The following is a 72,089-nucleotide window of genomic DNA, read 5'->3' on the forward strand; positions in this document are numbered from 1 at the left end:
ATCAGAATTTAAGTCTTCATTTTCAAATCTCAGCTGATCATGATCATTGAAATCTTCAAGTCCAGTAATCTTCTTATCATCAAAAGAGACATTGATAGATTCCATGACCACTCTTGTTCTCAAGTTATAGACTCTGAAGGCTTTTGTGGAAAGTGGATATCCAACAAAGATTCCTTCATCAGCTTTTAGATCAAATTTGGATAGCTGTTCAGAGTGAGTCTAAAGAACAAAACATTTGCATCCAAATACATGAAAATACTTCAGATTTGGCTTCTTTTTCTTCACCATCTCATATGGTGTCTTTCCTTGCTTGTTAATGAGTGTTGCATTCTGAGTAAAATAAGAAGTCTGCACAGCTTCATCCCAGAAATAGGTTGGAAGCTTTGTTTTATCAAGCATTGTACGTGCAGCTTCAATGAGAGTTCTATTCTTTCTTTCAAAAACTCCATTTTGCTGTGGAGTTCCAGGAGCAGAAAATTTCTGCTTGATTCCATGGTTTTTGCAGAACTCTTCCATTATCAAATTCTTGAACTCAGTACCATTATCATTTCTTATTATCTTCACAGAATCTTTGACCAATTTATCCAGTTGCTTGACATGATCAATCAAGATATATGCAGTTTCACTTTTTGTGTGCAAGAAATACACCCATGTGTATCTGGTGAACTCATCCACTATGACCATAGCATATTTCTTCTTTGCAATATACATGACATTTACTGGACCAAATAGATCAACATGTAGTAGGTGATAAGGCTCAAGAATTGATGATTCAGTCTTGCTCTTGAATGAGGATTTCCTTTGTTTAGCCTTCTGACAAGAATCACAAAGGCCATCAGGAGCAAATACTGACTTTGGCAGTCCTCTCACAAGATCTTTCTTGACTAGTTCATTTATATTGTTGAAATTTAAATGAGAGAGTTTCTTGTGCCAATTCCAGCTTTCTTCAATTGATGCTCTACTCATCAGACAGATTGCAGAACCATCAATACTTGTTGAAAGCTTGGCTTCATAGATGTTACCATGCTTGTATCCTTTCAGAACAACTTTGCCTGTAGATTTACTAATAACTTCACAGTGTTCTTCAAAGAAATCCACATGATAACCTCTGTCACAGATTTGACTAACACTCAGCAGATTGTGTTTAAGTCCTGAGACCAGAGCTACTTCTTTAACGATGACATTCCCAAGATTGATATTGCCATATCCCAACGTTTTTCCAATGTTGCCATCTCCATAAGAAACACTTCGGCCAGCCTTCTCCACAAAGTCTGATAGCAGGGCTTTATTTCCAGTCATATGTCCTGAACATCCACTGTCCAGAACTTGGATGTTTTTCCTGTTGCCCTGCAATCACAAAGGCCACTAATGATTAGTTTTAAGGACCCAGACTTGCTTGGATCCTTTGGCCTTATTAAGTTTGTTAACATTTGCAGCGGATTTAGCATCAGAGTTTATGTTAACATTTTTCTTATCAGAATTTACACTATCAGACTTTGAATCAGAACTTACACTAGAAGGAACAATGCTAACTTTCTTTAAAGAAGGTTTTATTTGATAATAATCATAGTACAGACTATGATATTCCTTACAAGTATAAATGGAATTCCATAAACTACTACAATGAAAACAAGGAATTTGTGGCTTATATCTAACAGACTGACTCTTAACTCCTGACTTTGAAGGTAAGGAGTTTATGTTCTTATTCTTCCTGCAAAAAGAAGCCAGATGGCTAGAACTTCCACAGTTATGACACGTTTTTCTAGGAGCATCAGGAACAAGCTTATAATCATTGCTTTTATTCACACCTTCCTTTCCATTCCTATTTTTCCTAGGTGATTTTACCTTGTTTGCATTCTTAACATCTTTCAGCTTATGCTTAAACTGCTTCTTTGTCATTAAGCCTACGTTTACTTCAGTTGTCTTTTCCTGTTTTAGTTTGTCAGAAGTTAATTCCTTCTTAACTTCTGATTTCTCATTATCGGACTTTACAGCTACAAACATAACAGGCTTTAACTTAGATTTTTGATTAACAACTATATGATTAATTTCTATAGTTCCTTTATCATTCTTATCATCTCCATAACCTAAGCCCTCTTTCCAGTTTTCACTACTTAACAAATTCTGAGTTGTTCTGCCAGAGTCAGTCCAAGTCCTGATAATCTCTCTTTCATTTTCTAACTCAGCTTTTAGAGATTCATTCATTTTAAGCACTTCATCCCTAACATAGAAAGCATCATCTCTATCTTTCTGAGTTTGATGGAACATGACTAACTCTTTTTCTAAATAATCATTCCTCTTTTTGCAAGCAAGATTTTCAGAAGTTAAACTTTCACATGTTAAAGTTTGATCTCTATAGCTAATGAACATGGTTTTAAGATATCTTTTCAACTCATTAATATCATCAGTATGAAAGGCATAAGTAGTTTGAGGTACCTTTAACTCAACAGCTTCAGAACTGCTTTCAGCACTTGCCATATCAGCATTTGCCATCAAGGCATAATTCTCCTCACTTTCAGAATCTGAGGTGTCTGTCGAGCTTTTGTTCTTTGTGACAAGAGTCTTGCCTTTGTCACTCTTCACTTTCTTGCAATCAGGAGATATGTGGCCTTTCTCATCACAGTTGTAGCATTTGACATTTGTCTAATCTCCTCTGTCAGACTTTCCTCCTTTGCCCTAAGATTTTCTGAAATTCTTCTTATCAGAACTTGCACCTTTCCTGGAAAACTTTTTTCCCTTCCTGAACTTCCTGTATGCAATCTTTGTGATTCCTTTCACCATAAGGGCACACAGCTTCATCATCTCTTCATCAGCATCCGTCTCAGGCAAGCTTTCAGATTCTGAGTCATCATCACTATCAGAACTTGATGACTCAGTATCAGACTTTGTGAAGAGAGCTTTACCCTTGCCTTTCCTTGAGGTAGCTGCCTTGGGGGATTCTTCTTCAGCCTTAAGAGCAACTGTCCTTGACTTTCCTCCTTTCCTCTTGCTTATTTGTTCCATCTCAAGTTCATGAGTCTTGAGCATCCCATAAATTTCATCAAGAGTCGTTTCATCAAGATTATAGTTGTTTCTTATTGTTGTTACCTTCAAATCCTAGCTTTCAGGAAGAGCCAATAGGAATTTAAGGTTTGAATCTTCAAGATCATACTCCTTATCAACCAGTGACAAATCATTCAAGAGTTTGACAAATCTATCATATAAATCAGTCAATGACTCATTAGCCTTTGAGTCAAAGTGTTCATACTCTTGAGTGAGTATTGTCTTCCTGTTCTTCTTAATCGTATCAGTTCCCTGGCATCTTGTTTCCAAGGCATCCCATATCTTCTTTGCAGTCTTGCAGTTTATTACCCTGTTTGACATTACATTATTAATGGCACTATGCAGTAAGTGTCGTACCATAGCATCCTTAGCAATTGATGCGATATCTTCAGCAGTGTAGTCACTCTTCTCCTTTGGTACTGACTTTGCTGTTTCACCTGCAACTGCAACTGCGAGCTTGGTTGGTTTATGAGGCCCTTCCTTGATTCTATCAAGATATTCAGGATCTGTAGCTTCCAGAAACATAGTCATCCTCACCTTCTATATGGGATATTCAGATGGTCTCAATATGGGAACTCTAATAGCCTCATATCGGCTATGGATTTGTGTCTTTGGAGGTTCTTCAGTTTTGGTGGTCTTAGTTGGAGTTTCTACTTCAGACATGATTGTTTTTGGATCTTAAACTATTTTTATGTTAACAGATAGGCTCTGATACCACTTGTTAGGTCACACACACTGTAGAGGGGGGTGAATACAGTGTATAGCACAATCAAATCGAATTCTAATAACACAAGTAACAGAAAACAGACTTCATTCAAAGCAATAAATTCTGTTACAGTATGGAACTGTCCTATCTCAGTGATGAACAAATATCACGAGAGTTGCTATGGTTACAATGAATAATCTTCTCGATAATGATAACACTTATAGTGTAAACCCTATGTCTGTGTTTATATACTACACAGTTACAAGATAATCGCTAATTGATATGGAATATAATTCTGCTTCCTAAAATATATCAATCAGATATCTTTTCTTTCAAGTATTCTATTCTTCATAGAATTCCTTCTTCATGCATATCTCTTCTTACGTTTGTCTTGATCTTCTTTTCCTTTCAATCAGCCGCCTTCCTTATCTGAACGTTTCCTTTAAGTCCTGATATTATCTTCTGATAAATATCTTTTGAACCTTAAGTACTGATGACTTAAGTTCTAACTTTAGTATAAGTGCTGATTTCAGTTAAGTACTGATTTGTCCTGTTTAAGTAAGATCTGAAAACTAAACATAAATCATATTAGACATGATATTATCAAATATATCTAACATAATTAGTGGTTAAAATCGAATTTAATTAGTGAATTACGTTTATAAATTTGGTAAAATCGAATTTGCATAATTTGGTAAAATTGAATTTTTTGAATTAATTTAGTTAATTTCGAATTTAATGAAAAAATAGTGTGAAATTAGAGTTTAGTGAATTTTATTTGAATTTTTAGTTAATTTCGAATTTAATGAAAAAATAGTGTGAAATTAGGGTTTAGTTTAATTTTTTTGAATTAATTTAGTTAATTTCGAATTTAATGAAAAAATAGTGTGAAATTAAGGTTTAGTTATTTTTTTTTAATTTTTAGAAAATTTCGAATTTAATAAAAATTAGTGTGAAATTAGGGTTTATTTAATTTTTTTTGAATTAATTTAGTTAATTTCGAATTTAATTTAGTTAATTTTGAATTTGGTAAAATTAGTGTTAAATTCTAAATAAATTAAGAATTTATAATTTATGAAATTAGGGTTAATTTAGGCGATTATATGTGGTAATTGTTTTAATTGTGTACGTGGTGTTTTAATTGTGGTGATTGATGAATTATGTTGACAATATTTTCATGTATGGATAATTTTGGTGATTTCGGGAATATGTTGCCCGGTCCGAACGCACATAATGTTATTTGGGATAATCGGTATCACGTCAGTGAGGGTGTTTGGGATGGTGCAGGGAGAGATGAGTTGCAGAGTTATTCGGGGAACAAGTCATTGCACTTGTGGAAGTTAAGGAGACCACAGTGGGAATTGCAACACATGCTTGGGTTTGGGATTTTTGCAGACCCTGCTGTTGTCTTGGCTACTGACACTCGATTGATATCTGCTTTGGTAGAGTGTTGGAGACATGAGACCAACACTTTCTTCACGAGGCAGGGGGAGATGACTGTTACACTGGAGGATGTAGGGTTTATTCTAGGGTTGCCAGTTCAGGGGGATGCACTGACTTGTGGGGTGATAGAGAACAAGGCTGCGTATTTTGCTAATAACTGGTTTGAGCCTTTGACCGAGGAGGAGGTGAAAGAGGCTCTGTATCGTAATAACATCAAGCTAGGGTGGTTATTTGAGAGATATGGTGCACAGAAGCCTGAGAAGAACAATATGAGGGCCACAGTTGTACATACTAAGGTATATCTGCTATTCCTTATGGGTTGTATCCTCTTCTCCGGCATCAACCGGTCTTTTGTTCATGTTCGGTATATGCACCCATTGATTAATATGCGGGAGATTCCTTATTATGCTTGGGGTGCAGCCGTGTTAGCTCATATATACCGGGGTTTGGAGATTGCTGCAAGGAAGGGCAGCAAGAGCATTTCTTGTTGTGTCTGGGTGTTACAGGTTTGGTCTTACGAGAGATTTTCTCGTATTGGCGTGCCTTTACGATCTCCCGGTCAGGAGGATTATCCGGTTGCTGAGGGATGGGCCTATTCTAGTGATACTCATGTCGGGGTTTCGAAGAAGCGCAGGATGTCAGGTCCTCACCACAGCTTACCGTTCTATAGGGGTGAGTTTGATGGTGTTGCTGGTGATGAGGTGGTCTGGAGGCCGTATGCTAGGTTCGAGGATGTTATGGACAGTGAGATGATACAGGCACAGTTAGCTGGGTACGGTCGAGTTCCCCTTGTATGTTATGACGTGGTCGAGTGGCAGCATCTGGACAGGGTGTCGAGACAGTTTGGTTCTAGTCCCCAGATTCCATGGGCACCGGTGAACATAGTTGGTTATAGGGGGCTAAGGATGCCACGTTTGCAGGGGAGGATTGGCTGGTGCGGTGGTTTATTGATATTGACAAATGGGCCAGCATCTGTTCAGATTTGGATGGACTTGTTGATGACTCGGTAGACATAGCTTCGGAGGCTGATTACATGGCGTGGTATGCTGATATATCTCGTATGCGCATAGGGAAGCCCGATCCACGGCCTCAGCAGCAGTACAAGACGAGGGAGTTGTATGATAGCCTCGAGGGATATGAAGTTGCAAGTATTTTATAAATATGCATATTTTACATTACACCACCACACACTACAAAATTTGCATTCACACGTATTTAATCTTGATGATATGATATCCTTGTGGAATTAATGAAAAAATATTTGCTTGTTTTTGTTTGTAGATGGTTGTCGGGCTTAATATGTTGAAGCAGCTGGATGCTAGGATTCCTCCTGAGTTTGTGGAGGAGTTTGAGAGGATTTCTGGTACCTTCCTCACACCATTCTCTCGGTTGATGAAGAAGATCAAAGGACCTGCCTACAGGCCTCCCACATTTCAGAACATAAAACCAGATTTCATTGCACCTTTGGCTGACGACTTTGACATTCCTGCCCAGGATGTCGTTGACATGACACAACCATCCCAGCATGTGTCTCAGCCACCCTAGGTTATTGCCTCATCTAGTAGGCCCGCGAAGCTTGCATCCCGCAGTATGAAAGAGGAGAAGTGGAGTATCACTAAGAGTCTCAGCATGACAAAGAAGAATGTTATATATTCAGATTGGGGATGGGGCTTTGGGATGGCGCCGAGGATTCCCGGTGGTCTTAGTGTTCAGGACTATCACGTCCATGCATCAGTTATGCAGAGTCTGGCTCCAGGAACATGGGTTGATGACAGGATCATATACACTTATATCGTATTGTTCGTTACTCATTGCTAATATATTTTAGTTGTCTAATATATTTTAGTTGTTGCATTCATTTTAGTTATTGCATTCATTTTACTTGTTGCATTTATTTTACTTGTTGCATTCATATATATTTTCAGGGATTGCTAAGGAGTCGGGAGGAGGAGATTCACACTGGAGGTATATGGGAGAAGAAACCCGTCTATTATTTCATGGATCCCTACTTCATAGTTCTTGGGCATATGATACACCCAGTCGAGGGGCGTGACCCTACTTCAGCCGAGGTCTTAGCTCTACCGTCCAGGTCAAAGCAACGAAACTCTAATGATTGCGGTGTTTATGTGATGAAGTACATGGACTACTTCACACAAGGATATGACTTAGCCGAGGTACCGAATTGGTCGCAGGAGGAGGTGGATACCTTTAGGTATCGGATAGCTAGGGAGCTTCAGCTAGGAAAGGCAAGGGGGATTCCCGGGATTCGTAGGCGTCACGAAGCTTCGTAGTACTTCTGTGGTTGGATTGGATTTCGTATGTAGTTGAATTTCATTTCGTATGTAGTTAGATTTCATTTCGTATGTAGTTGGATTTTATTTCGTATGTAGTTGGATTTCATTTCGTATGTAGTTGGATTTTATTTCATATGTAGTTGGAATTTATTTCGTATGTCGTTGGATTTTATTTCGTATGTGGTTGGATTTTATTTGGTGGATTTTTTTGGAATTTGGGGGCTATTGTTGGATTGTTGTGGATTTTGGTGGATTGTTGTGAATTTGGTGGATTGTTGCGAATTTGGATTTTTGTTATGAATTTGGATTTGGTTGGGTTGCATGCAGGTTGGAATCTGATTTTGTTGTTTTTTGGTTTGAATTTGCAGGCTAGATTATGCTCTGTTTTTAGGTTGAAAAAAAAATTCCAGACCCCAACCGCGGAAATTTTCCGCGGTCCCTCTCCAACCCAACCGCGAAAATTTTTTGCGGTCCATGAGTTTAGTTTTCTGCCCCCAAAAACAGAGCAGAACACAGGGGAAAACAGAGTATGCTAAGTAACCTTCTGTTGAAATTTTTTAATTTTTGGAAGTTGGTCCTAAACTAACTTCTAAAATTCCAAACCACTCTCAAAAGTCTTAAAATATGGTAATGAGTGATTTTCAAAAAAAAAATTCATTTTTTACATTAAATTGAAAATTCCTTAAAAAAGTCAACAAAAGTCAACGCTTGTCCAAATGTTAAAAAAAACTTTTCAATACATTTCATAACAATTTCTAATGTATAGTTCGACTTGTAAATTTTAATTTTCAATCTCAAATTTATAGGTACACTTTCAATCTCAAATTTCATATTTTAATTCATAGAAAATACATAATTGCCGCTCAAATTCACTGAAAATTATAAAATACATAGGTTCGAATGAAAATTACACGATCAATACAATCCAATTAATTTTATAAAATTTATTGATCCTAACCAAAAATACCTAATATATTAGAAAGACCACCGGATAACCGTTGTTGAGCAAGTCCTTGCGCAGTATCCACGAAGCATGCAATATGGTAGAGAACAAGTACACAACCTTCACGGATATGCCCTTCCGTAAGTTTCCACGGGTAAGGGTTGGAGTCGTTCCAAATGGTAACGGGAATCGTATTCGACCCGTTGTAGAGACGAAATCTTGCAAAACATGTCACGCGTTCCCTCTCCGTCCCTCTCGTTAGGTGTGATACCCAACCCTTCACATATTCGATGTGTATTTGGTCCATATTACAACCCTCACGAGGCCTCAAGTTTACAATATCGACAATCCGATCACATTTAACAAGCTTACCGCCATTCCATCCGGATTTTTTCCATTTTCCATCGGGCGTGTTGTTGCCCAAATTCAAGATCGGAAGGAAGTACGAATCCGGATGAGAGTTCACCAATCTCCACGGTTCAGTACCCTCCATCCAATTGCATGCCTCGATCCAATTTTTGGCCATATAAGCCTCCTCATCGGGTGGGTACAAGTCCGTTTCCTCTTCCTCCACATGGGGCGGCTCGTCATTGTCCACAAGGGGCATCAACTCGGCACATGCATCTTCCATCTCACTAAAGGTTGGTGAGACCACATCTTCCTCGTCATTGTCCTCATACCACAAGTCGCTTGGTAGGGAGTCCGAGAATGTGTTGCTAACGTGGGAAACCGAATCACAACTATGATCGGAGTTGTTGTCACCACTATACTCGCTAGTCATGTTACCTATCACAATAAAACACAATTATATGACAATAATTGGCAATTATATGACAATAAACATAAAAAAAGTAATGTTAAACACTAAAAATTCAAATCCATTAAAAGATTACAACATTCAGTTACAAATGCTACACTACTAATTATATTGCGAATCTTGAACATTTTTAAGATCTTCTAGTCTACTAGCACACTTTCTTTTATCATGGTCTTCCATTTGACAATAGGTGAACTTTCTTGGTGGCTTCTCCTTTTTACCAATCGATTCTATGGGACTTCTGAAACGAACGTCCTTCTTCCTCCCTTTAGTTTGGGACATAATAGGGTCAAGAATTGGTTCTTCATGAGCACTTGCATTTGGAGCATGCGAATTGCTTTCGTAAGATTTAATTCCATCAACGCTCATTCTTTCGAGAATTGGTATTTCTCGATTCATCACTCCAACGGCATAATCATACCGTTCCTTGGATGCAATGCTACTTTGACAAAAACTCATGGTTAACATTGTCATGCTATTAAATTGATCGGTTGAGGTCATCTCATGACTTTGTCCAACATCCAAATTGTAAGGCAACACACCATCAACTCTATTGGCATGCAATGTCCACCTCCGGTTTATATAATACGGGGAAATTTTTGAAACCCGTTTCTTAGTGAAGACCGCCAATAGGTGTCTACAAGGTAGCCCCGAATGTTCAAGCATTCTACACGTACACATTCCCAAAGAGCTTGCTTTCTCGAATGCCACAAAATAAACATTTCTTCTCGTAGGCTCGGACATGGGCCTATAACAACTATAGTACGTATAAACATCCCCCATTCCCTCCCCTTCTTCACTAGCTCGTCGGTCTTTTTCTACAAAGTATTTTGAAGACTCAACCAATTCATCTTGAAATCTTCTAAACATTTCCTTAGTGTAGATACAAGAAGCATGATACTCCAATGTGGTATACAATTTCATGGGACGTTTTAGATTAATGGTGACATAATCTTCTTCCTTCTCCCTCATGAATTTCCTTGCCAATGCTTTTTGGGCATTTTCAATGAATTCCTTCAAACCCGTTGCCGAACTCACATACTTATCAAAGAAAGAATTCATCCCCTCACTCCTCGATGTAATATTTTGAAACGCCGAAAATTTATTTCTAGTATATGCAGCAATCCACTTGTGCTTCAACTCATATAACCCATTTAACCATTTATGATCTTGCAAGTGATACTTTTCCACAAACAACGCACATCTAGCCTCAAAAACACATTCGGTGAGAGATTTATAAATGCAATGGTTGAAGTCCGTCTTGAATTCCGGAAAAGCCGAATAATAATGAGCTAATTTCTCGGGGAATTTTTTACTAATGTGCCAAGAACACAATAAATGGGTAGTATTCGGGAGTACAACCGCAATAGCGCTTGCCATGGCTTGATCTTGATCCGTGATTATAGTCAATGGAGGATTATTCCCCACACCTTCAAGCCAAGTACGAAGAATCCACTCAAAAGTCGACGCGTGTTCGTCCCGCATCAATGCAAACCCGAAAATTACCGATTGATAATGATGATTGACTCCGGTAAATGGGACAAATGGCATTGCATACCTATTTGTCCGATAAGTGGTATCAAAAGCCATAACATTGCCAAAATTTTGGTAAGCCATTATACATCTCGGATCAATCCATACTAGACACTTCAAGCGATTCTCTTCATCGACTTCGGTCCTAATAAAATATTTAGAACCACTTTCTTCATTCAACCTATGCAATAAGTCCAACCCTGCTTGGGCGTCACTAATCTCAAACCTTTTCTTCCTCTCGTCTCTTAACACATTCCTAACATGTTGAACATTGAAACCAACTTTGCGATTACCTCCATGAATGTTACCAATCACATTCATCACTTGACAATTACGAACCCCCGAACCATAAAACGTTTTAATCAAACTACGGGTCGCGGTGTTGAAATGTCTTTCTCGTTATACCAAATTCATCTTACTGAAGGAAACAAGACTGTGGTTGTGTACCAATTCAAGGCTAGTTACCTCCCAGTGACATTTTTTCTTTTGATAATTGACATACATCCTCACCTTGCACTCGATTTTACGAAGAACCTCTCTACGCAGTTTATTTTGACTACTCTCAGCGACGACACTTTTTCCATAAAACCTACAAACATATAAACGACCATATATCTCGTTGTCTTTATTACGATGGCTAGCTTGAATTTTAATAGCAAATCCATTTCGTAAAGCATAAGCCCTAAAAAATGACCGACCTCATCCACACTTTGAAAAATTTGATTCAAATATGGAACTCCCCCCATCAATATTTTCATACAAATTTGCATCCTCTACATTATCATCTTCATCCTCACCCTCAACATTATCACTATCATTTTCAACCTCATTTTCATCATTTTCATCTTCAACATCAACCAAATCGTCATCTAAATTAATAAATTCTTCATTTGTATCTAGAAAATCATCATCTTCAACATATACAGGGGTTTTAGGTTCTTCACTAGTATTTAAATCATCAAGATGTAAATTATGATCAATAGCCTCTTTTTTCATTTTGACATTTATGACGAAACATACGAGCAAATAATTTATCCGCCATGAAAATGTTAAATTTAAGACAAGAAATATACCTTGAGTTGACAAAACTACTTGAATTTCTTGATGAAAATACCCAAAATTCGCCTAAATTGATCACTCTCCAAGTAGAATTTTGTTGGGGATTTTTTGTTGGTTTGTGTGGTGGGGGAGGGTGTTGGGTTGCTGGGGATAAGGGAGCAACACCCCTAACCGCGGAAAACTTCAGCGGCCCGTCCCATCCAACCGCGAAAAATTTCCGCGGTCCGCCCCTAATCCCAGCCACCCAATCCCCATCCAATGGCTCATAATGTGTTTGTTATCGACCGGTCTGCAACAAACGATTGTAGACCGTTCCCCAGTAAATAATAGTAATGGTTATGCTAGAAGCCGGTGTCAAGCTATCTTGACATCGGACTACCTGAGTACAGAACAGAGGCCTTGAGGCCCTTGACAAAGATATAGAACGTGCCATGTCACAGGTTATTCAATCCAATCAAGAACCTCAAATGCAAACAGGTAGCAAACCAGGCTGATAATAGTAATACACTGTTACTATTACTACCATAGTAATATAGTAATGTGCCTTCTTTGTCATTAAAGAAAGCAAAACAAAGACCGAATTTAACCACGCGAAAGAAAGTAATACAAATGATTTCAAAGCTAGTTTAATAACCCCAGTAAGGCAGGATTAAACAGAAGAAGCAAACTTACTAACTTTCGATAAGCTGATAACAGGTACCACAAGTCTTAACACATAGATTCAGAAGATGAGAATCTTTTTCAATTACTTTAAACTTGATTCTCGCATCTCCTTTGCTGACCACTGAGAGGGGCACGATTAAGTCATCATCTACCAGAAGATAGTATTTCCGAGTTAGATCAGGGAGGCTCAACACAAATTGTAGCAAATGACAGAGGTTAAATGCTGGCATCGTGTTATCATGTTCAAAGGTGATGCTAAATACTGCGAGTCCAAGCAATACTACCGCAATAAAAGAACTGAACATCTGTAGTTTAGTCTTATTCACAATATACGCAGAACCAGCTCCAAGTAGATGAAAACACGTTGCACCAAATGCTTCCCAGGCATATCGTTCTAAGAATCTTGCACCGGAATCAGGAATGCTACAATTAAAACAAAACGTCATAAATAGAGCTAATCAAACTACTAGAAAATCGAAACAGCTGCTATAAAATTTAACAAATCAGATAAACATTCAAGAAGAGTGAATAAGAGATACATGCATCAATGTTCACACTGGAATTCACAAACTCGCTAAAACTGGGAGTTTCCTTCAGAGAAAATAATTTCTGCCTTAGAAAAATAGAAGCAAAAATGTCACTTTATATATCCGTAACCAGAGGAACAGCCTCAAATTATAAGAATAAACTATAAATCAACATGAATACACTAATAGATTGAACTCAACCGTTATATAGAACTGTAACCAGAAACCAGTAACTCACTCTAGTTCGTAAATTGAGAACACAAGGAGAAACTACACCGGATTTTTTAGCAGATTGGGCGATCTTAAGAACTGATAGAAGATATTAAAAAAAATCTTCAGCAAATACATGAATTGGATGAAATTCATTTCCAAAACCACAAAAGTACGGGTCATTTTAGCAGAACCAATACATAGTATTATACAAGACATCTGCGTAACGCTATTCATCACGCAATTTACTAGTCATTTTTGCAGTTTTGCCTATTATATAGTACACCCAAAAGAAATAATGCAGAAAAGCGAACTTCTAATCTTGCATAATCCCAAACAGTTTATTTATATTGACCATAATTTCATCATACATAATAATTGAACTCCATAATTTTATTCCAAAATTCATTAAAAATATCAGGACTCGATTTTGACCAAATTTTACATAATTCGAGTACTTTACTTATCTAAGGAGTCAAATATTAATAAAAAGGCTTTAAATCAACCAATTTTTAGAATGATGATATATAAGTACAATGCAAGTAAATTATCACCTTACATAGCTCTAATTAGAGAACATGTGAATTATCACCGTAAAAATGTGTGTGTATGTACGCGTGTGTGTGAGAGCATATTATCACCATAGCACCATATACAACAATAATTAGTTGGAGAATGTGTTATGTATGTGTGAGAGATAGAGTGAGTAAAGAGAGATAGAGTGAGTAGAGAGAGGGAGGGAGGGAGGGAGGGAGCGAGAGAGAGAGAGAGAGAGAACCACGTTACAAAGTAGAAGCTGAAGAAAACGGAGCAGAGTGAGGAGTAGCAAAGCAGAGCTTCATTCACTCAACGTCTTCATAGTTACACCAGCCATAGCCTAGGTCTTTTCTTCTTCTCCAACCATTGCTTGTGTTTGTTGAGAAACTCACTAACAAGTATAGCAACATAGAGGCAAGTGTATAAAAAATTTAACAAGTTTAGGCCAAGACCACAGTTAACAAAACAAAACATGCAGGTAAACAAAATCAGTAACTGAAATAACGTAGAGAGAAAGAAAGATGTACCCGAAACCATAGCTTTCAACAGTGACTGAAATAAAGGTTTACAGATACAAAACGCCAAGAAAATGATTACAGCTGAGTCACCAGGCCTTGCTCAGAGTCCTGGCTGCTCTTGAAGAGATTATTGCCCCCTACCTGCTGCGTTTGGGATGTGCGCAATATCTCCACCAGGATAAAACAGCTCGGAGTTTATGTTAACAGCAGCAACAAAACCTCCACTTCGACCAGCACCTCAGTCGCCGGAAAATATCAGCACTTCAGGACTTATGGGAGAGAAATGCAGAGAGGTTGAAGAGAAGAGATGAGAATGTAGTGTGTTGTATATTCATTCAGTTTAGCCTCTATTTATAGGAGAGGAAAAATGAAACTGTCCACACACTTAATGTCTGAATTAAACTGCTCCATTAATGAAAAAATCAAAACTGATCAGATTTTGAATTCATAAATGAAAAAATCAAAACTGAACAGCTTTTGAATTTAAATTATTTGTAACAGCTTTTCACATTAACACCCACATTATTATCAGAACTTAAGTTAAGTTCTGATTTAACTCATCAGTACTTAAGTTCTGATTCGACTCATCAGTACTTAAGTTCTGATTCTGATATCAGAACTTGTTAAGTTCTGATTTTATTCATCAGTTCTTAAGTTCTGATTCTAATATCAGAACTTGTTACAGATCAGATTATTTGCAGGTTCAATATATTTACTTAGCCTATTTCAGAACCCAGCCCAATAATCCAATCACCGATAAATAAATTCGAATTAAAATAATTCTCAAATAAATAAAATCCTCGCCCAGGTCGCCTCGCGTACGCGAGACGCCGAGACATTCGCCCAAATCGCCCTTCGACCCGACCCGGTCCGGTCCGGTGCGGTGCGTGGCGGGGCGGGGCGCGCGTGTGTGCGCGTGAAGCACACAACAACACAATGGACCATCACACACCTTAGTAGTTGTATACTACTCATGTGGGTAATACCATATAAAGCACACAACCCCCTTTATTTATTTCAATGTGGGACAAACATTCTCAAATTTTCCAAGCTTTTCCAAGCTACTTTCATCTCTCATTTCATATGGATTTCATTAAGAAAATTCTTAAAACCATACATGAAAATTTAAGTTCAAATATCATTGAACAATTTCCAATCATTAGATTTTAGGATTAACATCAAGAACATAATTAAATTAAGCTCTAAAATCCTAATTTTCTAACAATCCCCCACAAATCCATACAGAAATGTGATCAATTTCCCATCATGACTTGTTTTTTCAGAGTCGGTACCCTTCCGGGTTTGAACCCTCCTAATTCCTCTACTTCAATGGCTATCGGACTCAGATGGAATGTTTCACCTTGAATCTTAATCCGTTTAGTATAACCATATTCCATAGACGACGACAAGTCAAAGGTTATGGTGTCAATCTACGGCTTTGAGACATTAATGGTCATGTCTCGATCCTATTCGTCGAATGCTTCAAGGATTAACCCTATCCTCTAATTGCGACCACACAATTACATTCGCTTAGCTGGGCATCTCCAGAGATATACTGCCTCTATCTCGTCAAATGACTTGATCCCATTCAGAGTTTTAACACTCTTGCTTTTCTGGCAGTGTCAGTACCTTCTAGGTTTACAGGGGATAGACTCAGATACTATAGTATCATCTATGTAGCAAAGGTACTACCAACTCATCCTTACAGCTTGTTATTACCCATTGAATACACTTCGAGGGATCTCCTCTCATGTGTATTGGGTTCCCACTGTTGATGAATTATGATGGGTTGACAATCCCATCCCCAACCTTGACTTAAGGACCACTGCAGGTTCCAGTCCTTTAGTAAGAGGATCAGCTATATTATTCTGAGTTCCTATGAACTCTATAGCTATGATCCTATCAGTCACTAAACCCCTTATAGACTTGAGTCTAACTTGGATGTGTCTCTTAGTTTTAGCATTATGCTTTTTACTGCTAATCTTGTCGATAGTTGTTCGACTATCACAGTGAATAGCAATAGCAGGAAGCGGTCTGCTTACTACAGGTATTACAGACATAAGTCCATGTAACCATTCAGCCTCCGTCCCTGTGGCATCAAGTGCACACAACTCAGCCTCAAAAGTAGACCGAGTAACAATAGTCTGTCTGCTTGACTTCCAGGATATTGCTCCACCAGCCAAGGTGAACACGTATCCAGTCACTCCATTGGAACCAGACTTCTTAGCTATCCAACTTGCATCACTGTACCCTTCAAGCACACCAGGAAATCTCCTGTAGTGTAAACTAAGGTACATTGTGCCTTTTAGATATCTAAGTACTCTATCAAGAGCATCCCAATGAGTTCTGTTTGGACAGCTTGTATATCTCGCCAATTTAGACACAGAATATGAAATATCTGGTCTAGTACAGTTAGCAAGATACTGCAAGCTCCCAATAATCTGAGAATACTTTAACTGAGACACAGGCACTCCTGAAGTATTCTTGACAAGGGCAACTTTCGAATCATAAGGTGTACTAGCGATTCTACACTGTGAATAACCATATTTCTCAAGTATAGATTTCTCTATATAATGAGATTGAGTCAAGGTTATTCCTTCAGTGGACTGAATCAATTTGATTCCAAGAATCACACTTGCCTCACCCATATCCTTCATTTCAAAATGCCTTTTCAAGAATTCTTTAGTCTCGTTAATAATCTCAATATTGGTTCCAAACAATAAAATATCATCCACATATAGGCACAAGATAACACACTCATTACCTTTAACTTTAGTGTAGACACACTTATCACTTTCATTAATCTTATAACTGAAAGGCAATATAGTTTCATCAAACTTTTTATGCCAATCTCTGGGAGCTTGTTTCAAGCCATAGATGGACTTGATCAACTTACATACTTTCCTTTCATTGCCTGATGCAACAAATCCATCAGGCTGATCCATATAAATCTCTTCCTCAAGTTCACCATGAAGAAAAGCCGTCTTTACATCCATCTGATGAATGATAAGACCATGGACTGAAGCCAATGCTATAAGCATTCGGATTGTTACCATTCTTGCAACCGGAGAGTATGTATCAAAATAATCAATTCCTTCCTTTTGCTTAAAACCCTTAGCTACCAGTCTAGCTTTGTACTTATCTATTGAGCCGTCAGGGTTCAACTTCCTTTTAAAGACCCATTTGCACCCAATAGTAGAACACCCAGGAGGGAGATCAACCAACTCCCATGTTCCATTGGAAACAATAGAGTCAATTTCACTCTTGACAGCGCCCTTCCAGTGCCTTGACTCAGAAGAATCCATAGCTTGCCGGAAAGTTAAAGGTTCGTCCTCGATATTGTAAGTGATGAAATCACCTCCAAAATCCTTGACTATTTTTGCACGCTTACTTCTCCTTGGTTCCTCTAATTCCTTAGGAATAGAGCTACTACTAGGTTCCGCCCCCACATTTGTCATCTTTTCCACATGATCAGGAATAGAACTTGATGTGTGAGTAGGATCTTCCTCAGAAGTCGTTTCAGGTATTCCAGTCTTCATAGGGTAGACATCCTCAAAGAATGTCGCATCTCGAAATTCAACTATCGTGTTTGCCACTATACCATCTATGTCAGATTTTAACACTAAAAATCTCATAGCTGTAGTGGTTTCAAGATAGCCCAGAAAGATACAGTCAACAGTCTTTGGACCTAGTTTCTTTCTCTTGTGTTCAGGAACAAGCACCTTAGCAAGGCACCCCCACACACGAAGATACTTAAGACTAGTCATCCTGCCTTTCCATAACTCCAAGGGTGTTTTATCCATGTGTTTCAGAGGGACTCTATTCAAAATATGGCAAGCCGTATTTAGAGCCTCTCCCCACATGTATTTAGGCAACCCAGAGTTAATAAGCATACTATTAATCATATCTTTAAATGTTCTGTTCTCTCGCTCAGCAACCCCATTAGACTCAGGTGTGTATGGTGGAGTAACTTCATGAACTATACCATTGTTTGCACAAAATTCATTAAAAGCATTACTCGTATACTCACCACCTCTATCAGATCTCAATCTTTTAAGTAACTTACTAGTTTGTTTTTCTACTTCAGTTTTATATATAATGAATTTACTAAGTGCTTCATCCTTATGTCTAAGTAAATAAACATAACAATATCTACTACTATCATCTATAAAAGTAATGAAGTATCTAAACTGGTCATTGGTCAACACACCACCAAATTCACAAATATCAGTGTGTACTAAATCTAACAAGTCTGAATCCCTAACAACGTTATGAAAAGGTTTCCTTATCTGTTTAGCAGACACACATACTTGACATTTAGAATTCTTTTCTATGGTATATTTTGGAATCAACTCTAAGTTCATCATGTTCTTAAGAGCACCAAAGTTTAAATGACCTAGTCTAGCATGCCATATATTTGAGGATTCAATACAATTAACAGTAGGAATAACATTATTATTCAAACTTCCCAAAACGGGATCCGCATTAATAACAAATAAACCATTTGACAAGTAACCCTTGCCAAAGAATGTACCAGTGTGAATAAGAACTACTTTATTACACTTGAACGAAATTTCAAAACCACTAGAAACTAAACAGCTTCCACTTATTATATTTCTACGCATGTCGGGAACATGATGCACTCTCGTCAGAGATAGAATACGTCCTGAAGGGAACTTCAGATCCACGTTTCCAACTCCATGTACTTGAGCAGCACTAGCATTCCCCATCTTCACAGTCAGGCTATGACTCTGTTGATAAGATACAAATAAACTAATATCAGCACAAATATGTACATTAGCTCCAGTATCTATCAACCATTCATTTGACAGATAGGTAGAAAATATCACAGGGTTGTAGGATACATACCGGTCAACGTTGGTTTCAGAAGCCGTAGCCTCACCAACAACCATGTTCACTACAGGCCCACTTGCGGTTCCAAGCACAACATTTGCTTGTGCTACCTCGGTTTTCTTCGCTTTCTTCGTAGGGCAGTCCTTACTCCAGTGCCCAACCTGCCCACAAGACCAGCATGGTTTGTTTGCCTTGGGTTTCTTGGCCTTGTCCTTGTCACTCTTAGGTTTATTACTATTAGCTTTCTTAGCAAAAGCCTTCCTCTTTTGTCCTACAGTTGCTATGTTTACCTTCGAGGTACCGTGTTCAGTTGGCATCACATGTCCCTGTTTGGACTTGTGTTGTTCTTGCACCGAGATGTCCAGCATAAGGTTGGTCCAGGTGATCTCTCCTTTCTGTCTTTTCAGGGAGAGAGAGAACTCTTCCCAAGACTTCGGGAGTTTTTCAATCACACTCATCACCTTGAACTTCTCCGGGAGATTCATTCCAGACTCCTTCAAAGCATGCACTATCATCTCGAACTCATGCACCTGCTCAGTCATGGACTTATTGTCCACCAGCTTGAACTCGAGGAACCTTGCCACAGAATACTTTTCAAGACCTTGTGAGTCAGTATTATGTGTCTGGTCCAGCTTCTCCCATAAGAGTTTTGCAGAGTAGGCATCAGAAGAATAGACATCAAACAAAGTGTTTGTTAGTGCCGCCAGAATGGCCGCTCTAGCCACTCCATCCTTCTCAGCCCACTTCGCAAAAGCCTTAACTGTGTCAGCCTTCTCTTGATCCACTACTGGTTTCTCTTATTCCACAACCGGCCACAGACCCTTTATAGTTAACCACAACTTCATCCTTTTCTGCCAGCGAGAAAAGCCGATGCCACCGTTGAATTTCTCCGGTAAACCGGTTAGTTCAACAGCCTGTGGGAAACTATAGGTGGTCCAATCAATGGCCCCAGCAGTTACACCCGAACTGCTACCACCACCAACGATAACCTCACTTTCGTTAACCATTATGCTAAATTCTAAATAACCAATAATCTCTTCAAGAATGTTGAGAAACTCACTAACAAGTATAGCAACATAGAGACAAGTGTATAAAGAATTTAACAAGTTTAGGCCAAGACCACAGTTAACAAAACAAAACATGCAGGTAAACAAAATCAGTAACTGAAATAACGTAGAGAGAAAGAAAGATGTACCCGAAACCATAGCTTTCAACAGTGACTGAAATAAAGGTTTACAGATACAAAACGCCAAGAAAATGATTACAGCTGAGTCACCAGGCCTTGCTCAAAGTCCTGGCTGCTCTTGAAGAGATTATTGCCCCCTACCTGCTGCGTTTGGGATGTGCGCAATATCTCCACCAAGATAAAACAGCTCGGAGTTTATGTTAACAGCAGCAACAAAACCTCCACTTCGACCAGCACCTCAGTCGCCGGAAAATATCAGCACTTCAGGACTTATGGGAGAGAAATGCAGAGAGGTTGAAGAGAAGAGATGAGAATGTAGTGTGTTGTATATTCATTCAGTTTAGCCTCTATTTATAGGAGAGGAAAAATGAAACTGTCCACACACTTAATGTCTGAATTAAACTGCTCCATTAATGAAAAAAACAAAACTGATCAGATTTTGAATTCATAAATGAAAAAATCAAAACTGAACAGCTTTTGAATTTAAATTATTTGTAACAGCTTTTCACATTAACACCCACATTATTATCAGAACTTAAGTTAAGTTCTGATTTAACTCATCAGTACTTAAGTTCTGATTCGACTCATCAGTACTTAATTTCTGATTCTGATATCAGAACTTGTTAAGTTCTGATTTTATTCATCAGTTCTTAAGTTCTGATTCTAATATCAGAACTTGTTACAGATCAGATTATTTGCAGGTTCAATATATTTACTTAGCCTATTTCAGAACCCAGCCCAATAATCCAATCACCGATAAATAAATTCGAATTAAAATAATTCTCAAATAAATAAAATCCTCGCCCAGGTCGCCTCGCGTACGCGAGACGCCGAGACATTCGCCCAAATCGCCCTTCGACCCGACCCGGTCCGGTGCGTGGCGGGGCGGGGCGCGCGGGTGTGTGTGTGCGCGTGAAGCACACAACAACACAATGGACCATCACACACCTTAGTAGTTGTATACTACTCATGTGGGTAATACCATATAAAGCACACAACCCCCTTTATTTATTTTAATGTGGGACAAACATTCTCAAATTTTCCAAGCTTTTCCAAGTTACTTTCATCTCTCATTTCATATGGATTTCATTAAGAAAATTCTTAAAACCATACATGAAAATTTAAGTTCAAATATCATTGAACAATTTCCAATCATTAGATTTTAGGATTAACATCAAGAACATAATTAAATTAAGCTCTAAAATCCTAATTTTCTAACAGTGTTAACTTCCTAATACAATCAATAACCCATGAAAAGCACATGTTAAATGTCCAAGTCATCTTAGTGGTGTCACTGTTAGTTATCCATAGATGAATATCCCGAAAATAGCAGCTTGAACTCCAAAAGAAAGAAAAGATCTCTCCTTTCCACCCCAAGCTACGCACCTTTGAGTTCTCTTGTCTTGTACCCGAAAAGGCTTCTTTCTTCTGAGGTTCTGAAAGACGTCTAATGAGCGAACAACTAGTCTTTACAACCTTGTACTATTATTAGTTCGCTAAAATCTATTTTTCGAGATCAAAAGTGTGTGATCTTGTTTACTGTGAATATTTCGAGAATTAAATTTATTTTTCGAGAACAAAATTAACATGATCTTGTTTACATAAATAATTTTTAAGTATTTTTTTTTGTTTTGCATAATTTCGTGTGTAGTGACTAAAATGAGGCTGTTGCAAAATTTGGTGAGCAGGCAGAAGTGCAGAAGAGGACAGTAACAGACTCACTAATTGTGGCGACTAATTAAACGCCATCTTTTGTTCAGTTTGGCAGAACAGCCCTTTTGCATAAGTAGAACTTTTGGGAATGGATTAATATTAAGAGTATGCCTTGAAGACCAGCTGTAACATTACTCTAAATATACCCTGTTATGTTCTGAGCCAACTATAAAGCATTGAATTCTTTGTACATTTTTGGTTTTGTTTTCCAATTTCAAATTTCACCTCTTTTAATGTTTCATCATTCCGTTCATTGCTCTTTAGTCTTTATTTGATAACTCCAGTTTTTTGCATTTGGATAATAAACAAATTATAGATGAAACAATAAATTTCACTTTTACATTGGAAAGGTAGGAACTAGGATTGAAGAAGAATAAATTAAAACAAACAAGATCAACTGTACATTAGGCAATTGATCATACCAGAACATGATGAGGCATCAAATTTCAGGGTTTTTTAGTATATGGAGAACAATCAACTGGACGAAAAGCCAGAGGACCAGCAGAATAAATCACAGCCTGGTAACGATCTTCGTAGGAAATTGTCTTGTCTTGGTACTTAAGAGGGCTTCCAAGACCACTGAATCCATAACCAACATTTGTTGGATAGTTACAATAAACATTAGGCGACGACACAACTCTAACGTAACACGAATTGATTGGCACGTCTAGACTGTTTTTGCTAACCTTGAATCCTTTCAATTCTGCATAAAAATACCCTTCTTTACTTGTATTGAACGTTTTGTAAAAATTGACACCTCCATTGTCGTCGCCTCTGCAGTAGACACTAACGATAGCCTCGTTTATCGGGTTGTCATGTGACACTTTCCATGATCCCATTTGGTTACAACTTTGGCAATAGACCATGCCTTCTACTACAACATGGATGTTTTTGTTGGAGGACTTTGAGTTTGAAGTGTCGGTTTTGACAGGAGTTTCGGCTGATGTAGATGGGAACAAGGCCAATGTAGAGAGGAGGAGAAATGGAAGCTTAATGTTGATTGCCATGTTTAGTTTGTGAGTTTTAGGAGAGGGTTTTGAGATGTTTATGATGAGAAGATTGCTGTGGATTATGAAAAGTACAGTAGGGAGATGAGTAATATATATAGGTAACTAATCATTGGCTTGTAGTATTTTATACTATTGTGTTATCCATAAATAAATGCATGCGAAATATGATTTGGAACTTTAATTTGGGACAAGTAGACGTGCATGAGACTAAGATTTTTATACATGCACTCAAAGATATGATACTCCGGATTTTTTTTCATTTGTTAAATTGTACTATCATGCTCAAATAATAGGGATGCACTTAGTTGATGTATATCATTAATTTATGAATGTGATTCGTATGTATGTTGCCGTTAAACGCGTAAATAAGAAAATGAGTACAAATAATATATTTAATATAACCAAAATCAAATGAAATCAGATAAATGCATATTAGATTTGATGCCAACAACATTATTAGTTAGTCTACTTTGTAAGAGCATGTCCAATGATGTGTTATATCTATAATATAATATAAATTATGAATTTTGACAATTTAATGGTGATGTAAACCCTGTTCTAAAATAGGACGGTTTTATAGTTTGTGCTAAACATAGCACAAAATATAGCACTGTGCTATATTTGTCACATAACAAACGAGTTACAAAAAGAGAGGGAAAGAGATAATAAGTAAAAGTGAAAATTTTTTATACACATAAATAGAAAAGTTAGTTAAATTTGAAATAATTTAGTTAAATATAGAATCAACCATTAGAGACGTGGTGTTATTTTAGCACCAAAAATCACTTTTGGTTCTAAATTATAACAACAGGTGCCCATATTTTTACAACACCATTGGCTTTGCTCTAAACAATATTTGATGAGTTTCATATAGAGCTGTACAGGTAATTCGTTCAACCGCACAAATCGCTCGCACCGCTTGCAATCGCACCGCTCTTTGCGAATAACCGCAAAATGCGGATCAAATGCGAATTGAAATTACAGAAACCGCATACCCGTGGATTGACTGCGGATTTGATTTTAAATAATCGCAAAAGTCGAATCGCACCGCAAACCACTATATATATAATATATAATATATATCATCAAACGCAGAAACAACCATATATAAGAATTAAAAGATAAAGATTTTGGATTTTGGAATATAATATATATTATCAAACGCAGAAACAGCCATATATAATTTGCAGTAACCACTTGTATTCTTGTATTACATTTTATTTTTATAGATTTCTAATATTTGATAAGTATAATTGTAATGAACTATTTTTATTTGTCATTTATCGTACAAGTTGATAGTTAAACCGCAAGTCCATCCGCACCAACCGCAACCGCGCAGTTAAAAAAGTCGCGATTAACCACAACCACAAAGCGACTGAAGTTGGAGATTTAATAAAACCGTTGTATGTGATTTGGTGCGATTTTGACCTTACAACCGCATACACCCCTAGTTTCATGTTTGGAAAAATTAGTTAGATAGCCACCGTGCAAGACCGGTGCTAGTTGTTTAAATAGGTATTAATGTAAACATGTTTTTAATTAACATATGTTACATAAATTGCACATTGGCTGACTGGAGCCAAGAAAATCTTCAAAACCAGTCTGCTTAATTTGTTTTGAAGACGTGTTGTTAGAACATAAAGTATACGCCTGGGTCTTGCGTGTGAATATACATCCAACAAGCTGCAGTTTACCCAGAGAGCTGTTGATTGGCTGTCAAGCTTATCCAGATTAAGTGAATACATACATCAAATTATTTTTGTTTTTGTAAGTAAATGAAGTATAAAAAGATTTGTTAACGCGTACCAGGTCCTAAAAGTGCACAACACGTGGATTCTACCAACAACTGAATACTGCAGATGATCAAACCAGATAAAGGGCTCCGCGTACACAATTAGTGTCGGTTCAGGGCGATTTCTGTTAAGAGTATTCATCAATCGTATGTGGATATGTTGATCTTGGTTGGCAGGATGAGGTGCAGGCCTGCAGGTTAACTTCTTTTTGGGTATTCATCAATCAGACATGGATCGATGCGTTCTCCTGGACAACACCAAGCGAAGCTTGTGAAGTTTAGTGTAGTGGTATTTCTCTTACTACTTTTGCACGACTTACTTTTGCACGACGTTGAGGGTTCGAATCTTGCAAAAACAAGATCGGTGTGTGAGAGTGTATTTTAACTTTGAAAAAAGAAACTATATAGATTGCTTACGAGTTTTTGTATGTAATGTTCGTATTCATATCTAAACCATGGTGCAATACTATAAAGAATGAAGTTCATTAATGAATAAAAGAAATGTTGCAGAATGAAGCAGGTTAATTAGAAGCACAAAGAAAAAAAACATTAGGAAAACATTAATAATTGTTCCCGAGTTTATGGAACAGTAAATAAATATAAATAAGTATATTGTTTTTTTCTTGTTTATCTCCACAGCCAACTTCTGGACGACAAAGTATTATGCAGTTTGGTCACACAAAATTCCCCAGCTTAAATAAATGTACAACTATCTTCAATTTCCCCAAGCTCGGTTCTCTAGCTCTTCGAGAAAATAGACAAACTAGGGAATGACAAAGAGGGTTTAGGATTGCAAGCTTTACTTTGTGTAAGCTACAATCCCTCGGAGGAAATGATTTCGAGTTCTGCCCACCAAAGAGGTGAAAGTCTTGGGACAGCTTCCTCAGGTCTAATCCTTGTTATCTCTCTAAGCCTAGCAGTGACATTTTTCATTGCGGGCCTTTGTTTCGGGTTGTAATGGCAGCAAGATTTTATAAGTTCACCAATTTGTTCGAGCTGTTCAGCATCAAAAGACGTCAAAATTTGATCCACCATTTCTCTAAGAGGTTGATCACCTTTTAGATAGTCTGATGCCCAGTCCTCGAGAGCAAAACTCTCTACCATGTAAGGAAGCCTACCCGTTACCAATTCAAACAATATTACACCAAAACTGTATACGTTGGATTCTGGACTTGCTTGCATATCTTTTGAAGCAATTTCATTCCACAAGCCAAAATCTGAAAGCTTGGCTGCATAGTCTTCGGTTAGTTTTACAGCTGAAGAAATAAGGTTTTTGTGGGGTATGGGTGGCTTTAGTTGGTGCAGATGCTCAAGGCAGTACGCTATACCCATGGCTATCCGCATTCTCATCCCCCAGTCCAGGTGCTCTGCTTCTCTTACTGCAAAATCCACATGAGTTCTCTATTCAGTATTTATAAAACTTATTTAAGAATAAAAAATAAGGAAAATCAGACGCATCAAGAATAGCATAATATTGATCTGAAGGCTGATAATTGTTAGTTTAAAGACAGATAGTAGTTGGCCACACATTTGAAGACAATCTGCTGAAAACTAAGTAATACTTATTACTTGCACCTTTCATCTGAGGCACATTTTTAAGCAGACACACCTTTCATATAGTGTACAAATAATAATAACTAGGGCAGCAGTTTGATACTTACTGTGTATATGCTCAAATAGTGTTCCATTAGGTGCATACTCGAAAACCACCATTCTAGTGAAGGGCTTGTCTTCCTCACAATAACCAATAAGATTGACGAAATTCTTGTGATTTACTCTGGACAGCTGATAAATCTGCAATCACGCCATAGTGAATGTAAGAATTAATTCGTAACAAATCAAAATATTTTCACCAAAATCAGTATATGCACCTTCTTCCTGAACTGGGCTTCCAGATTTTCTGGCCACTCTTTAGCAGATTCTACTGCAAGAGACGTCACAGCTATTTCAATGCCAGTAGACAAAGTTCCTTTATAGACTGTTCCCCTTGATGATGTATCAATAACATTGCTAAAATCTTCACAAGCTGCCTCAAGCTCTGCACGTTTAAGGCTTGGCACACCTGTGAGGTAAATAGTAAAGTAAATAAGTAGCAAACAATTATTTGCATTTGCAACTATAACTCATGAGATTTCATTTTAGGTTTCAACAGAACTGCAAAAATTATGTGATACAGAGACGGTCTTCGGCAACCACAGATTAGCAGGGCTTCGGGAAATCAATAGACATAACAAGCATCATAATTTAGGAGCAGTATTAGTACTTACCAGTTACAAACGCTTTTTGCAACTGCCCACTTAATCCTGTGGCCCAAGGTCTTACAGCAGATACTTTATTACTTCGACAGAAGTATATGCCACTAGCAAGAAGTAATAACAATGCAGTACCGCCCAAAGCTGCAGATAGGGTTACGGTTAGATGATTTTTAGAGCCGGAACTTCTGCTTGATTGCTCGGGGAAAGGGGATGAAGATGAAGGTGGAGGACGAGTGGAACTTGGTACTTTTGGATTTTGTGCAACAGAGGGTGAAGGAGAAGCTGAAGGTGATGGCACTGGAGAAGGTGAAGGTGAAGGTGACGGAGAAGGCGAAGGAGACAAAGTTTGTGGCCGAGATGATGATGATGATGACAACAATGACACTATTTGTCTCCGCAATCTATATCGACGGTGTGGTGGATCAGCAGCATCTATATCTAGTAGTCTCCGATGAATAATGTTCCCAGTTTTGGCACTGTTCCTGAAAATAAATTAAGCAGCTTTAGTTAAGCTACTTTAAAAATTATAAGAAGTTTCTGTCAGGAAGGTCCATAAGTTAACACTAGCTTGGAAAAATAAATGCAGGCACTGTTGTCTAAGTTCTGATAGATAGAGATATTATGCCGATTTGATTTCAGCAAAAATATGCCTGAAAAAAGATAACTAATTTTTTCACATTTTGTAATATTTGATATATTTTGTAGGGGAAAATATCAACCAATGAAAATAGTCTAAAGAAAGGGAATGACATACAACAGGGTCACTATTTCGTCAGTAATACCAAGACTAGTTACTAAGATATCAGATATGTGAAATTATGTGTTCATCATAGACCTAGCACACAAGATATCTATTTTAAAACAATTTAAGAAAATCGCATGCTTGAATATTACTAGCAACAAGAAGGTTTATTTGTTATACTCAGTAATCTTAAAATCCTATATTGGTTTTTACAAAGTAGTTCACAATCATTCAAATCCAAGTATCTCAAAATGGTACTACAAGTGCACAATGTTACTTAATAGAAGTAACACAACTATTCTGAAAACTGTCCACATTCCATACATATCCTTGAGTAAAATTAAGACCTCCATCATCTCATCAATCATAGAATTAACTATTAAGCATATAAAACTCAATCCATAAACCAAGATACTCTTTGTCCCTCCCATTTGTTTACACTTTTCTTTTTGGGATGTCCCTTCCACATATAATATTAATCGGTCTCACTATGTTACTCACTTTTTCAACTTTCCTCCAGTACTTTATCATTTTCCTTAAACTCCGTGCCCAACCCAAATGTAAACATTTGGGAGGGACGGAGGGAGTAATATTTATGACACAAAAAACTGCATATTAGTTGAATCGGGGATAGCATTTACATTTGACACAAACTTTGAATCTGCAACAACACTAAACTCTTCTCATCTAACCACAAAAAAAAAATCTCAGTTGCAGTTTACTACAAGTTCAATCATACTTCCAAAGTAGTCAAGCAAGCAACTATTACTAATTCTCCTGATCCTATCAAGTAAAAAAAACATCTTGTAAAAAAATTACTCACAATATTGCAACATTTTTATTTAGAGACTCCGCTCCATTCCATGAACACGGATCAACATTACCCTCCTTCAAGGAAGCCACACCTGCACCACACAAACAAAGTTATATTATACTTCTTCAAATATTCAATAGTGAATCCTCTAAAATGAGTAATTGCAGTACATGTTAATCTTTATTTCTATAAGCTAATACACATACTTATAAATTCATTTTTTCACATTTTAAGAAAGTCTTAAAAATGATCGAATTGAATCTTCAACCGACTAAAACATGATACTCCACAAATTAAAATTCCAAGAACACAAAGTATAGGCACAATTCAAAGTAAAGACACACAATTAAATAACACTAGAACCCCAACTCAATTTTCACTTCTTCTTCTACAAATCTCTCAAAAACGTAAAAACAAAAATATTTCTAAAACTATAAATTTCTACAAAAATAATCCAAAAAAATAAATTTCCAAACGAACATAAAAAACCCACTTCAAGTTTCATCTCTTTCTCTACAAATTACCAAGAAAACCAATAAATAAACAGAAAAACACATAAATAAAAATCTATAAATTACCTTGATCGTTGAGAGAGCAACAAAATCCAATCTTTTGACCAAACAAGCAAATCAACAGCATGAAAATGGTCAAACCATGCTGATTAAATCTCCAAAACTCAATCATTACAACAATTTAAACTAACCCACGGTATGTTTTCTTCTAACAACACAACCCAATGATTAAGATGAGAGAGAGAGATGAAGGAGTTGACTGAGAGGTTTAAAAATGAAGGAAAGAAAACAAGTGGAGAATGAATAAAGGATCAAAATAAAGAGCCGGAAGAAGCAAGTAGAATAGATATATAGGATATTAAAATTATAGATACAGCGGGAGAATAATAATATACAACGGTGGCGTGTTTGTGAACTTTATTAGACTAAACAAAGAAGAAGAAGAAGACGAGTCACCAGGAAAAAACGCGTTTATTTTTTTTACTGCTACAGTAAAAACTAAAATTAAAAAAGATACGTGCACACTGAACAGTAAAGTGTAAATTAAATTATGGCAAAAAATTAAAAATCCTAAAATATAAACGTTTACTATTTGCGTTGACATGTTTGTCATTTGTCAATGCACGCTTTTAACTATTAATATCTTTAATTTCGTATTAGTATTAAATATAAAAACTTTATTATATTAAAATACTCATAAATATGAATCTAACAAGATCACTCATTACTATATTTGATCTTATAGATTATACGTAAATTAATAGTCAATCGCTTACCGTGAATAATGTTTGAAGTTAAAATAGAATTTGTTTTATGGGACGGAGGGAGTACCAGATATTTATTTTAAAATTACTAGCTTAAAACCCGTTAGATGCACGGACGACACAATTTTTTTTTAAAAATATCACATAATTTTTAAAAAATACTTGAATTCAATTCTTAATTTTGATCATTTAAAATTTTAAATGATATGATTTCATGATAATTATATAACTAAACATATATGTTCATAACTTTTTAAAATATTTAAACTTATTTAAAGTGATAACATTAGTTTGGGGGGAATTATTATAATGAAAATATTATTTTATTAAGCATAAAAATATAATGTCTCTATTATGTTGATACCTTAAAAAACTATTATTTTAGCATGGTGATTACTTAATCGATTAATTATAACTTTATGAAAGATATTTGAAAAGAAAAATATTACTGATTGAATAATATAATTTTATTGATAATTTTAAGTGTATTTTAAGAAAAATATGTTTTAAATGAAATTTGTTTTTTTATTGCATGTGAATAGGATGCGAATTATACTTAGTCTAATATTAATTTGATTTATCTTGAATCAGTGATTTACATTATTTTATTTTAGTCGGATGTCCAATACACCGACCAAATCAAATTATTATAATGAAATTATTATTTTATTGAGAGTAAAAATATAATGTCTCTACTATGTTGATACCTTAAAAAACTATTATTTTAGCATGGTGATTACTTTATCGATTAACTATAACTCTATAAAAGATATTTGAAAAAGGCAATATTTTTTATTGAACGATATGGTTTTATTGATAATTCTAAATGTATTTAAAAAAAAAATTACGTTTTAAATAAAATTTGTTTTTTTACTGGAGAGGAATAGGATACAAATTATACTTAGTCTAATATTAATTTGATTTATCTCGGATCAGTAATTTATATTATTTTATTTTAACCCGATATCCAATATTGACCAAATCAAACTAATTATTTTTGGTTTAATTTTATTTTTTTTAAATTTTGGATCAATAAGATAATTTTATTTTAGACTAAATAGTTAGTATTTATGTTTTTTTGTTGGTCGAATTGTATTTTTATTTTAATTTTGTGCTAGTCTGAATCAATTGTACAATGTATTTTTTTATCCTGGATAAATAAAATATATTATTTTGTTTATCCAAATTCATTTGTATAATTTTTTTAGGAGTATTGATAGTATTATTATTTTATCTTAACCTGATTCACATGATTTATGAACTAAATCTTAATAATTATATTTAGTTTACTTAAATTTAATTTAGACCGAATTAACAAATTTGAATAATATAGAATTCGATATAAATTAAAATATAAGTTTGTATAAGAAGTTGAATTTAATATAAATTATAATGATATAGAGTTTGATATAAAATAGAATTAAAATTGGTAAAACAATAGAGGAAGTTAACTTCAATATGAATTAAAATTAAAATTGATCGACTCAGAATAATTAAGGGTAATTAAGTAGTTTCAGTAAGTACCGACCGACTACCAAATTTTTAATACCTCGTATATTATAATATAGTATAGATATATATTTTTCAAAATATACCAAATATCCACTTTTCTCTCGAGAAAATCTAAAATACTTTGTCGCGGGAAGACATCCTAAAATACCAATAAAATAGATACATATTTATTTTTTAAAAATTATGTAAACTAGTTTCATTTTTTTTAATTTAAATACTCGTTTTTATGGCACATATTCATTAAAATTATAATAGGGAACAAGCATGGCATATGACAGATGGGTGTTTTTTATAATTTTTTTTTAAAAAAATACGTAAATCTTAGATACGTATATATTAGATACGTATATAATGAGTAGTATTTTGAACAATTGAAACTTAAGAATAAGATATTTTTATCATTTTCTCATCTTAATAATACAATTTTTGTACTCATCTCATATTTGGTTTACATTTCAAATTTATGTTTTAGATTTATAAATTGAATTTGTTAATATTCTCTAAATCTTTGTTAAAATTAACATCTTAATATTGTTCAAAGTTCACTAAAATTTAAATATAAAAATCAAATTTTTTAACTTTAATTTTGTAAAATATATTAAAATTACACAAAAGTTAAGATACTAGTTACATACCTTTTTTATAATAAATTAAAAACAACATTATAATTTTTCTAAAAAAATTTCAAGATATTAATATTTGTTTTAACTTTCTATTCTAGTTAAAGTTACTGGTTAACATTCTCCTAAATTTCAAATCATAAGATATATTTTATTATAAAATAAAATGATAATATAATGTCATGAATTAATTTATTAAATTGTTTTTGAAATATTTAATTAAATTTCATAATATTTTAAAAGTAACTAAAATAATATTATAATATTAAATTTGAGAATAATAAAATAACAAATAATTGGAGTAAATATATTTAGTTAGAGCGATTTTCTAGAATTTTATATATATTCAGAATTTAATAACTTCTTGTTGTCAGAATTTAATAACTTAAGAATGATCAAGATCAATAAATTAAGATATAAAATATTATTTTAGAAATTTCACAGCTCAGTAAACTATTTTTAATTTAAAATAATGATTTTTTTGGGAAAGACAGGGTAACGTGCCAGGAGTAACATCTGCGGTGTCTGAGTAAAGCAAACGTCAATGACAAGGTCAAATATTTGTATGTGGGGTCCACTCCCTATCTTAATGACCAAAACTCCCATCCCATCCTTTCCAGCTGTCAGATGATCAATGGATATTAACCCGAAAATAATCTCTTTCAAAAACACTCGAAAAAGAATTATCAAATAGAACTGGAGTTGTAAATATACTAATCTAATGATTAAATTCGATTGAATTCATCGTAAATAGAATTTGAAACTTCCTATATGATATATGGTCATATTTTGAGTTTGAATCTACATTTTTTTATTGATGACCGGTAAATATTGTTAAATTTGATAAGTTTAGTTCAAGTTGGTTAAAATTTTGCTCGAGTTTTGAATCAATTATAGTATAAATGAAAATATCTGGTTTAAGTTCGATTCTCTCTACTACAAAACAATTTAAATAATATTTTTTATTCAATAATTTTAGCAAATTTTGTTTAATTTAAACTTTTTTTTATTAAAATGTATAAAAATATTCATTACGCTGTATTAATAATGTAATACCATTATTCGATCCACCTTAGTCACTAACTTCAATAAAAATGAGTTTTTTTTATTGATGTAAATGCATGGGCATTAAAATTTATTATTCAACCATCAATAAAAAAACTTATTTATATTATAAAAGTTAGTGACTATTACAGTGCTATTACTTATTAGACACACCATAAAAAAATCCCGTATCATATTTATATCCCGCTTGGTCATAGAATTTAGGGTAAAAGGTTTGGTAAGTAAACCACAGTGTGAAAAACCGCAGAATATATAAACATGAGGGACTAGTACTTTCATGACGTTACTGTCATTTGCTTGTACTTTGTATAGAGTGTAGTTGCCTGGAAAGTGAGGTGGTGGGGTAAGTTATTTGGATTTATCTGTTAAAGTTCCAAGCAAGTGTGTTTGTGTTTAAGATTCAAGGACGGGTCTTTGACGAGTTCGTATTCCCACAGATTTATTAACATATTTTCTTTACATTTTCTTTGTTTTCGATCTTGGTAGTCTCGTGTCAATTCATGGTGTTTGGTACATAAGCCCTTTCCGTCTAGTTTGTGCTAATGTTTAAAATTTATATACCAGGCTGATTCTAGTTTAGCCACTTAATGGATCAATTCTACATTGCTCAAAGCTTAGAAATATATATTTACATGTGCAGCACAGCAGCAGCGTCATTTGCACTTTATTTATTTGGTAAATTATTATCATATACCCATTTAGTAATTTACAGTAGATACTGTCAATTCGGGATGTTTTTGCATTCGAAGTCTTGCAATAACACACTTCCTTGTAAAAGATATCATATTTATAAACTTTATTTTACTTGTACTGGTTTTATAATTTAATTGCACTCAACGAAAGGCAATCCAACCTCTAACTCGGGTTCCAGTCCACAGCATAATACAACTCTGATAAAAAGCAAGTGATCTAGCAATCTTCTTATTGTAGGCAAATTCAATATCATCTGCCCATACGATAAATTTAAATACCGATCGATTACATTTTTTATCGTTTATTTGATAAACAAGTTAATCATTAAAGATCACTTCCAGGAAGCCGGAGCCCCGGACAGCCAGGTAACTTCTAAGAGAGATAATATTTCAGCATCAAGCACAAAATGTTAGAATGACAATAGACAGGAAATTTGGTTAACTAAATTCAAGCATTCCTCAACAGAAGTATCTCCAGAAAGTATAACCTTTTCATGTTAAAAGATACTGTCTACCAGTTTCAGACTTTCAGTAACAAAATAAATACAAGTATAACTAATCTTCTGAGCACAGAAGAAAGAGTCCTCATAACTCAATAAAGCATTAGCGGGAAACATAATACAAGGAGTTTCTCAGGATCCTCAAATCTTTGCTCCTCGAGAAATGAGAATGTCTCCATAAGGCACCTTCTGTTGAACTCCAATGCACTCATGAGTAACAAGAACTACATAGGAAGAAAGCTTTTTTTTGGTTAATCAGATACAGTGAAGTTTTAGCCAGTGGAGATTATAAACAACGTATGCGTACCACATATTGAATGGAAGAAACATGCTGCCTTTTTTCTATTCATTCCAGAGACTAGCTGGTCCACTGATACTATTTTTGGGCATCCTGGCGTGTCAAAGTGTATCTTCAGGTGCCTGAGGTGTGTATTGGTCACAATTTATAAGTGGTATGTAGAACATAAATATTTCAGATACAAAAAAAAAACTAGTGAAGTGTAAATTTACTCTTGGATAGCATTAGTAATTTGATCCGAGGGTTGATCAGCCGCAGGATATTTTTGGGTCTGAGTAGGTCCTGTTTCGACCACAAGTTCTGCAAAAGCAGGCATCAGATCGGCATTGACACATAGCATAGAGCATATTAAAGTAGTTCAGTTAATATCTTTTTTGAATTAACTAGATAAACGGATCATACCATTATCAAGTGTCAAACCATTCCCTGGTGGGCTAGCTAACTTATAATTTGGATCAATATTCTGCCAGGCAGTCTCCTCTGCAACAGTCTCAAGATTTCTAGTTAACGAGTATGATCTTTTCTTGTTGGACCTAAAAAAATAGTGCATTAAAACTCAGAATCCACGTGCCGACCAATTCAATGATGCATTGATGATATATAAAATTGAGTACATACTACTTGATAATTTAGTGTCCCTAAAACCTCATTTTGTCTGTCAGGTATGTATTAAACATTACTAACCATCCTGTATTGACTTCGGTGCTATGTATCAGAAAGGCATGTCCTGATCCCGAGCTGGGGATGGATCCAAATTCGTCTCCACCTATATAGTTTGACATAGATAAACATATTAATAAGAGAAATTCCTTGATCGTATGAACCGTCTATGACTTCTTGACTTGACACAAACAAGGGAAATGGAGCCTTCAGCCATTAACATACCAGAATTACTGGGTGAAATCATGTTACCCTTGGCTGCAGACACTCCACTGGTCTTGGTTGCTCCAATTCCAAAATTTTTAAGATTATTTCTGAGCTCGTCCATTAATATTTCAGCTGGCATCTCATTATTGTCACGAGCTTTCATTTGCTTCTCGATGGACTCAGGCAGCTGGGAGCTAACTCCAGCGTGATCACCATCAGGAGGCTTCATGTCCAAAAACATAAAAAGAACTAGTAAGTTTTATATCATTTATAGATGACATAAATTCTTAGACAAGAGTGTCTTACAAATCCCACTAGATCCTGATGGTGCAATCTTTCTGAATGGGAAGATGAAGAAGCTGCAGGTGGTTGAGGTGCAGTAGTTCCTACAGGCAGAACAGTACATGCTTAATATATTTTTTTAGCACGGAGATCTCAAAGGTTACCACGGGAGAACTCTAACCAGAAGGAGAATCATGTGGCGGTTGGGTGCTTCTCAACCATTGTTCCAATAGTGGTGCTGGGTAATAAATTTGTTTATATCCTTTGTCAAACAGCCGACAAGCTATTACTACAGGAGGTATGTCCATGAGGTCCTTTATTTTCATAGTAGGCATTGAATCCAGACTCTGCAATTCAGTTGGTAGAAACCCCTTTAGCATGTGTAAATTACACATAGAACTAAGAATATCAATAAATTTAAGTACAATGTAAGATGAAATAAAAGATATTTGAAACAGATGCAACAAATTGGTGCAATTTCTATCTAAATCCTAATACTAGTCGTCAGTAAGGTCATTTAGTTGGTCTGTGGGATTTTAGTCTACAATGGACAATAAAAAGCATTCTAGGCATGCCTTTCTTTTCCTTCCTCTCTTTGAGACCGTATCCGGTGCATTTTGAAGCCAAGACTGGTATATAGGCGCTGGAATAATAGTTTGTTCATAGTCCATGACAGGAAATATTGTTCTTCTTGCTCTCTTTCGTGGTGGCTCTTGCTTCTGTATAACCTCATCCATCTGTAAGATCACATTAAGTTAAGGATGAATAATCTGCAGTTACATTTGTCTTATTTATCAAGTAATGCGTTATCATGCTACCTGTGTAACTTTTTTGGCTTCTTTACAAGGTTGTTCAACATGATCATCATGACGTTTCTCCTGAAGTTCATCCGCTACAAGGATGGTAATTTTGAGGTACTTTATCAGTCAAAATACAACCTCAGCCTTATTAATCATATTCTAAAAATAATCAATGTTTTCTAAATATTATTTTTACTCTATAGCTATATCAAAACTTGTTATCAACTTAACAGAAAAGGCATCGATTCTGAAAGTATAGGAAAACACATGAGAGAGTTCTGAATATGCTTAAATGTTCAATGTATCATCTAGAAGAATTTCAATGAAACACATTTTTATACTTGCATCTGATCAGTAAAAGTGTGAGATATATATACATATGAACAATTTAAAGGACTTCATGAGTACCATAAATCAGACGCAGGTAAGCTAGATTACAGCTACTGTGTGCAACAATTACCAACTGTTATCTATCAATAAGTATTCAAGTATACTTGCGGAAAAAAACAAAATAAAGTATGTGTAAGGATCCAAAAGTGAGGGTGTCCAGTTCATGCAGTTTTCTTTTATCCATTGTTTTATTTAAGGTTGCAGAATAAATTTTAAATCAGCAAACCTTCAGATAATATACAAATTACCACTTTGTCGAGCATGCCAAGTGAGCCTCAATCTGTACTTACATTTTCTAGGCTCCTCTTTACGAGGCGGGGAAGGGATAATGTTGGTTGGAATTTGTGTATGGTCATCTGGAGCAAAATTCATTTGTGTATCGACATCCTCTTCTATGTCAAACCTGCAAAGTATTCGGGTCAGATAGGCACCATTACAAACATAATATTCATAAGTGAAACTAACTTTAGGGTACAAGTTGAAGTGACTAAGAAATGACCTTTCAAATCGATTGTGGAGGTCAGTATCAGCTTGACAATAGTCAAAACCTTCAAACAGCGTGATTTTATCAAAATCAACTGGAAGAGAAGACGCGAGTGAGGTAAGTAGAGATTGTATCAGATAATGCCAGACGAAACTGATGCTGAATAAGTTTAAAAAAATATATATAGGATTCCATTGACCTTGATGGTAGTATTGGGCTTGATCATCTTCCCTGACATCAGTGCTGGTAAAGGCAGTGTCCACATTGTCTAGATGCTGCAGGTAACAGAAGTTCACACGACAATTAGCTCCAAGAACAGAGTTTATATACATCATTGGATAGAAGCTACAGCCGACTTGCAGCAAACAGTTTTTAGTTAGTTAACGCAATAGCAACAGACTCCTCTAATATACTTAAAGAATTCCATTCCAGGTAGCATATAAGATCCCTTTTTATTCTGGTAGCCAAAGAGTGCTAAATGTTTCAGGCTAAGGTAATAGGGGCAAAATGACCGGCAACAAATTTCTAGCAAAATATTACATGCATCCTTCTCTCGTGTATAAAGATCAAATCAGATGCATTTCCCATATTTTTGCTACATATTTGTATCCATTATTTATGCGTGGGAGGTGCAGAATCAGAATTGGATACCCAGCTGTTTAATATTGTGAAAATTTTGAATCACTTGCACTATTTTATATGAAAGGGTTTATTACCCGGAAGATTAGACAGCTCCAAAACTTTTTCTAATACACTTCAAAGAATTAGAAAAAGAAAATTTTCTGTCCTACCATGGATACATATGAAGTTTGTTGGAAGCCCATCACCGTGGCAGATTCAGAAAAATGACGAGACCGCTCAATCTCCTCTACCTCCTCCGTTCCTTGATTATCTGGCAGAGTAACAGCTTCAAACCTGCAAAACAATAAGCTATTAATGTGTTCAAACAATAAAACCACTCCAAAGGATAATATCAGAATCAAATCGACTTTTCTACCAGCAGAAGATAAACTATCCTACCACACTACAATCAAACAGACAATTCCATTTAGACTACCCAGTTTCTATTTTCTAAAGTCTGTGTTGTGAAATGTGACACTCACATGTTACAATATACAACTATTTTTTCGAATGTGCGTACAATGACCAAACAGTGCTAACATGTGCCTACTGAATGTGAGGACTGAGGAAGATGAGACTAACTTGGCCTGAGATTTTCCCTTGGGAAGCAGAGTCCGATCAGGCACATCTTTTACTTTCCATGCTGTATTTATTTCCACCTATGATGAAGTTGTCAATATCAGCAGAATCCAAGAAAAATCAAGCAACAAATTCAACAACGATAAGATCACGATTGTGTTATACCAGCAGACGATTTACATCATCTGCCAAACACAAAAAAACAGTGAAAACGTATTAGTATCACCCTTAATTACAAAGTACACTCTAAATCACATCATTAGTTTAGATAATCAATAAAAATATTACCTAAGAGGAGATTCACTTTTCGTCCGTATACAATCACAACTCCACCTGAGCTCAAATGCAGACAAAAACGTCGCTAGTAAATACACATAAAACCAAAACAGCATTACTAAAGAATAAATCCAGAAAATATCTTAGTTAACAGTTCAGTTTACCCATGAGGATTCCAGAAAGTCTCAAACCCATTGGAACTGCAGGATTCAAAATCTGTTCACTGAGCGCGCACACACAATATACAGAGCAGAACATGAGTAACAGCTCGCCTCAAATTCAATCAAGACGACACCAACTTCAGAGTAAAAACAGTACCATATATGGATGATATCGAGTTTGTGTAGCTTCTTCTTATCAATTTTCGCGTGCAAAGTTGCAGCCAACCTTAACAAACAAAACACCATAGCACAAGCAAATAATAAAATCTAATAAATATCCATCAACCTACTCATGAACACAAAACTATATCTACCTTAACTAGGCTTCAAATCAAAATCAAATTCCACAAATGATGTATAATGAACTAAAACGAATTAGCCTCCTAAAACACATATAACCATACACACCTTCAAAATCTATAGTTATCGTAACTCAATCACATGAAAAAAAAATACAACAGAGCACAAACAAAACAACAGAGTGCAAATACTTAACGCAAAAACAAATCTACACAAACTACATTTCAGGTTCAAAATCACTAATCGAGAGTTGATTAACCAAACAAACGATACTCTTCGAATCCATGGCTAATTACATGATATTATTTGTACGGACTAGCGAAACAAAATCACTAAGCACAAACAACATAATAGAACTAATCGACGTTAACTATTCGATCGAAACAAAATTACAAATAATAAAATAAACGAACGATGCTCGCGAATCAATAGCATATAATAAAACACAATTTTGAAATTACACAAACACAACCACATTAAATAAATCAACAGAAACTGACTACGAGAAGCATAAAATCATCGCAATCGATGAACTGTACGGAAATACTCTCTTCGAATCAATAGCATACTACTATGCACGATTTTAACACAAGTACGTGAAAAAACTGTACGGAAACTCAGATATTAAGAAATTTTTTATAAAAACAACTCGAAATGAGATAAAATTAGGTGAGATTACCATATTTGACCGAGCGGAGCTTTGCGAGCAAGCAGCTGACGCGAGTAGAACATTTTCAACTACTAAATCTCTCTCTCTCTGTCTGTCTCTCTCTGTATGTGGAGAATGGAGATGCTTCTAAACGTGTGAGTATATATGTATATGCATGTGTATGTATATAAAGAGTGATAGGCTAGAGAGGAAAGGCGGGTGTTGCATTAATAACAAGCAGAGAGCACGCCAAGTGAATGTTTGTTTTTTGAACTTTTGCTAAAGTTACCGTCACCGACTCTGTTAATTTAGTTTATTTATCATTCTTTTTGTCTGATGGAATGATGATTTTTAAATGCAAAGGATATCTGAGACCGATTCAGTGAAATGAGGACTGCAATTGATTAATTGTTAGCATTTGAAGAGTAAGGCAGCGTTTAGCAAAAAAAAAAGAATATTTTGCAGCCGGGGTTCGAACCCGGATTAATCTCACAAAGATTTTTTTAATTAGGCAGTGCTACTGCAGATGCAATGTGCCTAAATTGGAAAACAGTTTTAATAACTCTTTGTTTTACTAACTCTGAATTAACCCAACTCATTTTAGCTTAAACTTCTCTCTTCTTTTACCATAAAATTTGGATTATATTAAGGACTGATAGAATATGTTGCTTCAACTCTGAAGGCTACTACGGTTTGTCATTTTCTACTTAAAAATTTCGTAAACCGGTACCATATGTAGAGATCTTCCAAGTAGAAAGAGTTATTAGAAAAGAGTATCAATACGAAAAACACAACATTTGGATCCTAAATGGATAGTATTTGTGTCTAAGATTTGAGTAAACACAACTTTAACTATCAAAAACCAAAATTGGATTAAAAAATTTGATCGAAGCTTTCGTGCATCAAAAAGTTTTTTGTAAGAAGAATTATTTAGGAACTTAATATTATTGTTTCGCCACCTAACTTATTGTATCTTTAGAAATTTACCATTCAATTATAATTTTTTTCTTTTACCCACTAATGTTAGGTTCACATTTTTTTTAGTCACTAAAGTTAGGTTCATATTTGATTATTAGTATTATGTCAATTTTTTGTAACATTATTAAAATATAATGATAGTCTATAATATTTTAATGATTTGATATATGTTCATATCTTTATATATAGTACTCCATATGCCCCCAAGACGTTTACCTTGGATGATAAGAGTTTGACACGCATTTTAAAACTTCTAAAAGATGTAGTTTCATAAATTATTTTAATTTTTTTTATTCTGAATAAAAATTTAACCTTTAAATTTTTATATACAAAAAGAAAATCTTAAAAATAAGTTATAAAACTATGTTTATAGGAAAAATATCTTGTGAGAGTTGTTTGATTTAATACCAAATTCACATTATTACAAAAATTTTCTATTTTTGTGTTTATATATATACTTGTTTCACGATTCTATTAGAATAGATGAGTTATAGTTTTGATTCTGGGTCAGCAAGAGTTGCATGAAAGAGTTTCATGAGATTTTTGAAGGTGTCCATGTGAAAGTTTGTTAAAATACTGATATGTTACTTTTTAGTGTTTTTAGTACTTTATGATCAGTATCCTAATTTGATTGTATTAATTTTTTTTATTTTCTTATTTCTCAAATCTCTTACTTCAATAAAGAAATTTCCTAGAAATTTTAGTAGTATTTTCTGTCTTGTATATGTAGTAGTTAAATAATCCTCTTAATCTTGAAAGGCTAAAACAGTTTTTAACTTGTTACTCCTATTAGGATTATATTAGCATTGTTGACAAATTGGGATGTCTCTTCCTAATAATTTTGATTTTGAATTTAGTACCCCACCTAAAAAATAATAAACGTATATGATCTGATTTTATGCGTCTATTTACAATGTATATACGTCTGTTCTGATCAGACGTTTAAAACAATACGTGTCCTTCCTATAAGAGCAAGTCCAATGCTAGAAGCAAAATGACTATAGTCATTGCTATAATTTGGCATCAAAAAGTGTTTTTTGGTGCTATAATAGAACTTCAACTCCAATGATAGTTGCATTTTGAAACCAAATAATTCCAAATATAACTCATTTTTGTATTTCCCTCCTATATCTTAATTAAAGTTTACCAATATACATGTCATTTATGGTTACTTGATGATGTGATATAGATGCATATATGCATCATTGGTTTCAAATTTAGAACCAAGAATGCATATATGCATATTTGCATCCAAGGATAGAACTCCTTTGGAGTTGAAATTTTCAGCATCTGGTTTCAAATTATGAAAATGACACCACTTATAGCATTGCATTGGACTTGCTCTAACATACGTATATAATTCAGGCACCATACGATTCCTCTATATGCATCTGGCAAACTCAGACGCATATAAGTTTTTTTATAAGACGCATATGACACTTTTGGTACTAGTTACCACTATGTTTTAAAAATGCTACAAAAAGTTATAAAATGCTAATAATCAAATCTGAACCTAACGTTAGTAACTAAAAAAAATCTGAACCTAATATTAGTGAGTGAAACAAAAAATATTATAGTTGAGTGACAAGTTTATAAACACACAATAAGTTGGGTGACGAAAAAATTCATTTTCCCTATTATTGTTTGCATAAGATAACACGTTCAATCTTTCTTGTGACTAATTGATCGAAGATACTAAATTGTATTCAAAATTGGCAAACATAGTACAGGTTAGTTAATTTTAATCTATACCCGAGGCCCAAATGTTATAATTTATTTTTATTAGGGTAAAATATACTTGGATAGTAATAGTTGACACACTATTGATTGGATACAAATTTTAATTTTTAAATTATAAATAAATAGATCAATATTAAAATATTATATATTAAATTTGTGCCCCCAAACCGTAGACACCTGCCTAGGCCAGCTCCCCCTAAAGCTGCATCTATCAATATGTATTATTTTTATTGTAATTGAGAATAAATTAATTATAATACACTATTTGTTTACTTTTATCTCTAAAATTATCATAGAATTTTATTTCTTGCTAGATTAGAGAACTGTTGACTAATAAGTGATAATATATACAGTAATATTATTTTCAGGGCAAAGTTTTAAGTTCCTGAGCAAAAAATTATCCCTGTTTTTATTTTCTTTTGCTTATGATTGTCTTAACATGAGCAGTATTTGTCTTTCATTTTCAATAGTTTTTGTTGGGCAAACTAAAATTTTGCTATGTAAATAAACTTTTTTACATTCATGTTGTAGAAGTTCTGAATCCAAAATTATTTATATACCTTGATATGCAATGAGTTCATTGATACAAAATTAAGGAAAAAAGAATTTTTAAAGAGGCTCATTGGATATGTTTGTGTTAACTTCTCCATAATTTTATTCTCATCGAATCGATTATCTTTTACCTTAACGCACCGCAAAGCTACTCATGTCATATAAATGACATTCTCCGTCGCTTCCAATCCAACCACCGAATGCAAGTTCTCACCTTAAACAACCCATTACTTGAACCAACACCACCCTCTACTAGAGTGAGTATTCAAATGAAAACCACAGCCTCATCAATCAGCCAGATTTAGAAACAAAAAATAGACATCACTGTCTTTTAATTCGCTAAATCTCTGATCTGCTACTCATGCAGTGTTGCAAACCCAATATTCCACACTATTCAATTCTTCATCCATTTCGTCTGGTCCTGATCGCCTCGAACAACCCGCATCTATAATTAAAAGATACATCTTTAATCGCTTAAACGATAATTATCTGACGAACTGTGCGTCAAAACTTTATCGCCCACCCAAACGATAACCCACACATAATTACAACAATCAAACACAAGAATCTTGACCCACGTACACACGTAATTTACATAGCATGTAAATATATAATTAACCTATCACATAATTCATATAACTTATGATCCAGTTCGTCAAAAGCAGGTCTCAGTATTTCTAAAATCAAAATCGGATCAAAATATGACTTTTTAGTCAATACGCGACTCTGAAACATTTGCAAAACAAGAGACCTTTCGATACAAAAGAATTTATGTCTCGAAAGTGTTTTTAATAGAAGCGGAGTATTTTTCTGAGTCTAGACGTGTTCGATTCGTATTAAACGGATGAACGGTCTATTTATTACGAATAAAATACGAATAATTCAATTGATAATAATATTAATTGAATATTCAATACCTTTATCTATTTTGAAAAGCTCAAAATAATTTTAAAATCTTACTTGGCTTAATTATAAATGATTAAATTTTATTTAACTATTTATAGATAAAATTAATTGATTAAATAAATTAATGAATTAATTAAATCATAAATAATTAATCAAAATAAATTATAAATAATTAAATCAAACAAGGATTTTCGAAAATAGTAAAATAAAATAGTTTTCAGGAATTAAATTAATTCAGTTGATTATTTAAAATGATTAACCAAATTAAAATTTTGACTCAGAATCTATTTTTGGAATAAAAATCAGAATTTTGAATTAATTTTAAGAAAATAAACACAGAAACAGGAAATTAGGGATGGCAGGACAAGAAAATGGATCAAAGGTCGGCAGGCTTGGGGAAGAGGACCAGCAACGCCTAAAACACGTCGGCGGAAATCTGGAAATGTCCAGAAACCGGCCGACGTTCGGACGTTCTCTAGTTGGCCCAAAACCTGGCCAAAACGTCTTGATTTTTCACCCAGTTTCAACACCAATCTATGCCTTATTAACCTAGAAACACGGATAAAGCAGTAGCAGCCCTGCCACATTCCCGGAGCCCGAATTTCAATCAAAATTCGACCAAAAATTGAGATTTTTTAGGAGAATATTGATTTACCAGGATCCTTGACCAAATTTAATGATTTATATACGAAAACGAAGCCCGGAATACACCCGATCTATTCATAACATCCTAATCATCAAACAATCAACATACAATCCAGAAATTCGAAAAATATAAACGACAAAAATAATAAACTTGACCAACACGATCAAGACATAAAACGATGAAAGTTAATACATGATCGACTTCAGACATCATGGTGAAGCTATTACTAATATCAAAAATAAAAGAAAACATCACTGCCGTAAGATTCAAATCCGAAAAACAATTGGCGAATACAATCAAATAAATAAATCAACCTTATATGATGATTTTTGTATCAATATGACGGACTCGATGAGAGCTTCATTTCAGATATTAGAGAGTTCACAACGCATTTGTACATCTCTGGGAATCGTTTCAGGACGTTCAAGAATGGATTGAAAATCCCTGATCTTTATCTATTTTTTTTTATAATTATCTAAGAATATAATGATTTTTATAAGAATTATAAATAATTCTAGGCTATTTATACTTACAAAAAAATAATACCCCATAAATCCATAAACGATATTTCGATCTCGTAATTTAAAACAACTAGCCCGAAGATAATAATTTACGGGGAATAATTTTAAAAATATTACTTTCAGATAAATATAAGAATAATGTCAAAATTCTCAAAAAATTACGAATATTCCAAAAATACAAAAATATAAAATATCTGAAAGTCCCACGATTTTAGAAAAATGAAAATACGATTTTTGTGGGCTTTAACGTCCTGGTAGGGGCCTGGCCTGATCATTTTTAATAAACCGAAATATTTTCTAAATTAACAATAAATCCCGAAAACACATATAATGCATGCAAGGGAACGCTTGAGACATAACATGTACTATATTATAAACGCACTTTTACACGCGTCCAAATTACGTATAATTTTATATAAATGCATTTTAAACACATAACAAATATCCGAAAAATATGTCGGTCCTTAGAGACCACATACAATTCTATCGCATGTTAAATCATTGCAAGACACATTTTAAATAATAATAAACACATAATTATTCACTTAACACGTAACAAAATAGTCGAAAAATAATATTTTGACTATTTTCACAACTTACCCTATACCAGGGTTGACAAAGATAAAATATTGACGCGGATAAAATATCCACTCGATCCCCAAAATTTAAAACAAACTCAATTGGCCGATGTCAATAAACGACATTCTTTTAAATAAATAATTTTTTTAAATCAATTAAATACTGTCACAACATCAATCGGGATCGGTACAACACTAACACTTTAATAATTAGCATATTGAGTCATTTAATGACACGAACTCATCAAACATGAATAAAATACCAACAATTTTATTCCTTTCATACTAGAGTAATCAGTTAAATACTTAAAATAGTAATAATAAAGATTTTTGAAAATAGGGGATATTACAAGAACAATATACATGAAGTACAAACAATATGTCCAGAATTTGAAGTAACTAGGCGTTCAGCAAAAAACAAAAATTAGTTTCGCAGCCAGGTGTCGAACCCCAATTATGTCTCACAAAGTAAATACTAATTAGCCAGTGTTATTGTTGAAGTGATGATCTTGTGTTTGAAAATGAATTTCATTGACATCTATTATGCCAATTTAGAATTAACACAATTCATTTTAACTTGAACATTCCTTCCTTTACCATAAAATTTTAGATTAGGGGCTGATGAATTTTGCTTCAACTTATGTGTAATAAAATATAAATTAAATGAGAAAAATGTTTTTTTTACATTGGAGGCTGTTATGGATTCTTATTATTTATAAATAAATTTCGTAAAGCATAACAAATTTACAATATATAGCATATGTACTAGGTAAAAAAGTGTGTTTCAAAACTTTCCGCAAAGTTGTCAAGAAAGACTTCATGCATAATTCAAATTTTCAAAACATAGGGACTTGGAACATACATATATGTATAAAGTGGTTTTTGTGTACATGTATTAAGAAAACTATTTTTTAATTATAATTTGAGTCCTATTTGAGAATTTTTTGATGTACTAATTTTGTTTATGAAGAGGATACCTTTAGTCAAGAAATGATATTATGAATTTTGACGACCAAACCAACTTAATGACAGTATTATTTTAACTGCCTTATATTAATTATATATAGTTTTATAAAATATTGGATAAGTTATAAAGTGTCAACATTTGGTAAAAGTTCATCCAAAAAATATAATGATAATAATTACTAGTTATTGACATTTTTTATGCCCGGGAATGAATTTTATTGGCCCTTCTCATAGTTCATTTTATAATACAGTATCTACGTTCTTTTAGGGGTTATACATTAAAATGATCAATGAAGTGAAATGTCATATATCATTTTAGTCACTTATCTTGACGCAGTGTCGTTTGAATCACTAAAGTCATAATTAATATCAAACATATATCTCAAAATATGTATTTGAGAATTAAAAATTATTTTATGGAGTTTCACACATTTTCTTGAATGACATCGCAAGATAATGAGAAGTATTGAATTATAGTATTTAGGATAATCTATCTAGATTTTATAAAATTTTCATACTAGTTATTTTTATTTAAATAAAAATATAACTAAAAATTAAAAATAAATAGTATATAAATTTTTTAAAAAACTAACTATATTTTCTGAAATACTATAGAATTCATAAGTTTTCATTTAGTTTTGGTAGCATTACCATTAAAGAAAAATGTAAAAAACTCAATAGAACATATCTAAATGTATATGTTTGATATTTAATTTGACTTTAATAATTTAAATGATATGTAGTTAAGTTTGCTCACTAAATTGATAATATGACAGTCACTTGATTGACCATTTTGATATTTAACCCATTGTTTTTAGTAGTTGATACTTAATTGTTACCTTTGGGCCAACGGTTGTTAACCCTCTCTCTAGCGAGAGGTGGAGAGTTCGATTCCCCTATCGTACAATAAAATATTAGGGGAGGGTTATGTTGCCCCTTTGTGGGCTTGCATGTTGTCATTGTCTACTATAGGTGGAGTATTCATTCGAGCTGATTTGTGCTACTCGTGTACCATCTGAAATCTAGTTCCATGTGTAACAATACGGGAGTTAGAACATCTAGGTCTATCCTTGTTGTTATGCCCACTTTTGGGCATGAGCTCTAAACAGATCCCCATGAGCATAGTGGAAATGTGGGCCTAAATTTATGAAAAATGCAAGCTGGGCCGGTGGGCTCACACTTCAGTTCATCTGTTAAAGTGTGGGATTTTGAGTGACAAAAAGACTCAACGAGCTAGGCTCGCGGGCTCACTATGCATTAACATGGCACATGGGCCCAAATAAAGAAGACTGATTATAGAGTGTGTATTGGGATCGTGGCCTCGCATCACTTTATTCTCAAGAAGCGGGCTTCAAGCCCATCACATGACATCCAACCTGCATCATATATGAATTAAAGAAGCCAATTCACATGCGAGCTGGGATCGCGGGCTCGCATTTCATGGGGTAATGAAAGAAAGAATTCAATTATTAATAAGACAATAGATGGTGCGAGCCGAGGTGACCAGGATGACTCGCATTAGGTGGATTTATTTGAAATATGGAAAATGACTCATAGATGACTACACTATTCGTAAATTTCGAGGCCGACAAGGGACATTCTTACAAGCACAGGAAGAAATGCGGAGATTCCATGGGATTGTAGGAAACTTGGGGGGCCAGTCGAGATTTACGTGACTAATTGGCTAAAGGCCTGACTAAGAAATAGGCTTGGGTTGCATAGGTAGAAAAACCCTAGCCCTAGCCTATGTAACTTGTTCCCCAAGTACGTGAGGCTTAATCCCTCTAAATAGGGTATGTAGGCACTTGTATGAGACATGAGTTGACACTTGACAAAGAATAAAGAAAATTCTATTCTTTCTTGAGGAGTCATCATACAAGCTCAGCCACTACCATACACAACCTTCCTCCGCCCTAAAATACCACCCTTGATCTTTATTACGGCCACCAAACTCTAAAACACTGTTAAACGAAATTCCTCCTTTAATATTTGGCGCTAGAAGGAGGGGTATTTCATATTCGGAAGAAAAGATGCCAAAAGATGGCAAATCAGTGGTGACACCAGGAAGCGGTATCAAGAAGGGGACCTTGAACGGGACCGAACACACGCCCCCAGAAAATCAGGCGCCGCCACCACCACCTGTACCCATTGACGGGCAAGCAGTCATGGCATATCTGGAGGGGATCGACAACCAGATGAATGAAATCAACACTAGGATGTCCAGGGTAGAAAAGGTCTCAACCCGGAATGCCAAGCGTAAGGCACGCTGCCTCAAGCTCTCTCAGCGCAACTGGAAGGGCAATGGCCCTCAGAAACAGCTCATTCATGAGTTCAATGTTGTGGCAGGCGAGAACGAATGAAAGAAGGAAGAATCGTTGGAGTGGGATGAGATACCGTCAAGCCAGGTCGATCAAGGCAGCCATATCTCTGAAAGATCGTGGCCAAAGCCAGCTTCATCCGAGGCGGGTTCAACTAGTGTGCTTTACCGCGTTGGCAAGAAATTAAGTGAGCACGACCTCAGGCTCAAATTGGAGAATTGCAGAAAGAAAGAGAAGAAAAGGAGCCCAAGGGTCAGAAAATCCCGGAAAATAAAATGTGCGGTAACTCTCCCGCGCAGACACTAGTATACTCCACCCAAAAGGGCGAAATGGCGAAGACGTAGGACCGACCAAGAAGAGGAGTCCAAGGCGCGACTCGGAGGAGGGGGACACCATGAGTTGCCACATGGATCCTGCCATCAAGTAATACAAATAACGACGGGGAGAGAGATTGTTAAGGTTAGAGATATAAAAATGATTCTAGATCAGACGAAGCAGGAGAAGAGAAGCCCCCTACCTCGACGACCCCGTCTCCATTTACGGCTACTATTAGGCCTCTCCTCTGCCTCGGGTGTTCAGGCATAACCCCGACCTCCTATTTAATGGAGAGGCGGACCTGACAGAATATCTTATTCAGTTTAACACCGAGGTGGAAGTCAATCATATGCCGGAGCCAACCCGTTGCAGACTCTTCGCAGCATCGCTCCGAGGGAGTGCCCAACAATGGTTTTTTAAGTTGGGGCCAACTAGCATAAGGACGTAGCGACAATTCAAGGATCTGTTCATTAGGAAATTTCAGTCCACCCTTCATTATTTACCACCAGTAGCCACTCTGGACAACATTAGAGAGATGGGGAACCCCTTGCAGAGTATTTTTGATGATTTAATGTCAAAGTTCCCAAATTTAGAGATGCTAGCGAGAAGACCATCAAGAATTTTTTGATCACAGGCTTGAAAGTGGGGTCAAACTTTTAGAAGAGCCTACAGGCCAGTGAGCCCAGAACCTCGACATAATTTTATGAGTAGACCGAGCCCTTTAAGAGCGTAGAAAAATCAATGAGAGAGCTAATGAACAGTGAAAACTATCGAGACAGGAGGGACCGATCCTCGAGCCCTGAAGAGAGGAGGAAGACATATCAGCGCAGCTCGAGCCTAAAGAAGACTTATAGGGGAAATGAGACCGCGTTGGCAAGAAATTAAGTGAGCACGACCTCAGGCTCAAATTGGAGAATTACAGAAAAGAAAGAGAAGAAAATGAACCCGAGGGTCAGAAAATCCCGAAAAAAAATGTGTGGTAACTCTTCCACGTAGACACGAGTACACTCCACCCAGAAGGGCGGAATGGCGAAGACGTAGGACCGACCAAGAAGAGGAGTCCAAGGCGCGACTCGGAGGAGGGGGACGCCATGAGCGGCCATAGGGATCCTGCCATTCAAGTAATATAAATAACGACGGGGAGAGAGATTGTTAAGTTTAGAGATATAAGAAGGATTCTAAAGCAGACGAAGCAAGAGAGGAGATGACCCCTACCTCGACGGCCCCGTCTCCATTTACGGCTACTATTGGGCCTCTCCTCTGCCTCGGGTGTTCAGGCACAACCTCGACCTCCTATTTAATGGAGAGGCGGAACCGACAGAATATCTTATTCAGCTTAACACCGAGGTGGAAGTCAATCATGTGCCGGAGCCAACCCATTGCAGATTCTTCGCAGCATCTCTCCGAGGGAGTGCCTCACAATGGTTTTCTAAGTTGGGGCCAGCTAGCATAAGGACGTGGCGATAATTGGAGGATCTGTTCATCAGGAAATTTCAGTCCACCCTTCATACCAGTAGCCACTCTGGACAACATCAGAGAGACGGGGAACCCCTTGTAGAGTATTTTCGATGATTTAATGTCAAAGTTCCCAAATTTAGAGATGCTAGCGAGAAGACCATCAAGAATTTTTTGATCGCGGGCCTGAAAGTGGGGTCAAAATTTTGGAAGAGCCTACAGGCCAGCGAGCCCAGATGCTCGACAAAATTTCATGAGTAGATTGAGACCTTTAAGAGCGTAGAAAAATCAATGAGAGAGCTAATGAACAGTCAAAAATATCGAGACAGGAGGGACCGATCCTCGAGCCCTGAAGAGAGGAGGAAGATATATCAGCGCAGTTCGAGCCTAAAGAAGACTTATAGGGGCAATGAGACATCTAAGGAGGCAGAGAGATCCTATACAAGTAAGTGGCAGACACTTACACCCCTTGTGGCCTCCTTTAACCACATGGATACTACATATGTGGGAAATGGGGTATTCAGAAAGGTAGCCCCCCTCACAGACTATAACAAAAGAGATACTTCGAAATATTATGCATATCATGAGGCCACGGGGCACGATACGACTGATTGTAGATAGCTGAAGGATGAGATCGAGACGTTGATCCACCATGGAAAGCTAATAGAGTGGGTTGTTAAGGAAGTTCAGAAGCACATATCGGACTATCATGCTGTCCCCCCACCACCACCAGAAGAAAAGGAGAGGGTACCTTGGAGCAGCAGCATTCACATGATTATAGGCGGATCTCACATTGAGGGAGAAAACCAAAGGGAAATGGACAGGTACACCTGGAAGGTGAAGCATAGGCCCCTGACTAATATTAATTACCTCATACAGAGGCCCTAAGAATTCTTTGAAAGGGAAATTATCGATATTGTGTTCAAGGAGGCATATGCCAAGTTGGTCCATTACCCTCATACTGATGCCCTGCTGATAAAAATAAAGATTGGGACGGTGAATGTATACCGGGTATTGGTAGATACCGGGAGCTTAACTGATATGTTAACCTATGATGCTTACAAAAAACTAGGCTTCTTGGATAAAGAGCTGACCTCCACAGGCGGGCACCTTTACGGGTTCACAGAAGATTCGATCGGAGTAAAGGGGACAATCCAACTCCCGGTGATCTTGGGAGAAGAACCTTATGTGGCCACCCAAATCGCTACGTTTACTGTGGTAGATCATCCCTGTGCCTACAATGTTATAGTTGAGAGACCACTCATGAGGGCCATGAGAATGGTGACCTTAATCCACCATATAATAGTAAAATTCCCAACTCCTATGAGGATTGGTTTTTTGAAGGGTTGCCAGTATGAATCAAGAGTTTGTTACAACCAAGTACTCAAAATAGCAGAGATGGGGAGCGTATATAGGGAGGTAGTAAAATTAGAGGAAGATGATGTTCTTATGGAGGAGGCTGATGAAAGAAAAAGAAAGCGTCCTGAAGGGCACGAAACTTGTAACATGATTTCAATTGAAGAGTTGCCCGAGGACTACTTCGAAAGTCTTGGAATTCAAGCGGAGCCAAAACCTGGAGTTTTTCTTATGAAAGCATCACATCCCATAATGATGATGCAGGAAGGGATAGTGGAGGAGGCAAGTGATGAAGAAGAGAGCCCAGAGCAGGTTGTCGCGAGGTTGGAAAAATGAAAATGGATACGGAAGGAGACAACGACCACCGTGGATCAGCCTAATGAGGTTACACGTGAGGCAACCGTGACCGGTGAGAGCTTAATGTCACCTGCTCGAGCTTGCCATCACGAGCTAGCAGGCACAGAGGGTTTTCATTGTATGGTTTTCCCTTAATTTATTTTATAAGTGAATTGAAGATATTAATTACGATGAAATGATTTATTTTGAATTATTAAATGTAATATGAAATATAAACAAAGAATCTTTTGTAACAATTGGGATTGTAAGAGTTTGGTTATAAAAAAAGAATAATATTAAAGTTTTAGAATCTTCAATAATTTTCTTTAAATTACATTTTGAAAATTTTTACGAACTCCAATTATTTGTAAATTTTTCTATAAAAATCACGTGTCTTATTTTTATTTGTTACAAAAAAAATGAGATGGATCTTTTTCACTCGCATTAATCTCGTCAATAAATTTTTGACGCACTTGCCCTTATATTTTTATGTGTTTTTGAGAATTTTCTTCAACTCTCATCTGAATTATATATATGAAAATTTAAATTACATTGAATTGTGATTCTTGTTTTAGCAAAAATTAATAATCACAAAAAATAATGAAAGAAATATGACCTATATCTAGTGATGTCTTACCATATTATAATTCTGACAAGTTAAGATAACTCGACCTTTATCACATATTAAGAAATAAATAAAATTAATCATGCAAAAATAATCATAATATAACTAAAGAAAGTGTATATTTAATTTGAATATTAAACAAAAATATTTATTCGATATATAAGTTGTGTATACATTATATATTGTGGAATGTATTTAATACGTGAATCTTTTTCATAATTGTAGTTGATTATCAATTATTTTGGCTATAAAAAGTAACCACTAACATGTTTTTATTGCAAAAACTTACAATTTACCAAAAAAATTTATCGAAGAAGCAAGAAATGAGGTTTAAATCTTAATTTCTATAAATTACATTTAAATCCTATAATATTACTGTTTGATAAAGAAAAACTATAATTAGATAATATACTTCCTTAATGATGTATAATAATATAGTGAATTATTATTGTTTGATAAGAAAAGATATAATTATCTATATGCTTCTTTAATTAAGTACAAAAATATAGTAAGTAGTAGATAAGTTAGTTTGCAATTAGTAAAAAAATACAACAAAATAGGTAAAGAATATTATCTAAATGACTATATGTCTTCAAGACAAAATAATTTAGGTGACATATAAGATCATACATACAAAATCCTATATATTATTATTGTATTTAATCTCAAGTGAATTCTTTAGTAACAATAAATTTTAATAATAAGTAAAGTAGCTTATTTCTTCTAGAGCATTATAGTCTTAGACATAATAGTTTAGGTAAAAGAATCACGTCATAGATGCATATATACAAAATCCAAAATATTTTGTTACTATAATTGTATTTGATTTAAGTGAATTTATTAGCATCAATTCATTCCAATAATAGTAAAGTAACCTATTTGGTCAAGTTGGAGCATGATAGTGTTTAACTTTCGACTCATTAATATAACTATAAATACCTAAGTAGTGAAACACAGATACGTAAAAACTGAATATTCAAACAAAATTTTGACACAATGAGCATCTCCACAAACTACTCATCTTTGATTATAAATTTAATTCTATGTTTTTTGTTCACCACGTGTTTTTCTCTTTTTGAAAAAAATCATGTCATTATCCAAAATAATCTTCCTGATCCAAACCCTCCACTAATATTTCATTGCAGATCCAAGAATGATGATTTAGGGATTCATACTCTACTTTTATACCGATCATTTGAGTGGAGTTTTAGAATGAATTTTATTGAAACTACCTTATTTTCTTGTGACTTTGTGTGGGGTAAACAACATACAGGTTTTGTTGTGTTCAATGCTGATATTGCATCAAAGCATCGAGGTAGAGAATTTACTTACCAAGCTAGAGCTGATGGCTTTTACTTCAATGAAAATGGTTTGTGGGAGAAAGTGAATGGAGGGAACTGGATATATTAGATTCATGCATACCTCTATAATCTCATCATATTTTTTTTACTTTACAGTGGTTGTACATGTCTTAAAATTGAAAAGAAAAAATAGAGTGCATGGTTGGATTATATTTAAACTTCTATCTGTACTATCTTATTAAAGTTAAATAAAGAAAGTTTGATGATTTAGTTTTTAGACCATCAATATATTTTATATAATAACTAAAAAATAATTGGAAAATAAAGAATATCAAATTAACGTTATGTAAGATGTATGTTGAAGTTAGATTAAATGATCATTGAGTTTGTTAGCGGACCACGTGCTAGTGCACATGCTTGCATTCACACTAGAATTATGTTTGTAACTGAATTTATAATTAATATTCTTTAATTAACATAAGCAAGTGCACTTGTAGATATAGTAATATGTCCATAAACAACACCAAAGACGACCGTCGATGAGCGTTCACAAATTGATTTGACTGTCTGATATTAAAATGAAAAGCAATTTTTATTTTCTTCTTGAGCAAAAGATGCAACTATTGGGTTATCATTATGTCTTTATGATGTTGCCACTTTAGTAATTTCATGTGTAGCATTTTCATACATAGAAATTTTGCTCAAGACATCTCCTCATTCCTCAAACAACCCAAACGAAACCAGTTTCTTCGAGTCCGTCTCTGCCTTCACATACACAATAGTCTCATAATGTTGTAACATCTCATTCCCGTCCTTAGCCTCAATGATCAACCGATAATTTATGAAGGGTTTCGAGACATAAAATGCAACGGAAACTTTAATTAAAAATCATAAAAACAGAATTTTTGAAACCCTATACAGGATTGTTAGTCCCTTAACAATATAACAAGAATTACAGAAGATGTGTTGAATGGAATTTTTGAAACTTTTTCTTGAATAAAAATGTTCTAACTCAAATATATATATATATAAGTGTGAATTGATTAGCAGAATGGGGAATAGTTACTTTAAATAAATCAAAACATAAGTAATTAAAAACAAGAGTTTTTAAAAACTTTCTGGTGGATTTGAATGATTCCACCAGAGATATATAATATATATCGAGAGAACTCTGTGTGCAAAAAGCTCACAGCTCCTTACAAAATAATAACAACTAAGAACGAGAGAAATGCTAAGAATACAGCTTACAAATGCTTCTCTCTTGGTTGCTTAGTTTCTTATTTACTATTCTATTGCTGCTTTTTGGTTTATATATCACCAAGATTACAAAGTAATAAGACAGGATAATAAAACAAAAACTATCAAGTCTAATACAATGCTACTTTATTACTCTATTCCAGCATCTTTGAATATCTTCATAATAGCATGAAAATGGCAATGCTTCTTTGTTCTCGAAAACCCAGTTGAATAGGCAACCACATTCCATTTGCATACACTCGACGCATGTGACTGTGTTGTCACTGTCAACAGATATTTGAATTCTTTATCCGTCGGGTTTATGATCATCCGTCGAGTTATTGATCATCCGTCGGGTTGTTGATCATCCGTCGAATTCATTGTTGTTTATCCGCCGGTAGCAATCAGGCACTTGACTCCATTTCATTTATGCAGAATTACAAGACATCATCTATGTACAATTAATCAACCTATTATGCATATCTAGTTAAAGTCAACATGACTTAAGTAATACTACAAATTCTAAACAATGTGTATGCAGAAATGTGCTACAGACTTATTGTTACATAAGCTACTAACTCGATGGATAATAAGTCATCATCCGTCGGGACTAAAATGAGTTATCCGTCGGGACTATAATCCTTATCCGTCGAGTGCTACATTTTCACTAAGTAAAATCTACCAAGGTGTTTTGTTCATGAAATCATCAAGTACACAACATATGCACAACAATCTCCCCCAATTTATGTATACTGGAATTGTAGCCATAAATTAAGAGATACTTGATGATAACAAAACACCTTAAAAATACAACTTTAAAAGAAAGTAGATAATACTGAGAAGTGCTTCAATTAACAAAATGTACAAAGTTTTGCTCACAATCATTTTCAAGATGCTCCTCTAGCCTGAGCAGATTTATCTAGTTTCTTGAAGGTCTGGATCTCTTTCCAAGCTTTCTGTTATTTTCTTCAATCTGATTTTGGAGCTACCTGTGGAATTCCAGTTCATTAGATTCTGAGAGATTTAGCTTTTCTTGCATTTCCAAGAGAGTCTCATTGCTAGAGATGCTCAATTGGTCTTCTAATCTGAAAAATCTTCTCACTCCTTTGTCATCTATGAACTCCATCAGCCAGTAGGGCCTTAGATGCACTCTTCTTCCTGTGTAAGGGATAATTAGAGTCTTTGGGAGTGCATCTTTAGCTCTAACACTCCTTAGTTCTTCAATCTTCTTCAGTAGCATTCTTCTTGCAGTAACATTGAACCCAAAGTTCTTCTTGAAGGATGAATAAACCTTAATTAGTACAGCTTGGATTTCTAGAAGGATCCTGTAAAGTGGCCACTGAGTCTCCTTTCCTCTCACTTCATCTAGTTCATCTAGATAGAGGTTTAGATCAGAAAATTCCTTGATGTCACGCAAGTACATATAATCTCCTTTGTTGACTTTAGATTAAGCTATGACTAGAGATTTTGATTTGAGAGGTGACAACTTCACTTTCTTGACTGCTCTTGACTTTGTTCTCTTTGGCTTGTTAAGGATTGGCAGATTGAAGTCAGGAATTGGTATTTTCTCCCATTCTATTGGCTCATCCTTAGGCACAATATGTTCACCATGAATGTTCCTGTAAGGATCCACTATCTTGATATCTTCAAATACCACAGAGGGTTTAGATGCTTGAGTTGTAGTTGGAGTGGATTCCTTGGGAAACTGATTCTCCAATTCCTTATCAACAATGTCCAGTTTCCTTTTGGTTCTTTTAGCCAATTTCTTGATTCTTGGAGACTTTTTCTGTTGTTCAACTTGCTTATTTGGATCTTGAGATTCAATGATTTCAGATGGCTAAGCAGGAATTTGTTGTGATGAATTTACAGCATGTAGTTTGGCCAAGATAGCAATTTGCTCTTTCTTTTGTTTAGCCTTTTTAGCATCTAGAGCAGCTTGCTTCTTTTCCTGCTTCAATCTAGCCTTTTCTTCTCTCTTTGCTTGAGCAAATTGAGGATGTCCAGCCACCACACAAATTTCTTTCACATTCCTGAAAATTTTAGCAATTCTCTTTTTGGAAGCTGAATCAGCTGGATCTTTGTAGAAAGCAATTGACCTTGACAAAAGCTTCTTTTCATCAGGCTTAGGTGTCTCATACACAATATCCAAAGGGTTCTTCAATGATAATTTTGAATAATTTACCCTTGATTTCAGAATTATTTCAGCCTTTGGAAATTTGATTCAGGATGACTGTCCCCTTTCCAGATAGTTCATGCTCATCTCATTCACATAAATTTGCTTGACTTGAGAGTGATGTATGGCTGAATTTACTGGCTCCTTGACTATTTCAAACTTCCTTTGTATATCCTCATCAATCTTCTCCCAGTTGAGTGGACTCAACTTCTTCTTTTCAGCTGCTCTAATGTTGGCTGCTGCTATATTTATCAGATCTATACTGTTTGTAACTGGTGGCTTTGAGATAGTAATTGAAGGCACAATCACTTTACTGATTTGAATTTGAAGCTTCTCCCCCTCACTTGGTCCTTTCTCCCCCTCACTTGGTCCTTTCTCCCCCTTTTTGTTATCATCAAGTTGAGCAGAGGAGGGGGTTTGAGCAGCCACCAGTTTTTGAAGTAAATCTGTCTGTTGGACTTGATGAAGATGAATGGTTGTTAAAGATGCTTCCATGGCTGACATTCTTGTATCCAATGCATCTATCTTGGTTGCAAGATCAGAATTTTTCCTTAATTGCCTCTTGATGTCAAACATTGTAGCTTCTGGAAGCTTAGAGTCCATTTTGTCTGAAATGGCCTTCTTCATCTCCTCAATATCACCCTTGATGGTGTTTACATCCCTAGCATGTTGGAAGCCTTGAATTTGTTGAAGTTGCAGAGAGGCTAGATGTGCCTGAAGGAGCTTCTTGGTGCTGGCATTTGAAGTGGTTTGAAGAGCAGTATTTGTCTGATTGATTAGTTGGATCAGGGTTTTCTTGAAGTGGTGCTCATCACAATGCTTTGAAAATGCCCATGATGGCATACCTGATCTTGAACTGGAACCTACTTCTCCCCCTATGTCCATTGCTTTATCTTCACTATCCCCACTTTCATCACCAAAGAAATCAGCTGAGCCACCAGTCTCATAATCCACATCACCAGCTGTAGAGGGCAAAGTTGTGATGACATCCTTAGCTCTTATCATAGACTGTGTGGTATGCACCAGATTGAGCATCCTTTCTGCATTGTCATTGCCCTGTTTAGCTAGAAGTTGATAAGATGGAACAGGGTGAGTAAATGCCTCAGCATCAAGGGAGGTGGAATCTATAACAGCTGTAGGTTGCTGAGATAGTCCCTCCCTGTCTGCATCCTGGACATTCATTAACTCACTAGCAATGACATCCATCCTTATGACAAATGGAATGTTGTTGATATAATATGAAGTCGGAATTCCATTTCGAAAGATAGTCACAGTTTCCGTGCCATAAGAGTAATACCAACTAAAATGTGCCATTGTTTGAGAGAAATGAACAGATGTGGTTTTACTGATGAATGATCAGTCATTTAAATAGGCAATGGAATACTAAGGGACGCGAGGACTGGTTAAAAATTACAAGTAAAAATAATGACCCCTCGACTCCCTAGACTGATGTGTAATAATAACAGTCAGTAAAAGATCTAAAGCCAGAGTTAATGGGCACGGGATATAATAATAATTACTATGCGCATACAGTTTTTCAAGACATACACGCTAACCACTAACCCATGATGATTATGACTGTTTTATCTCACATTAACCAATATTCTGTAAAAATATTATCGTTCAAGTAATGACCAAAAATAAACCAAGTAAATTAATACTGCCACGTCAGCATTAAAACTTGATTATTATCAGGATTTAAAAGTCATCAGAATATGGCTCCTTAACTCGAAAAGTGAATGTGTATTCCTGTAATTCTTCACACAAATACTGATATGGTTTCATCAGAACTTAATCATCAGGACTTCCATCAGAACTTGTCCTCAGAATTTATGCAATCTGACACATAGACTGTTCATCTAAAATAATGTTTATCACCACAGTAATTTGCATCATTCATATGGAGTGTAAGTGTGTGCATTAAACTAAATATCAGACAAAGAGTAAAGTCTGATTCACGTCAGTACATCTTAGAAATAAGGCATAACTAAGAACTTTGCTCAAAATCTGTCATTATTCTGAAGTCTACTTTAGAATGAGTTCATGCATGAGTCCACCTCAACTGTTTTGTGCTCATTTTATGCATCTTTTGAAATTCCATTTTACAGTGGCTTCTCAGTGTAAGTGAGTCACGACTGCTTATTAGAATTTATGCTGTTATTAGAGTATTTCTCCAGTAATCATAGAGTGTGAAAAGTCACCAAGAAAATTTTATTTTGCTTTTCTAATGCATATTACTTAATACCAGCAATGCACTTGGGTCTTCCCTTCCACATTTTTACTCTAGATCTCAAAGGAGCACCTGATATTTATTTCTTTTCTTTTCTTTTTCTTTTGATAAGTGAGGCTTATCAACACTTAGTACATCCGCCAGCTTTACTAACATCAGAACTTAACAGATGAGAAGCATTTATTCTAGTTTTTGACTTAGTAATAAGATACACAAAGTAAACTTAACTAAGCTCAATATCAGAATTTGCTTGTGTTAAAAGATTTCCACATAAATAATTACTACAAACATGGGATCTTTAGTATATTAAAGACTACTAGGTTAACATCTAGCACAGTTATCCTCATTGGATTGAATAGTCACAGAAACATTCATATCACTATCAGAGTTTAGAAATTCACATTAGACAATAATCATCACTTAAACAAATTTCAATTTAAGCACAGAATACACAAAGATAGTAATATTTATAAATACTGATCATAAAGTCTGATGTATCAGAACATAAACTAAGCAGATTTAGAGAAAGAACCTGAAACCATTCCAAGTTCATTTACCAATCTTGTAAAAGTAGCTTCACACAGTGGTTTTGTGAAAATATCTGCTAGTTGTTGATCTGTTGGAATAAAATACAATTCTACTGTACCTTCATCCACATGTTCCCTTATGAAGTGGTACCTAATGCTGATATGCTTTGTCATTGAGTGTTGAACTGGATTACCTGTCATAGCAATAGCACTTTGATTATCACATTAAATAGGGATTTTAGAAATTTTTAACCCATAATCCAGTAACTGATTCTTCATCCAAAGAATCTGTGCACAACAGCTTCCTGCAGCAATGTATTATGCTTCTGCAGTTGATGTGGAAATTGACTTCTGTTTCTTGCTAAACCAAGAAACCAATCTACCTCCAAGAAGTTGACAGCTTCCACTTGTGCTTTTCCTGTAAATTTTGCATCCTGCAAAATCTCTATAATCAGTAATATCTACTGATTTACCAGTATCCTTATCCAACTTTGTTACAATGGCCATAGGAATGGATGCACTTGAACAATCTTGCATTCCAAATTTCTTCAACAAATTTCTGGTGTACTTAGATTGACAAATAAAAGTTCCTTCTTCATTCTGCTTGACTTGAAGGCCCAGAAAATAGTTAAGTTCTCACATCATACTCATTTGATATCTTGACTGCATCAGCTTGGCAAACTTCTTACAAAGTCTGTCATTTATAGAAGCAAAAATGATATCATCAACATATATTTGCACCAAAAGTAAGTCCTTTCTATGGTTGAGGTAGAACAGTGTTTTGTCAATAGTCCCTCTGTTAAATCCACTTTCCAGAAGAAACTGACCTAAAGTCTCATACCATGCTCTTGGAGCTTGCTTAAGGCCATAAAGTGCTTTATCAAGCCTGTAGACATGATTTGGAAATTTGGAATCTACAAAGCCCGGAGGTTTTTCAACATATACTTCCTCTTCCAATTCTCCATTAAGAAAAGCACTTTTCACATCCATTTGAAAGACTTTAAACTTCTTGTGAGCAACATAAGCTAAAAATATCCTTATGGCTTCCAATCTAGCAACTGGTGCAAATGTTTCATCATAATCAATTCCCTCATATTGAGAGTATCCTTTTGTAACCAGCTTTGCTTTGTTCCTTGTAATTATGCCATCACTATCAGTTTTGTTTCTGAACACCCACTTTGTACCAACAACAGACCTGTTATTTGGTCTTGGTACTAGGGTCCAGGCTTTATTTCTTTCAACTTCATTTAACTCTTCTTGCATTGCTTGCACCCAATCAGCATCTTGAAGAGTTTCTTCCACTTTCTTTGGTTTAGTCTTAGAAAAAAAAGAATGATAGAGACATTCATTTGATGTAGATGTTCTAGTTCTGACACCTGCATCAGGATTTCCAATAATTAAGTCAGGTGTATGTGCTTTAGTCCACTTCCTTGCAGATGGAAGGTTATCTCTAGAACTGGATGCTCCCCCATGATCCATGCTGTCTCCATCAACATTTTCTGATGCTCCCCCTGAAATTATGCTCTCTGAGTTGGATCCTTCAGAATTTGAGTTTCCAGAAATATCAGAACAAGAGTTTCCAGAATTATCAGAACTTGGCCCATCAGAACTTGACGAATCAGAACTTGAAGAGCCTGTTGTTGATTCTGATGCTTCTTGAGATGTGGTTGGATCTTCAGTATGCTCCCCCTGCACATGTGCATCTTCCTTAGGCATAGTCACCACAGTTTCAATGACATCAGAGTTTAATCCATCAGAGTTTGGAGTATTAGGATTTAGACTGTCATGATTTACAGAATCAGAATTTAAAACTTCATTTTCGAATCTCAGCTGATCATGATCATTGAAATCTTCAAGTCCGGTAATCTTCTTATCATCAAAAGAGACATTGATAGATTCCATGACAACCCTTGTTCTTAAATTGTAGACTCTGAAAGCTTTTGTGGAAAGTGGATATCCAACAAAAATTCTTTCATCAGCTTTTAGATCAAATTTGGATAGCTGTTCGGGATGAGTCTTTAGAACAAAACACTTGCATCCAAATATATGAAAATACTTCAGATTTGGCTTCTTTTTCTTCACCATCTCATATGGTGTTTTTCTATGCTTGTTGATAAGTGTTGCATTTCGAGTAAAATAAATAGTCTGCACAGCTTCAGCCCAAAAGTAGGTTCTAGGTTGGCAACTTTGCTTCATCAAGCATAGTTCATGCAGCTTCAATAAGAGTTCTATTCTTTCTTTCAACAACTCCATTTTGTTGTGGAGTTCCAGGAGCAGAAAATTTCTGCTTTATTCCATGGTCTTTGCAGAACTCTTCCATGATCAAATTCTTGAACTCAGTGCCATTATCATTTCTTATGATCTTCACAGAATCTTTGACAAATTTATCCAGTTGCTTGACATGATCAATCAAGATAGATGCAGTTTTACTTTTTGTGTGCAAGAAATACACCCATGTGTATCTGGTGAACTCATCCACTATGACCATATCATATTTCTTCTTTGCAATAGACATGACATTAACTGAACCAAATAGATCAACATGTAGTAGAAGATAAGGCTGAAGAATTGATGATTCAGTCTTCCTCTTGAATGAAGATTTTCTTTGTTTTGCCTTCTGGCAAGAATCACAAAGGCCATCAGGAGCAAATACTGATTTTGGCAGTCCTCTCACAAGATCTTTCTAGACTAGTTCATTTATATTGTTGAAATTTAAATGAGAGAGTTTCTTGTGTCAATCCCAGCTTTCTTCAATTGATGCTCTACTTAACAGACAGATTGTAGAACTATCAGTACTTGTTGAAAGCTTGGCTTCATAAATGTTACCATGCCAGTATCCTTTCAGAACAACTTTGCCTATAGATTTGCTTACAACTTCACAGTGTTCTTCAAAGAAATCCATATGATAACCTCTGTCACAGATTTGACTCACACTCAGCAGATTGTGTTTAAGTCCTGAGACCAGAGCTACTTTTTCAATGATGACATTCCCAAGATTGATATTGCCATATCCCAGAGTTTTTCCAATGTTGCCATCTCCATAAGAAACACCTGGGCCAACTTTCTCCATAAGGTCTGATAGCAGGGCTTTATTTCCAGTCATATGTCCTGAACATCCACTGTCCAGAACTAGGATGTTTTTTCTGTTGCCCTGCAATCACAAAGACCACTAATGATTAGTTTTAAGGACCCATACTTGCTTGAATGCTTTGTCCTTTTTAAGTTTGTTAACATTTGCAGCGGATTTAGCATCAGAGTTTATGTTAACAGTTTTCTTATTAGAATTTGCAATATCAGACTTTGCGTCAGAACTTACACTTGAAGGAATAATGCTAACTTTCTTTACAGAAGGTTTTATTTGATAATAATCATAGTACAAACTATGATATTCCTTACAAGTATAAATGGAATGCCATAAACTACCACAATGAAAACAAGGATTTTGTGGCTTATATCTAACAGACTGACTCTTAACTCCTGATTTTGAAGGTAAGGAGTTTATATTCTTATTCTTCTTGCAAAAAGAAGCCAGATGGTTAGAGTTTCCACAGTTATGATATGTTTTTCTAGGAGCATTAGGAACAGGCTTATAATTGTTACTTTTGTTCACACCTTCCTTTCCATTCCTATTTTTCCTAGGTGGCTTTACCTTGTTTACATTCTTAACATCTTTCAGCTTATGCTTAAGCTGCTTCTTCGTCATTAAGCCTATGTTAACTTCAGTTGGCTTATCCTGTTTAGGTTTGTCAGAAGTTACTTTCTCTTTAACTTCTGATTTCTCAATATCAAACTTTGCAGTTACAAACTTAACAGGATTTAATTTGGTTTTTGTTTAACAACTATAGGCTCAGTTTCTACAGTTTCCTTACTGTTCTTATCATCTCTATAACCTAAGCCCTCTTTCCAGTTTCCACTACTAAGAATATCCTGAGGTGCTTTACCAGAGTTAGTCCAAATCCTGATAATCTCTCTTTCCTTTTCTAACTCAGTTTTTAGATATTCATTCATTTTTAGCACTTCATCCCTAACATAAAAGGCATCATCTCTATCTTTCTGAGTTTGATGGAACATGACTAACTCTTTTTCTAAATAATCATTCCTCTTTTTATAAGCAAGATTTTCAGAAGTTAATCTTTCACATGTTAAAGTTTGATCTTTATAACTAATGAACATGGTTTTAAGATATCTTCTCAACTCAGTAATATCATCAGTATGAAAGGCATAAGTAGTTTGAGGTACCTTTAAGTCAGCAGTTTCAGAACTGCTATCAGCATTTGCCATTAATGCATAGTTTTCCTCATCCTCAGAATTTGAAGCATCTGACCAGCTTTTCTTCTTTGTGACAAGAGCCTTGCCTTTGTCACTCTTCCCTATTCTGCAATCAGGAGATATATGGCCTTTCTCACCACAGTTGTAGAATTTAACATTTAAGTAATCTCCTATGTCAGACTTTCCTCCTTTTGCCTTCAGATTTTCTGAAATCTTTCTTATCAGAACTTGCACCTTTCCTGGGAAACTTCTTTCCTCTCCTGAATTTCATGTATGCAATCTTTGTGATTCCTTTCACCATAAGAGCACACAACTTCATCATCTCCTCATCAGGGTCCATCTCAGATATACTTTTAGTTTCTGAGTCATCATCACTATCAGAACTTGATGACTCAATATCAGACTTTATGATGAGAGCCTTGCCCTTGCCTTTCTTTGAGGCAGCAACTTTGGGACTTTCCTCCTCAGCCACAAAAGCAACTGTCCTTGACTTTCTTCAATTCCTCTTGCTTCTTTGTTCCATCTCAAGTTCATGAGTCTTGAGCATCCCATAAATTTCATCAAGAGTTATTTCATCAAGATTATAGTTGTCTCTTATTATTGTGGCCTTCAAATCCCATCTTTCAGGAAGAGCTAACAGGAATTTAAGATTTGAATCTTCAATATCATACTCTTTGTCAACTAGTGACAAATCATTCAAGAGTTTGACAAATCTGTCATACAAATCAGTTAATGACTCATCAGGCTTTGAGTCAAAGTGCTCATACTCTTGAGTGACTATAGTCTTCCTATTCTTCTTGATTGAATCAGTTCCCTGACACCTTGTTTCCAAAGCATCCCATATCTCTTTTGCAGTTTTGCATTGAATTACCCTATTTGACATGACATTATCAATGGCAATATGTAGCAAGTGTCTTACCTTTGCATCCTTCGCAATCGATGAAATATATTCAGCAGTGTAATCACTTTTCTCCTTTAGTACAGACTTTGCTGGCTGACCTGCAACTTCCATAGAGAGTTTGGTTGGCATATGTGGTCCTTCATAAATCCTGTCGAGATATTCTGGATCTGTAGCTTCCAGAAACATAGCCATCTTCACTTTCCATATGGAATACTCAAACAGTTTCAACATGGGAACTCTTATAGTCTCATATCAACTATGGGTTATGGTTTTTGGAGGTTCTTCAGTTTTGGTGGGCTTGGTTGGAGTTTCTTCTTCAGACATGATTGTTTTTGGATCTTAAACTGTTTGTGTGTTAACAGATTGCACTGATACCACTTGTTAGGTCACACACACTGTAGAAGGGGGTTGAATACAGTGTTTACTACAATCAAATCGAATATAAGAACTCAAGTAACAGAAAATAGATTTTATTCAACACAATAAACTCTGTTACAATATGGAACTGTCCTCTCTCAGTGATGAAAAAATTATCACGAGAGCTGCTAAGGTTACAAAGAATAATAACTTTGATAATGATAACACTTATATTGTAAACCCTATGCCTGTGTTTATATACTACACAGTTATAAGATAATGTTCTAATTGATATGGAATATAATTCTGCTTCCTAAAATATATCAACTAGTTATCTTTTTTTCCAACTATTTTATTCTTCATAAAATTCTTTCTTCATGCATATTTTTTTCTGTCTTAGTCTCGATCTTCTTTCCTTTCAATCAGCCGTCTGCCTTATCTGAAAGTCATCTTAAGTCCTGATATTATATCCTGATAATTATCTTTTGATAACTTAAGTTCTGATAACTTAAGTTCTGATAACTTAAGTTCTGATATCTTAAGTTCTGTCTTCAGTATAAGTGCTGATTTCCAGTTAAGTACTGATTTGTCCTATTAGGTAAGATCTGAAAACTAAACATAAATCATATGACACATGACATTATCAAATATATCTAACAGTAGAATCATCAATGCTCTTGTTGTGAACTATTCCAGCTAACATCACTTATATTTAGACAAAACACAAAACCAGACTTGGAAATAGAGTCATTCTTGTCTATCTAAAAAATTAAGTTCAGAAACTAGCATCAATGTAACAATTTACATCTAGTTCCCTATCTTCTCCATACAAAAAGAATAAATTTATAGTCCACTTTAAGTACTTGAGAATATTCTTGACAACTGTCCAGTTACCCTCACCTGGATTAGACTGATATCTGCTCGTCATGCTCAATACATACAAAATATCAGGACAAGTACATATCATTGCATATATTATAGATCTAATTGATGAAGCATATGGAACTTTTCTAAGATGACCCTTATCATCTATTGATTTAGAGCAGCTATCCTATAAGAGCATTATCCCATGGGACATTGAGATGTATCCCTTCTTTGCCACTTGCATTCAAAAAATGATGCAACATTTTGTCAATGTATGTACTCTGACTTAGGTTGATTAGTCTCCTTGATCTATCTCTATAGATCTTGATCCCTAATATATAGGTAGCATCACCTAAGTCTTTCATCGAGAAACTATTTCCCAACCAAGTAATAACAAACTATAAAGAAGGTATGCCATTCTCTATTTGTAATATGCCATATACATATAATACTAGGAATGCAACATGGCTCCCACTAACCTTCTGTTAAACACATGGTTCATATTCGTTCTGAATAAAGACAAACTCTTTGACTGCTTCATCAAAATGAATGTTCTATCTCCTTGAGGCTTGCTTCAATCCATAAATAGATTGAAGCAACTTATAGGCCATCTTAGCAAATTTTGGAATGACAAAACCTTCAGGTTGTATCATATAAACATCTTCTTCTAGGCTCCCATTTAAAAAAGAGTTTTGATTTGCACTTATCGTATCTTATAGTCATAGTATGAAGTTATTGCTATCAAAATCCTGATAGATTTGACCATATAAACTAGTGAAAAGATCTCATCATAGTCTATACAATGAATCTGCTTGAAACCTTTTGCCACTAGTCACGCTTTATAGGTCTGAACTTTACCATCTGTTGTGCAAGACATGCCTGTATATAACAAGACTAAATCACTTTGACAACCCTGAGAATCAGTTGTATGATTATCTTATTGTATTTTATATTTATATTTCTTGAATCTGTAAAAGTATTAAGAGGAATAGACTGGAGGATTTTTTTATGAACAACCATCAAGCTAAGAAATAAACTCCGGAAGAAGATCAATCCTGATCATGCCTCAGAGAGAAGTGTAGAAGCTTGGAATTGAATAATGTTGTTCTTGGAAAAATGTTCTAAGTCACATATCGATAAGTCACATATCAAGAAGTATAGAAATGTATGTCGAGAAGTCAAAAATGACTTGTAAAGAAGTCCAAAGAGATATCGACAAGTCAAAATCTACTTGTAGAGAACAGTGGATATCGACAAGTCAAAAAGTCCATGTAGAGAACTAGAGATATCGACAAGTTAAAATTTACTTGTAGAGAACTGGACATATCGACAAGTCATAGTAATTATAGAGAAGTAGAGATATTGATAAGTCATTCTACATATCGATATGTGACTTCTCTTTGTAGTAAAATAGATCTTGACAAAAGCCTCAAAATTTATATTACAGACAAATTGAAGATCCAAGATTATTAGTCAACAAATAATTCTGTCATTGAATTGGAAAGTCTACAAATGCAGCTTGAAGAGTGCCAGATCAAGAGTCAAGATGAACTGGACAAATGAGGGTCACAAACCTGTTAGATTGTATAAAGATTTGCTGCATTAAAAGTGGAAATAGACAAATAGACTTTAGAATATGTGTTAGTCCATTTTAGTGTAATCTTTGTAAGTTGTGCATGTTGTTCTATAAAACATGCCATGGGTCCTTTGTTAAGAATTAATTAAAATAGATCTAGAAATCTTGTATTCTCTCAAGAGAGAAGTATTGAAGTTCTTGTTAGGTCCGTAATCAACTGTAGAGGGGATGAATATAGTTTATATAAAAAATTCGATAAAGCTTTAACATAATCAGCAGTTTTTATATTAACAGATAAAAACTGATTACAAAAGTACTCTCTCAAAGGATGAACAATTATCCTTGAGAGCTGCTAGGTTATGCGAATGATATAATAATGTACGCAATGCTTAAAGCATAAACCTAATTTGTGCTTTATATAGAGCACAATTACACAATCAATAAGGAATCCTTTTCTATTACAATTAGGAAACCTATTACAATACATGTATGATTTCTTCTGAGATAAAGTCCTTCACCGCCTTTGTTGGATATATTTGAGATGTCATGTCTAATATGTTTCATGTTTAGTTTTCAGATCTTAACTAACAGGAAATATCAGTTCTTACTGGAATCAGGACTTACTGGAAGTCAGGACTTACTGGAAGTCAGGACTTAAGGATATCGGGACTTAGATTATCAGAAGATAATATCAGAAGATGGATATCAGAACTTAAGTACTGGAGGACTAACAGTTAAGGAAGGAAGCTGATTTACAGGAAAGAAGATCGAGACTAATACAAGAAGAAGATATGCATGGAAAGAGTTAGAGGACTAAAAGAATTATATAAGATATCTGGTTGATATATTTTAGGAGATATAATTATATTCCATTCAACTAGAAGTTATCTTGTAACTGTGTGTCTGTCTATATAAACACAGACGTAGGTTTACTCTATAAGAGTTACGATCATCAAGAAGATCATACAATTGTAACCTAGCAGCTCTTGTGATATTTGTTCATCACTGAGAGAGAACAGTTCCATTGTAACAGAGTTTATTATATCGAATACATCTGTTTTCTGTTACTTGTGCTTTAAATCGATTTGATTGTATTATACACTGTATTCAACCCCTTCTACAGTGTTGTGTGACATAACAAGTGGTATCAGAGCTTCTCTGTTAACACACATACAGTAAAGATCCAAAACAATCATGTTTAAAGAAGCAGAAAATCCAACCAAGCCCACCAAAACTGAAGATACTTTAAAGACTCAAACCCATAGTCGATATGAGACTATCAGGGTTCCCATGTTGAGACCTTCGGAGTATCCCATATGGAAAGTGAAGATAGCTATGTTTCTGGAAGCTACAGATCCGGAATACCTCGACAGAATTTATGAAGGACCGCATAAGCCAACCAAGCTCTCTGTTGTAGTTGCAGATCAGCCAGCAAAGACCATACCAAATAGGGTAATTCAATGTAAGACTGCAAAGGAGATATGAGATGTTTTGGAGACAAGGTGTCAGGGGACTGATGCAATCAAGAAAAATAGGAGGACTATACTCACTCAAGAGTATGAGCACTTTGACTCAAAAAGTGATGAGTCATTAACTGACTTATATGACAGGTTTATCAAACTCTTGAATAATCTGTCACTGGTGGACAAGGAATATGACATTGAAGATTCAAATCTAAAATTCCTTTTAGCTCTTCCTGAAAGTTGGGATTTGAAAGCTACTATTATAAGAGATAACTATGCTCTTGATGAAACTACTCTTGATGAAATTTACGGAATGCTCAAGACTTATGAACTTGAGATGGATCAAAGAAGCAAGAGACATGGGAGAAAGTCAAGAACAATTGCTCTTAATGTTGAGGAGGAATCCCCCAAAGTAGCTGTCTCAAAGAAAGGAAAAGGAAAAGCTCTCATCATAAAGTCTGATTCAGAATCATCAAGTTCTGATGATGATGATTCAGAAACTGAAAGTCTACGTGAAGTAGATGCTGATGAAGCTGTGTGCTCTTATGGTGAATGGTATCACAAAGATAGCCTACAGGAAATTCAGAAGGGGAAAGAAGGTTTCCAGGAAAGGTAGAAGTTCTGATAAGAAGGGCTTCAGAAAATCTGAAGGCAAAGGAGGAAAGTCTGACAGAGGAGATTACTCAAATGTCAAATGCTACAACTGTGGTGAGAAAGGCCACATATCTCCTGACTGTAAGAAAGGAAAGAGTGACAAAGGCAAGGCTCTTGTCACAAAGAAAAAGTGCTGGACAGACACTTCAGATTCTGAAGATGAGGAGAACTATGCCTTGATGGTAAATGCTGATAGCAGTTCTGATGCTGCTGAGTTAAAGGTACCTCAAACAACTTATGCCTTTCATACTGATGATATTACTGAGTAGAGATTATATCTTAAAACCATGTTTATTAGATATAGAGATCAAACTTTAACATGTGAAAGATTAACTTCTGAAAATCTTGCTTTTAAAAAGAGGAATGATTATTTAGAAAAAGAGTTAGTTATATTCCATCAAACTCAGAATGATAGAGATGATGCTTTCTATGTTAGAGATGAAGTGCTAAAAATGAATAAATCTCTAAAAACTGAGTTAGACTAGGAGAGAGAGATTATCAGGACTTGGACTAACTCTGGCAGAACAACTCAGAATATACTAAGTAGTGAGAACTGGAAAGAGGGCTTAGGTTATGGAGATGAGAAAAGTGAAAAAGGAATTGAACAAGTTAAGCCAATTATTGTTAAACAGACTACTAAGCCAAAGGTAAATCATGTTAAATTTGTAGCTAAAACTGTAAAGTCTGATTCTGAAAAGATGAAAGATATTGAGACAGAAGTGATAGCAGAGTCAACTTCTGACAAATTAGAACAGGATAAACCAACTGAAGTTAACATAGGCTTAATGACAAAGACGCAGCTTAAACATAAGCTGAAAGATATTACCAGTGTAAACAAGGTAAAGGCAGCTAGGAAAAATAGGAATGGAAAGGAAGGAGTGAATAAAAGCAACAATCATATGCCTGTTCCTAATGCTCCTAGAAAGAAATGCTATAACTGTGGAAACTCTAACCATCTGGCTTCTTTTTGCAGGAAGAATAAGAATATAAACTCCTTACCTTCTAAGTCAGGAGTTAAGAGTTAGTCTGTTAGGTTTAAGCCATAAAATCCTTGTTTTCATTGTGGTAGTACATGGCATTCCATTTATACTTGTAAGGAATATCATAGTTTGTCTATGATTATTATCAGATAAAACCTTCTTTGAAAAAAGTTGCTTTAATTTCTTCTAGTTTAAAGTATGATGCAAAGTCTGATACTGTTAATACTGATAGGAAA

General features: G+C 35.2%; 4 protein-coding genes across 4 annotated transcripts; all 4 read right to left on the reverse strand.

The window, feature by feature from the left end:
• Positions 1-9,347: 9,347 nt before the first annotated feature.
• Positions 9,348-11,099, reverse strand: LOC141691327 (protein FAR1-RELATED SEQUENCE 5-like). Its single transcript, XM_074496060.1, has one exon. It carries the CDS (start codon positions 11,097-11,099, stop codon positions 9,348-9,350), a length of 1,752 nt encoding a protein of 583 aa, XP_074352161.1.
• An 11,392-nt stretch (positions 11,100-22,491) lies between these two features.
• Positions 22,492-23,052, reverse strand: LOC141691328 (non-classical arabinogalactan protein 30-like). The gene has a single exon (XM_074496061.1). It carries the CDS (start codon positions 23,050-23,052, stop codon positions 22,492-22,494), a length of 561 nt encoding a protein of 186 aa, XP_074352162.1.
• A 2,344-nt stretch (positions 23,053-25,396) lies between these two features.
• LOC141690112 (inactive receptor-like serine/threonine-protein kinase At2g40270) lies at positions 25,397-29,576 on the reverse strand. Its single transcript, XM_074494757.1, has 6 exons — positions 29,237-29,576; positions 28,668-28,749; positions 27,115-27,584; positions 26,719-26,909; positions 26,509-26,641; positions 25,397-26,226 (listed from the first exon to the last, which is right to left on the reverse strand). The coding sequence occupies exons 1-6, from the start codon at positions 29,340-29,342 to the stop codon at positions 25,661-25,663; spliced, it is 1,548 nt and encodes a 515-aa protein (XP_074350858.1). The 5' UTR covers positions 29,343-29,576; the 3' UTR covers positions 25,397-25,660.
• A 4,681-nt stretch (positions 29,577-34,257) lies between these two features.
• LOC141693026 (sister chromatid cohesion 1 protein 1) lies at positions 34,258-40,250 on the reverse strand. Its single transcript, XM_074498008.1, has 20 exons — positions 40,061-40,250; positions 39,239-39,307; positions 39,085-39,143; positions 38,933-38,977; positions 38,810-38,829; positions 38,648-38,724; positions 38,236-38,359; positions 37,644-37,719; positions 37,460-37,538; positions 37,251-37,363; positions 36,589-36,662; positions 36,346-36,507; positions 35,952-36,117; positions 35,795-35,874; positions 35,507-35,711; positions 35,306-35,387; positions 35,024-35,154; positions 34,834-34,921; positions 34,631-34,743; positions 34,258-34,547 (listed from the first exon to the last, which is right to left on the reverse strand). Exons 1-20 carry the CDS (start codon positions 40,111-40,113, stop codon positions 34,465-34,467), a joined length of 1,899 nt encoding a protein of 632 aa, XP_074354109.1. The 5' UTR covers positions 40,114-40,250; the 3' UTR covers positions 34,258-34,464.
• Between the last annotated feature and the right edge of the window lie 31,839 nt (positions 40,251-72,089).

Source organism: Apium graveolens, chromosome 10, assembly GCF_009905375.1.
Source record: "Apium graveolens cultivar Ventura chromosome 10, ASM990537v1, whole genome shotgun sequence".
NCBI lineage: Eukaryota > Viridiplantae > Streptophyta > Magnoliopsida > Apiales > Apiaceae > Apium > Apium graveolens.

What these genes read in the sequence shown, in the direction of transcription:
- LOC141693026 (XM_074498008.1), bottom strand. Translation starts at nt 40,113, where the DNA reads ATGTTCTACTCGCGTCAGCTGCTTGCTCGCAAAGCTCCGCTCGGTCAA. An exon ending in AGAGAGGAAGGAAAAGAAAG is followed by an intron (nt 36,118 to 36,345) that starts GCATGCCTAGAA and finishes ACTGAATTGCAG; the next exon opens with AGTCTGGATTCAATGCCTAC. An exon ending in ATTACTAATGCTATCCAAGA is followed by an intron (nt 34,744 to 34,833) that starts GTAAATTTACAC and finishes TACACACCTCAG; the next exon opens with GCACCTGAAGATACACTTTG.
- LOC141691328 (XM_074496061.1), bottom strand. Translation starts at nt 23,052, where the DNA reads ATGGCAATCAACATTAAGCTTCCATTTCTCCTCCTCTCTACATTGGCC.
- LOC141691327 (XM_074496060.1), bottom strand. Translation starts at nt 11,099, where the DNA reads ATGAATGTGATTGGTAACATTCATGGAGGTAATCGCAAAGTTGGTTTC.
- LOC141690112 (XM_074494757.1), bottom strand. Translation starts at nt 29,342, where the DNA reads ATGATTGAGTTTTGGAGATTTAATCAGCATGGTTTGACCATTTTCATG. An exon ending in TTGCTCTCTCAACGATCAAG is followed by an intron (nt 28,750 to 29,236) that starts GTAATTTATAGA and finishes TGTGTGGTGCAG; the next exon opens with GTGTGGCTTCCTTGAAGGAG. An exon ending in AAGCCCAGTTCAGGAAGAAG is followed by an intron (nt 26,642 to 26,718) that starts GTGCATATACTG and finishes GCGTGATTGCAG; the next exon opens with ATTTATCAGCTGTCCAGAGT.